Source organism: Pseudophryne corroboree, chromosome 2 (genome assembly GCF_028390025.1).
Source record: "Pseudophryne corroboree isolate aPseCor3 chromosome 2, aPseCor3.hap2, whole genome shotgun sequence".
NCBI classification, from domain to species: Eukaryota; Metazoa; Chordata; class Amphibia; order Anura; family Myobatrachidae; genus Pseudophryne; species Pseudophryne corroboree.
In genome coordinates, this window is record NC_086445.1 from 474,738,813 (window position 1) to 474,810,901 (window position 72,089).

Consider the following 72,089-nt stretch of genomic DNA (forward strand, 5'->3'; position numbering starts at 1 on the left):
ATCAGAAAATACTGAAGGAAAATTTGCACTCATCAGCCCGGAAGCTGCGCATGGGACGTACTTGGACGTTCCAACATGACAATGATCCAAAACACAAGGCCAAGTCGACCTGTCATTGGCTACAGCAGAATAAAGTGAAGGTTCTGGAGTAGCCATCTCAGTCTCCTGACCTCAATATCATTGAGCCACTCTGGGTAGATCTCAAACGTGCAGTTCATGCAAGACAGCCCAAGAATTTACAGGAACTGGAGGCTTTTTGCCAAGAAGAATGGGCAGCTTTACCATCTGAGAAAATAAAGAGCCTCATCCATAACTATCACAAAAGACTTCAAGCTGTCATTGATGTTAAAGGAGGCAATACACGGTATTAAGAACTGGGGTATGTAAACTTTTGATCAGGGTTATTTGGGTAGTTTCTGTTGTCATTATGGTTTAAAAAGAGTAAACACAGTTGTTTGACAATAAATGCCTTCACCCAACCACTAACCATGAGTGAAAGAAAAGTTTGTGAGTCATCATTCATATTCTCTTACAAATGGCCAGAAAATCACAAATTATACTAGGGTATGTAAACTTATGAGCACAATTGTATTATTCCTTTAATGATATGAACTGCATATTCCAGTTCCTGGAAGTTTGATGATAGCAGATCTATAAGCATCCATGCGTTTGTGCTATTATATCCATATAACCACACTAATTAAAAATAAACCACATGATCCACGTCCAATAAGTTACTGTGTTCCACTGGTGTATCTATAAAGGGACTGCACTGTGAAATGCACGTTCAGTTCTAAGAGTCCTGCTGTGGACGGCAGGACTCTGTTTCATTCCCGGAGACACACGGACAAGGATGCACTGTACACCTGCCCCAACTTCACTGCAATGTTATATTTAGACACTAGTGCAGGAAGATCGAGTGTGGAATGGCACAGCAGAAGTGTTATAACTTCTATATATATCTTCTACAGCAGTAAGTCCCCTGGCCTCATCCTCACTCCCCCATTCACTCAGGACTGTCTTAACAGCAATGTAGGCCCTTAGGCACAGCAATGCACTTGGCCCCCTACCCATCCTCCAGCGGCAGCTTTTCTGTCTCGCGGGCAGTAGAGGGTGTTCTATCTTCCACTCAGCAGAGGTGGAACTACCGCCAGTGCAACCAGTGCGTTGCACTGGGGCCCGCCACTGTCCAGGGGCCCAAAGCATGTAATGAGTAAAACTGACTCATTACATGCAGCTGTGTGCTACAGGCAACCGCTGCCCGCAGTACACAGCCGCCCGGAGAGAGAGGAGAGGAGCGCAGCGGTACGGGGAGAAGGAGGAGGAGGGAGCCGCAGCAGCACTGTGTTATTGTTTGAGGCGCTGCTGCTGCTGTCCCTCTGCTTCACTAAAGGCTGTCTTCCGCTGCTGTGAAGCGCATCCCAGCATTCACAGCGGCGGAGAACAGCCTCCTCCACCTCCTTCTCTCCTGCCCGGGATCTCTGCCAGAAGCTGCACCAAGGAGCCTGAGCCAGCGGAGAGGGTAAGTATAATTCATTCTTTCTTTCTTTCTTTCTTTCTTTCTTTCTTTCTTTCTTTCTTTCTTTCTTTCTTTCTTTCTTTCTTTCTTTCTTTCTTTCTTTCTTTCTCTTTCTTTCTTTCTACATGTGCAAAAAGGAGGACTGTCTTCCATAAAGTGTAAAAAAAGGGGGAATCTGCCTGGAGTAATGTGTAAAAAGGGGGAATCTGCCTGCCGTGATGTGTAAAAAGGGGACGCTGTCTACCGTAATGTGTAAAAAGGGGGAATCTGTCTGCCGTGATGTGTAAATAGGGCACGCTGTCTGCCGTAATGTGTAAAAAGGGGACGCTGTCTGCTGTAATGTGTAAAAAGGGGAATCTGTCCGCCGTAAGGTGTAAAAGGGTCTCTACCTGGTGTAGTGGTGCTACTGTGCGGCGTAATTTGAATAATGGAGACTACTGTGCACCGTTTTATGAATTGGTATTATTTTGTGGCCACACCCCTTCCCCACGAAGCCACACCCCTATGTATTTTTGCACGCGCCTACGGCGTGCACTGCCCCTGTTTTGCATGCAGGGGTGGGGCTCCGATGCCGTTTCTTGCACACAGTGCTAAAATGTCTAGTTACGGCACTGTTGCTAGGTATCCATTTCTCTGGCCCTGAGCAGGTCCCCCTCACCAGATCCTCTCCAGGGGTGAGGGGGTGGACTTGGATGGGATGGGGGGGGCAAAGCATTTTGTCGCACCTGGGCCCACCGCTCGCTAGTTCCGCCACTGCCACTCAGCATGTAGGTCCTGGAGCAGTAATTTCTGCTAATTACTCCTTTATTGCACAGATGGGGAGGGAGAGAGAACACTAAACTGTCGAAGGGGGCATTGAGCTGAATTAAGGGGCCCTGGTACATGACTTCCAGTGTAGTAGGGGGTGTTTAGTATGCAGGGGATGGGTGGATAGTGGAGTGGGATTAATATTCATAATTTTCTGGGGTGAGGGCAGCTTGCTTGACTGCAGATATCCCAAGTTCCTGAAAATAGATTTCTTAGCTCTGAATGGGATAAAAAATTAGACAGTCCCACCTTTCAGAAGGTACTGGGGACTCGGGGATCAGAGTTCAGGAGCCACAGCAATCCACCAACACAAATATAAAACTGCATACCAGGCATTTGGAGCTGGAGCAGGGACCAGCTGCTTGAAGGCTGATATCTCTGGTTCTGGGCATAGTAGAGACAAACTGCGAGTGTCCACCAAAAGGGGAGAGTGTACCCTCAGAAAATCTCTAAGTCAGACAGAACCCAAGATATCTGGATGGACAGAGCAATTAAAAGGCTTTGATGGGGACCACTGCTTTGAAGTCAGATATCTCCGGTTCCCCAGGGCTGAATTTAAAAAATCTGGTACCCCTGGAAAGAGGGTACACTCAGCTATCAGCCTTGGACCCTTATACTTCTGGGGCCTTTGGGCAATTGCCCATTAAGCCAATACTAAAAGACGGCTTTGCATTCACTGTTTTCACATGGGGAACAGCTACACACATATTAATATCATTAAGGACCATTACATAAACTGTGCAAGTTTACTTATAAATGGTTCTCTTCAAGCTATGGAACAAAATTATGTTATATACTGTATACCTTCTTGACCTGTGCTAACAGCACAGTATACTGATCCACAGTATATCAGAGTGTGACTACACACCCAAGATTGAATGAGTATGAATGAGGTTAGGCAGGACAACGTTGTTTGCAGACTAGGTTCCCCTCTTGATATCTACAGCTGAAGAAGTGAGGTAGTGCCCTGAAAGGGGGCTAAGCTTTTTATTATTTTTGCTCATTTATGCTGACACATTGAAGCATTATTTAGTGATTTATCCCAGACAAGCTCATTTCTAAACATTTTTGACAGATCAGGAAAAAATATGTGGGTCTTTAGTCATTAAAAATATGGAAAATATGGATACCAAAAATGTGTTTTCCTCTAGGATAATAGAGACTGAGGAAGCTAGGAATCTCTCCTGAGACAGCTGCTTTTACATTTCAATAATAACAACTTAATATATTTTCCAAAATAGAAACTTGTGAAATTTCATCTTTGATATCATACTTTGTCAAGGGAGAGTGACTTTGGCACTGTTGTGCTAAATGAAGGAACTTTAAGGCTATCAAATTTCTACTGTACATTGCTAACATTAAATACTCTATGTTTAATGAATATCCTGACTAATGAATTAGACAGCTGTTTAATTACACAGTGCAAGCATACATGCATATATTTGGTTGCCTAATTACTTATTCATTAATCTTGTAGCTTTTCGACAATTTGTCTCTCAAACAAAATAATTTCATTTCATGGGGGGGGGAGGGTTTACTAAAGGGTGATTTCACTAAACCGCAAGATTGCATGCAACTAGATGTTTGATTTATCATCCATGTGATTTATTAGATGCAGAACCACATATCAAACTGCACAGCATCTTAAACTGCATTCTTGGTTTGGAAACATTGGTGAGATACAAACTCCCAATTACCATTTGGCAGTTTACCAAACCACATAGCAAACCGCAACTGGATAGTCATTAAAGTAAATAAATAAATAAATAACAAATCTGCATGCAGGGTGAGCTATCAAGCGTATCAGAAAGGAAAAAGGCGAATCATTACATAAATGTCCTCTAACAGCTCAGATGCCCAGACTACTCTCACTGAGTATTTTGGACAATGCTGACTAGCACCATTAAGGCTGACTGTAATGTACTGGTACATGGCTGATGGATGCCAGCAATACACAGACTGTTCCTGAGGAGTATGCAACTCAAATGAATTGAGCTCTTGTAATGAGTCTTGCTAATTAGTAGCCATATAGTCAATCAGGAGTAGTTCCCTACACCACAGGAATAATACAGGTAAGCCTGGTGGCCTGAGATATACTCAGAGTACTTTGGTGTGTAGAGCACTAGCCAGGTGATGGTGCCATGAATACCAGAACTGCTTTCTCTGCGCGGAGTCACCCCTTCAGAGGATGGATCATGAGGGGATCCCCCCAACACAACCTCATCGCACAGTGGTAGCAAGCAGGCACTCAGCTTCCTCCTTCCTTACCCGTGAGACATCGGGGAGTGATGTCATGCTGCTAATCACCGGTGATAGTTATCTGTCTGCTCCTGCTGGTGTCATGGCATTATTTGCTCAGCTTATCAAGCATTGCACTGTATGCCTTGAAAGGCAAGCCACATAGCAACTGCAACAGACATATTTCACACACAGTTCAGGCTTTTACTTTTCAATTATGAATGCTGTGGATGCCAACTGCATGGTCCTCTTTTACATTATGCCTCTTTGCATCTGGAGAAGTGATACAAAAAGTTTTCGAAAAACATAAATACAGTATATGTTTTCTTTCATTTAGTAAGAAGTGGGGAACCTTTATTTGTAACTTTACAACATTATATAGATATACTGTCACCACACCTATTTAACAGCTTTCAAGAGGATTAGTGTGACACAATTTTTTTAGTAATAAAAAAAAAAACACGGCATGGCTAAAATGGGATCAGTATGATTTACCGGCGGCCGGAATGCTGGCCGTCAGTATACCGTCAATTACATATCGACCGCCAGTATGCCGGCAGTGGGGCGAGCACAAAGAGTCTCCTTGCGGGTTTACTGCGCTCTCCACGCTGCAGGATCAGTGGCTTGCTGTGCTCGGCTGCTCGCCACAGGTTCTAATCCCACTGTATGGGTGTCGTGGACACCCACAAGTGGGAATAGCCCCAGTGCGCCGTGACACCAGCTGTCAGCATTGTCTGCTGTCCGGATTCCTTTGTCGGTATCCTGACCATCGGGATCCCGACAGCAAGCTATTTATCTGCATCCCATTTAAACTAATGGTTAGGGGATTGTTAAGATATTGCATAGGGATTTGATATGGAATAGTGTAGGGTACCATAGAGTAAAAATGACAGTAAAACATAGGAACTGACAGTCCAAAATTGACTGATACATAGGTTACTCGGTAGAGTGTTTAGTAGTGCAATGTTTAGGTACACAAAAAGGTGTCAACATGCAGCTTTTCAGGTTCAAGAAATAAATTAAATATAGCTTTACTGTTAACATATAGAAATTAAAACAAAACAGCCCTCACTCAGGACATTCACTTCTTGACCCTTATCTAACATGGCAACTAGTCTTCAACCTAACATAAAGTCTCAGTCCTGCCTGCCTCTTGCAGTTCTGACCACAACTTCCATGCCTGGCTTGTCTTCCATAACTTCATATGCACAGCCAGAGTTTTATTGTCTTCTCGGCCCCCTGTAAATTTGACACTGACCTCCTCGCCCTAACTGACTTCCTGCCTCACTGGGATGTTTGACTGCTACAGTACCACATGGACTGTCTCCACATAGTAGCCACACTTGTCTGTCTGCTTCAGTCCCTCCTAGACTTTCTCTCTACTTGGCAGCCCTTAGGTGTGGTCACACCTCCTTTTTTCGTCCCATTGTGAGTGCATTCAACTAGCCACACACAGAATCCATGGTCTCACTAATGCCATATATTTTTATTGCCACAGTAGTCACTGAAAACCATTGCAGATGAGAGAGAAAATGAGGTGTAACATACTGGGCAGGTAACCAGAGGGACTGTGGGCTAGAGACAAAGGGGGGAAGGGGGTTATCACAGTGGGAACCAAAGATATTGTGCAAGTGTCTGAACATAATGTACCATAAACAAGTGCGGCACTTGCTGCAGGTGGTTCTTGTGTGTCTGGCAGAGCATGAACAAGGAGTACTGCCAGCAGTAATCAGTAGGAGGTAAGGCTTGAAGTATGACAGCAAATTATATCAATTTATGGAACATGTGATATTACATACTGTAGTGCTAACAATGTCTGAAGAATAACACAGACCAATCAATAGATCATTCAATATTAATGTTACATGAGAGAGCATTTGAGCTGAATTTGTTAACCCTTGACTTACTGCAGCAGAACAGAGTAGGGGCCTAATTCAATCCTGATCGCACCTCTGAAAATTTGCAGAGGTTTGCAATCAGATAGCCGCCACCCAGCCAGAGTGAAAATCCACCTCATGCAAGTCTGCGTATGATGGCCCTCATTCCGAGTTGTTCGCTCGCTAGCCGCTTTTCGCAGCAGTACACACACTAAGCCGCCGCCCTCTGGGAGTGTATCTTAGCTTAGCAGAATTGCGAACGAAGTATTCGCAATATTGCGAAAAGATTTTTCTGTGCAGTTTCTGAGTAGCTCGAGACTTACTCTTCCAGTGCGATCAGTTCAGTGCTTGTCGTTCCTGGTTTGACGTCACAAACACACCCAGCGTTCGCCCAGACACTCCCCCGTTTCTTCAGCCATTCCCGCGTTTTTCCCAGAAACGGCAGCGTTTTTTCACACACTCCCATAAAACGTCCAGTTTCCGCCCAGAAACCCCCACTTCCTGTCAATCACACTCCGAACAAAGAAATAACCTCGTAATGCCGTGAGTAAAATACCAAACTTCTTAGCAAATTTACTTGGCGCAGTCGCAGTGCGAACATTGCGCATGCGCAATTAGCGGAAAATCGCTGCGATGCGAAGAAAATTACAGAGCGAACAACTCGGAATGAGGGCCGATGTGTGAAAGATTTGCAAACACCGGTCAGCTGCAAATTCGTTCGCAACACACTCACCATCAAATGATTTTGCCAGTCTGTGCAGACTGTGCGTAGGCCAGGACTTAAGGTCCCTATACACTAGAGCGATTATGCCCGATTTCAGCCCAATTCGGGCATTCGGCCCAATATATTGGGTGAAATCGGGCATTTTTTAGGTATCTCCAATCCGATCCGATCCGATGCGCATTCCCGTGAGCATCGGATCCTCCAGATTGAATGTGCTGCACAGGTCTGACCTGGGGGGATGGCTTGGATCGCCCAGGATACATCGGATGCAAAAGGGCAGCATACGATGTATCTTGGCCGATCCTGCCCCCCGGGAGGCTGCCGGGGTGATCGCCTGCATTTGCTTCCAACATGCGGTCGGATAAGTGTATGGGGCCCTTTACTCCTACAGTGTGAAAGAAACAGACTGATCAGGCCAGAGCTGATGTCACACACCCGCCCTGAAAATGCTTGGGAATTCCTGTGTTTTTTCCTGACACTCCCAGAAAACACCCTGTTACCACCCCCAAACGCCGGCTACCTGTGAATCAGCCTGCGTTCGCCTAGCGTTCAAAAAAGTTTGCAGTTTGGCCTCGCGCCTGCACATTATGATCCGTACGCATGCGCAGTCATTTGATAATCATCTGCTGTTCGATTTCGCACAACAGTGATCAGGTCTGAATTAGGCCCAAGATATGGAGAGTGCTGAACAAATAGTTTTCTTCATTTCCTTTCTTCCCTTCATTTCATTTCTATCCTTCATTTTCTTTCATCACTTTTTTTCCTTTCTTTCCATCATTTCCTTTCTCCATTGTACCATCCCCTCAAAACATATTATTTTTAAGCACTTTTACAGCTACAAAGAAATACTTATGCACGTTGCCTTTTTTGCCCAGTTCCGTGACACTGGGCACCTTAGCTACAGTAGAACTTTATTACCTATTAGATGTTTTGTTTCAAATTGGTCCTTTTAAAATAAAACAGAGATCCAAAAATAATGCCACAGCAGGGTCTGGAATTGGTGCACATATAGAGCTGCACAGCATTACTGCTGTGAGCAGATTTGACCAGGGGAATAAAAAATGTATGACCTATTATTTTCAGAAATATCCTTTTCATGTAGAAAAAGCAATGTAGAACATTTAAATTGGCAGCCAGTTTTCAGCTTCTACAATGTACTAAATGAAAAAAAATGACAATCTTACATTTATTAAGCTCCTGCAGCTGGCCAGGAGAACCTCCTCACTGCCCGAGTCGCAGTGGCTGCGTGTAACGTCATGCAGCTGCCACGGCCCACCCCCCCAACGGTCCGGCCACGCCTGCGTTGGCCGGACCGCGCCCCCTAAACGGTCCGGCCACGCCGCCGTCCAGCCCCCTCCCGCCAGCGTACGCCTCTGACTGCGTGCGCAGAGCCTACCCGATCGCTTCACTGCGATAAACTGCAGCGAGCGATTGGGTTGGAATGACCCCCATGTGCACTGCATGTGGGGCAGATATAACATTTGCAGAGAGAGTTAGATTTGGGTGGGTTATATTGTTTCTGTGCAGGGTAAAAACTGGCTGCTTTATTGTTACACTGCAATTTAGATTTCAGTTTGAACACACCCCACCCAAATCTAACTCTATCTGCACATGTTATATGAGTGCACATGGGGGGGTCATTCCAAGTTGACCGCTCGCTAGCAATTTTTTGCAGCGCTGCGATAAGATAGTCTCCGCCTATGGGGGAGTGTATTTTTGCTTTGCAAGTGTGCGAACGCCTGTGCAGCCGAGCGGTACAAAAACAGTTTATGCAGTTTCTGAGTAGGTCTGAACTTACTCAGCCTTTGCAATCACTTCAGTCTGTCTGGTGCCGGTTTTGACGTCAGACACCCGCCCTGCAAACGCTTGGACACTGCTGCATTTTTCCAACCACTCCCTGAAAACTGAATTGACACCCATAAACGCCCTCTTTCTGTCAATCTTCTTGCGATCGGCTGTGCGAATGTATTCTTCGTTAAATCCATTGCACAGCAACTATCCACTTTGTACCCGTATATCGCGCCTGTGCATTGCGGTGCATACGCATGCGCAGTTTTGCTGAGTCTTGACCTGATTGCAGCACTGCAAAAAGTTGCTAGCGAGCGATCAACCCGGAATGACCCCCATGGTTTTGCCCAACTGCTAACAAACTTGCTGCTGCAATCAACTCTGAATTAGGCCCTATGGCCCTCATTCTGAGTTGATCGCATGTAGCAACTTTTTGCTGCTCGTGCGATCAACTTGACGCCGCCTATGGGGGAGTGTATTTTAGCATAGCAGTGCTGCGATCGCTTGTGCAGCCCTGCTATGCTAAAAAAGTTTTCTGCAAAACAAGACCATGGTAAGAGTTACTTACCCTGTGTGACGGATCCAGCGACAATAGGATCCGTCTGCATTTGCCTCACCACGCTTTGAAAACGGTCAGTTGCCACCCTGGAATGCCTCCCGCCTGTCAGTCTTCATGCTGTTGCCGATGCGATTACTTTCTGTGCTGGCGACAGCGCTGCCTAGCAACGGCTGTCGCTGGGCAATGACACACGTGTGCATTGCGGGCGCCTCGCAGCCGCAGTCCCGACCCTTTCTCACCGCAGCGAAGGACCGTTGCATGTGAACGGGCTGGAATGACCCCCTATCTGCACTGCGAGGGGGAGGGAGCAGATATAACATGTGCAGAGAGACTTAGATTTGGGTGGGGTGAGTTCAAACTGAAATCTAAATTGCAGTGTAAAAATAAAGCAGCCAGTATTTACCCTGCACAGACACAATATAACCCACCCAAATGTTCTAACTCTCTCAGCAAATGTTATATCTGCCCCCCCCCCCCCGCAGTGCACATAGTTTTGCCCAACTGCTAACAAATTTGATGCTGCGATCAACTCTGAATTACCCCGATAGTATATATTTGTGCATTATTGCAGATTTTATTAATGCAAGTGTTTATTGAAATAATAAAGATATCACAGTAATATATTGTTAGCAGGTATATATACAGTAGATCAAACAATGAAAACATAGCATAGGTAAAGAACTGCCCGTGGAGAACATAATGAAATACGAGGGATCAAAGTCAATAATGACCACAAGTACTGACTATGATGATAAAACAGCATATTTCAGTAAGTGAAGTTCCAGTAATTATTTCCAAAAGTCTTTTCACCTTGAGCTTGAAGTTCAACAGCAGTGTACAGTGCCACTAAATATGAAGATGCGTACCTGGTGAGAGGCCACAATGCCAACAAAGATCTAAAAAAAAGATCTGGAAAATTTATATTTCATTTTTAGAACAGTAAAAAGAGCAGGAGGTAGCATGGGTATAGCTAAACGCGTTGGCTATGGGGTGCCAGCAGCCGATATCCCGGAGGTCAGCATACCGACGTTGGGTCCCAGCCACTAGAATGACAACAGGGGGGCGAGGGCAAAGAAGCCCCTTGTGGGCTTGCTGCACTGACCACACTGCGAGCTCGGTGGCTCGCTGCACACTCCACAGGTTCTACTCCCACTCTTTGGGTGTCGTGGACACACATGAATGGGAATAGCCCCTGTTAGCTGGGATTGCGGTTGGTGGTATTGTTAGTGGTCGGGATTCTGGCTTCAGTATCCTGACCGCCGGGATCATGACTGCCTGCAATGTAACTACATCCCTAGCTAAACATCTAAACCACTGTTTATCAGAAAGCTTCATTCCTAACTATGTGTGCCAGGAGAAAGACAGACAAACTATTCATGCAGAACTGATATATAATAGAGATCAAATGTTTGGGAGGGGTTTTAGTTATGCAGGCGGCCTCAAAGGGAGAGGGAGGCCGATGAAGCAATTGATAACTAGTTAAGGACTAAATAAAGTGTCTTAATTGGAGAAATATCCTGAAGGATTGTAAGAGAAGGTCGAGAGAGCCTTGGAGATTTGAAAATGAAGAGACTCCATTGTCCAAGTCAGGATACATCCTGGGTGGGTAGGAGAAATCCGCAGGGGAAAATCAGCACTGGTCACTATAAGGTGCAGACATACGAGGTGAAAGTTGGAAAATATGTCTGAGTTGTTTCCAACATTGTAGCATAGGGTCAAGTGTGGGATATCTGAGCCTAAGGATCCTGAGCAAATATTGTAATACATGGGAGGGGGCACCAGCAGATTTGAGGCTTGCTTGAGAGGAGGTACACAAGACATCTAAAAACTCATGCCAGATGTGTGAGTGATAACAACTGAGGAAATGTGTTAGCTAAAAACCACTTTCAGAGTGACATTTAATGAGAATCACCTAGTGAACTGTGGCCTCTTATTGCCTCAATTGAATATCCTAACCATCCCCTGCATTTCCTGAAAGAAAAAAAAAAAAGAGATAGGAACAGGTATGGGAATGGTCTTAAACAGATATAAAACCTTCAGGAGGATGTTAATTTTAACAGTGATATGTTTCCCCAAGAAGGACAGGTCCAATTATGACGACTTGTGAGGATCTGTTTTGAATTTGGCCAGCAACGGCAAAAAATTAAGGTAAAACAAGTTAGCATTATCTTTCATCAAAGTGACCCTGACGTAACGGGACTGGGAAGGGTGCCAATGAAAAGGGTAAGCCATCCTAAAACTCTCAATTAGATGTACTGATGTGAAAATGTTTAAAGCTACAGACTTAATTCAATTGATTTTGACATTTAATAGATCACTAAATCTCTGAAAATCTAAGTGGAGAGAGTTACATTAAAGAATTAGAGATCAAGGCAAGGAGATTATTAGCAAATAGGGATACTCTTGTTTGTAATCTGTCTCCCAAATCGGAATCCCCTGCAATGTCAGAAATCACACTGATCACTCTCACCAGAGCCTCTACACAAAGGACAAAAAGCAGGAGGGAAATGGACATCCCTGTCTTGAACCATTTTGAACTGCAAAATGTTCAGAGAGGACGCCATTGATCCTGACCCTGGCTGAGGGAGAATTATATAGGACAGAAATCCTATGGAAACAATGCGGAGCCAGATCCAGGTTCTTGAGGACTCGATCAGACACCTTCTCCGCATCTGTAGACAACCAGACCACCCAGGTTTTCTAGTCTGTACATAATGTTTAATGTCAATAATTTGGGTTGTGTTGTCTATTGCTTCTCTCCCAATAACAGACCAGTCATAAAAAAGGGCATTTAAATAATTGCCCTTCTATTTAGGAAACAGCTTAAAGTCCAAGTTTAGAAGCAAAATTGACCTATATCTTAAGAAGTGGGTCGGGTCCATGCCCTCCTTAGGAATTATGAAAATGTGAACCTCAAGTGCTTGAGGAGAAAAAGTGTCTTCAGCCATCACTGTATTGCAGGCCTTTGGAAAAAGAGGCATAAGGGATGTATGAAAGTAGTAACTGAATGAGTACCCAACAGGAACAAGGCGCTTCCCACTAGGGGAAGAAGAGAGAGCCATCTCCAGCTCTTCGATAGTAAAAGGCATTTCTAGGTAAAGTTTGCCTCCTTGGTGAACCAAGAGTAGTTCATGAATAAAAGGAAATTCCTCACCCTATCCTGAAGAGAACCCACATATGAAGGGGGAGAGTCTTTCCACAGATCATAGAAGTTAATGTAGTAAGTTTTAAAGGCCTCTAAAGTCGTGTCAAAGATGAAGACACTTTTCCCACCATCTGCTGAGATAGAATGTACATAAGTGTGGGATATTTGGGCCCCTAGAGCTCTTACAAGCATTTTGCTTGTTTAATTACCCCCTAAAAATTACCTGAGTTTATACATATACATACTGTATCTAACATTGGCAAATCATGAATGAGTTTATTGAGAGCCATTTGTATTTTGGATAATTCTGTACAAGGGCTTGCAGATAAAAGTAGTTTTATGTGCTGTCCAGTTGTGTAAGTTTCCCAAAGTTGAAGTTTACCAGGCTTCTGTCTGCTTCTTAAGTAGGGAGCCCATTTGAATGAATTTTCTCTGAATGACACATTTATATGCCTCCCACACCATTATCCCAGAGTTATCCAGAGTATAATTCAGAGCTATTTAGTTATAAAGTATATTGATTTGCCCAACTCAGCTGAAAAAGTAGGAACATTCCAGATAGCCTCTTTAATCCTCCAGGACCAGTGTCTGGGGAAAAGAACATGTCACTGTAACTGTACCAGGACTGAAGCATGGTTAGACCATGCAATTTGACCAATGACACTACTCATATATAAATATAAATGCCTGTGTCCTAGAATATGTGGGATGTGGTGGAGAGTAGAAGGTACAATCTTAGTCTTGAGGATGATGCAGACTCCAGATATCACCAAACTGATAAGCATGAAAATCTTGAAAAACTCTGTGGTGGTGGTGGTGGTGGTGGTGGTGGTGGTGGTGGTGGTGGTGGTGGTGGTGGAGGAGGAGTGGGAAATTAGACATAGTAGAGAAGCAATCTAGAACAGGGTCTAAGGACCAATTAAAATTACAGCTAATAAATAGTAACCCATCTCTCAGTGGTTCAAGAAGTCATAGCATCTTGCCGAGGAATTGTGGCTGGAGCTGATTCAGAGCATATAGGTTGTAAAAATTGTATGGCTGGCCAAAGATCCTATATCTAAAGACCTGACCTTTACCATCTTCCAAGATATGGTGTGAGACTTCAGTAACAGGCAACTGGTGGGAGACTAGAATTGCAACGCCCAGGGATTTTTGGGCAGAAATATTATTGCAAAAAACTTGGAGATAATAATAATAATAATAATAATTACTAAGTTTTGGAGAGTAGTGGAATTGGAAATGGGTCTCTTGAAGAAAGGCAATATCTGCCTTAGCAGTACAGAGTTTCCTTAACAGTGTTGATTGTTTCCTGGGGATATTACACCATTTAACATTGAGGGCGCATAGGGATTAATTCTGATTTCTAAAGTATTGCACAGAAGCAGGTAAGAAAATTGACAAGTCTCATGGGTCCTGGTGCAGTGAGATGCTGAATTGGAATCAGTCAGAGGTCTTCCAGAGGTGCCCATATAATCGTCCACACTCAGCTGATTACTAATGGTACTAAAATTGGGGTTCTAATCGCTCACCTATGGCTTTATGGTGCTGCTGCAAGGATCCCTACTGCTGTAGGAATCAGGAGACAGGCTGATTGAGGGGAAAGGTTGCAGTGATAGCAATACTGGGCTCTGGTTTTTGGGTATCACGGGGTTCGAGGTCCAGTTTGTGTGCTTCCTACAGGAGAGCCGGTGGCAGGTAGTCTGGAGGGAGATCTAGGTGGAGGATTGAAAGCTCTGTGGACAGTGAGCCCTGCTGGCGCTTATTTGGAGGCCAGCCAGTCTAAATGGTCCCAAGATGGCACTAGTGGCAGAGAGAAGAGGCACTACTCCCAGGTGGTAAAAGAGACATGGAGCAGATCGTTTGGGCCCGGAACCATAACAGGGCATAGTCACCATCCAGAATAGGATTCTGTAGGCAGGAGAACTCCCTGAATTGCTGTTTAATAGAGAATAAATAGAGCTATGCATCTCTCTCACACCCAGTATTGCAGATGGTTTGTGCTTTACTTGTTCTTCTGTGTGTGGTAATTGAAATTGACATACAGCTGTGACCTCATACATCTTTGCTGCAGTTGTGCCAAAAAGACCCTCAAGCCCAGTCAGGTACCATATTTTTTTTACAAAAATGCATCTAAGTCGTGATGCGTACAAAGTGCTGTGATGCAGCAGCCGCAGTTTTTTTTCCATGTTAAGTTCTGTTTTGTTTCATATACTGTACACTTTCAGTGTTAGATTGCACTAAGTGGGCACGAAGAGTCAAGGTACAGTAGGAGGGATCAGCATACTGAGAATAGTAACAGGATGTGTTTAGTTAACCCTCCTGTAAATGATTATCCATACCATAACTAGAGCGGTTTGGTTCTCCAGATATCACCTGAATTTTGTGGATCTGAACAATATCAAAAATCCTGTCAGATTTCCGGAGAAGATACTAGCCGAGTCCCTATTCAGATCTTGCCACGATTCGGATTTTGGATTTTAAATCTAAATTTTGGGTTTTGGATTCGGTTTGGATTGATAAATAACATGATTTTAGCTGTTTTTATAATTTTATTTAAAACAAAAATCCAGATCCAAAACCAAAACCAGTGAGGTGCTTTTGGAGAAACCAAAACCATCAGACAAATTAGAACCAAAACTAGCAAAAAATGGGCAGGCACACATCTCTAACCATAACATAATTCATATAGCTTATCTTCTATTCCCATAATGTCTAATAGACATGGGGCCTAATTCAGACCTGATCGCTCACTAGCAGTTTTTTGCAGCGCTGCGATCAGATAGTCGCCGCCTACTGGGGAGTGTATTCTAGCTGTGCAAGTGTGCGAATGCATGTGCAGCCGAGCAGTACAAATAAACTTTGTGCAATTTCTGAGTTGCCCAGGACTTACTCAGCCGCTGCGATCACTTCAGCCTGTCAGGGACCGGAATTGACGTCAGACACCCGCCCTGCAAACGCTTGGGAACGCCTGTGTTTTTCCAACCACTCCCTGAAAACGGTCAGTTGACACCCACAAACGCCCTCTTCCTTTCAATTTCCTTGCAATCGGCTGTACGAATGGATTCTTCGTAAAACCCGTCGCACAGCAACAATCCGCTTTGTACCTGTGCGACGTGCCTGTGCATTGCGGTGCATACGCATGTGCAGTTCTGACCTGATCGCAGCACTGCAAAAAACGCTAGTGAGCGATCAGGTCTGAATTACCCCCATTGTCTCCCATACCACAAATAAACCCAGAAATAAAGACTCCGACACATTGATTGGTGAATTAAGGTTACAGTTTTAATGAATAATTTGCAATAATTATGAAGGTGACAAAAAACAATTTAGGCAGATCTCCTAACCCTGACACCGCATGGTGATGCCAGGGAACCATATTCATTATTTTGGTAGATCACTGGATCTTTCCATCACAATGTTCCCAGGCAGTGTCAGACTGGGGCATTAAGGGCCCACCGGGGGGATGCAGTGGTTGGTGCCCATGTATAGGGGTGTGGCCAGTATCCAGAAGGGGTGTGGTAAGCCACCACATTGGTTTGCCTAACTATTAGAGAGTGCATGGTCTGGACCCTTTGATAAATATATATAGTAAATACGAATCTGGTACAGTCTCATGCATGCACTAGCAGTAACAGCAATGTACTGTAGAAAATACACCATAGTCCTGTGCAGTATAATATAAAACATGTATATGTATATAAGTGTACAGTCCTTAACCTCATCCCTAGAGGAAGAGGTGGGGGGTGGGAGAGGAAGGCAGGCAGTGGGGCCCACCGGTGGTTTCCCCTGTACCCCTGTGGGCCAGTCCAACCCTGTTCCCAGGTCTCACCCATGAGATGGGGGCCAGTCCAACCCTGTTCCCAGGTCTCACCTATGAGATGGCTACAAAGATCATTCTGTATCAAATGGAAACGCACTTTCCAGTATGAATAAAGCTATTGGTGCTTCCCTGATTAGCTGACGATAACATAAGTCAAATACAATCAATAGTTTCACAACATTGAAAATTAAAGTGCAAAAAATCTAGTGCCTAGTCATATCCCCATTACAGAATGACAGCAAGACTACATCCAAAATCTGAAGAAACCCCCCCCCCCCACAACCCAAGGTGCAATCGTGTATCAACATCCACCAACGTGCAATAAAGACAATTAAATGGTTCAATACCAAATTGTGAAATATATAAAGGTTTCCTGATTATTCAAAAATATTTAATGGGCCGCTTTCCATATGCCTAATCTTCTTTAGTGGAGCTGAAGGGCAAGACATAAAAAGACATAGTGCAATCACATTTGCATATACTAAACAATTCATAAAACAGAAATCACACATTTGGAACATATCTCTATAATTTTAAGACAACAGCCAGTCCCACAGCAGTTGAAAGTGTGTTGTTTTTTTTTTTTAAACTCTTTATTTATAATAGGAGAAACAATCAAGTGCGCAAAATACAATTAGGCGTACAACAAAGTACAAAAAGTTCTCCTAAAGATATTTCAAGAATAAATTCAACACATAAGAAGGGGGGGGGGAGATCCCACAAGGGGGAGGGGGGGACAACAGACAGACAGGGAAGAAAATGAAAGGGAGCAGCAGAAGAGGGAAAGGAGGAAACGGGGAGGGGAGGAGAAGGAGAAAAGGGCAAACACAATCAAGCCAAACCAGGCCGAACTAAGCCATACGTTGAAAGTTATACCAAACATATCAATATGCAGTGTATAAATATAACAGTATACAGATGTACATTTAAAAAAGTTGCTACCTATCCACCGAGAGACTGCTAGGAACGGTAGGTAAGCGCCCAGAGGGAGGAGCCAGGTGCAGCATGGCGGACAGATCCAGAAGGTCCGAACAGGGGGGCAGTAAGGGTATCAAGTAGGGGGGGACATCTTAAGCAACCAAGGACTCCATATGAGTTCAAATTTGTGTGGACAGTCATGCAGATAATAAGTGATCCTTTCCATGTTAGCCTCAAACCAAATGTAAATATTTAGCGCAGAAACAGTAGGGGCATCGGGAGACTTCCAGTTCTTGGCTATCAAGGATTTAGCTGCCACCACTATATGGGAAAACAGCTTATTCAGGAGCGGGTCAAGATCCGGGTACGGCCACGCCAACAAAAATACCGAAGGGTCCAACGCGAGGGGAAGGCCAGAGAGGGACTTCAACAAGTCAAGGACCTTATTCCAAAAGTGAGCTATACGGGGGCAGGTCCACCAAATATGGAAGAGGGTTCCCCGATATCCACATCCTCGCCAGCAAACTGGGGTGGCAGAAGGGAACATCCTAGACAATTTATCCGGGGTATAATACCACCGGTAATACCGTTTATAGGATGTTTCCTTAAGTCGAGTTGAGATAGAGCTTTTAGCAATACCCTCTCGTACCTCCTCCCAACAGGCATCAACCGGCGGGGGGGCCCAGTTCCCTCTCCCACTCCCGTTCATGGCGAGTCTGCGGGCCCGAGGAAGCCCCAACTAACATTGAGTATATTAGCGAAATTAGCCCTCTACATATAGGTTTTGTGGTGCAAAGAGATTCAAAGGGGGTAAGATCCCGCTGAGCTTCGGGTTGAGGTAGGGAGAATAGGAAGTGTCGGATCTGGAAATATTCAAAGAAGGGAGGGCAGAGAGTGGAAAACTTACATTTGATATCGGTTATCGTCATCCAGCGGTCCCGGAGGTAGAGATCATGTACCACATGAACTACCGCACTAAACCAAGGGGTGAAACGAAGGGTTGAAACCCCAGCGGGAAAAGTAGGATTATCCCATAGGGGGGTGAGAGGGGAGCAGGGGGAGGACAGTTCATATTTCGTGAGGGAGTTATGCTAGATATATAGATGGAATTTGAGAGGAGAAGAGTCCGCCAGAGTGAGCTGGTACGGTTTGCCTAGACCCCAAAGTGAAGCCAATGAACGGATACCCAAGAAGAGAGCCACCATGTCCACCCAGGCAATAGAGCCACGGGGCACAAAGGAAGCCAGTATTTGGCTCAGGGTACTAGCCAGGTAATAAAACCTGACATCCGGGAATCCCCGGCCACCTGTGGAACGAGGGAGTCAAAGAACTGCAAAAGCTACTCTTGGAGGTTTATCGTTCCATACAAACTTAACAAATGAGGTCTGGGCATCCCTAAGGATCCTCTCCGGGACCTTGACAGGTAAAGTTTGAAAGAGGTAGAGAAGTTGCGGCGTAACTGTCATTTTGAGGGCAACTATCCTACCCAGCCAGGATATGATATGGGACTTCCATCTCGCCAGGTCACATTTAATCTTAGCGAACATGGAAAGTGTGTTGTTCTGATGCACAAACCTCGGGGGCAAAAACAAAACCATGCTCTTACCTGGATATAAATATCATTTTTAATTACAGAAACAAAATGTACTGTATGTGTACATGGGCAAAACTGCAGAAACAGGTTATATAGTAATGTAATACTAAAAACCATTTTATCATTAAATCTATTACAAAACCCAACAAGATACAAGTATTTTAACAGAATTCATTTATGGAACAAAGAAGGTGGCCCCGAACAAGTTTGCTGACAAATATAATTATATACTGAAGTGAACATAAATTGTGTTTTTCCCCCCAATAATAATAAAAACTATATTTGTTTATTTTTAATACAGTATTACATGTTTTTGAACCACTCAACATATTGCAGTACATGGCCGAGGCAATCCTTCATGACCCTTTTTCATGAGGTAATTTAGTGTAGTTAGGCTTGGGTCATCTCACCTTTCAGCCTGCTCTCTGCATTGCTACTTTTTGATAGTTTGTCTTTTTCAGTATTTTTTTTTGTTTAACAAACACAAATGTGTAATGCACAGTTACGACCAAGATAAAAACAATAAAACAACCAATGTCTTTTCTACAACACTCACATTTTGAATTTTATTTGACTATGCCTACATACTTGCACTGTAAAACTTTTGAGCAGTCTTTTTGGGAGTGCCCAAAGATATTCAATTAGCCGCATTACATACACCACTTAAGTTAGGAGATGCAGGATACTGCACCTGTAAAATGCTGTTTAGTCTCAGTAAAAGGCATTCTCCGACTTGCCTGCAAATGTCGGGCGTGATGCTATTAGCACGGGTGATAAACCCACAACTCACAATGCAGCACAAGTTTGTCCGATTTCCGCTTGAACCTCCAGAGAAATACCCTAGTCGGGAGTTTACAGCACAGCTAATTAAATAGCTATGGAAACTCATTCCCAGCACTATTCAATAGCACATTTTATTGAATTCCCCACTTTGAGGGAGTGAGTGGGATTTTTAAATACAACATTATAAAGTTATCTAAGTTTTTGTTACTCAGGGGAAACATACTGGTACTCGTCTAAAGTGACAAGGTAAAACAAGATGTATAGTAGCTTCCATACTGTGGACAAGGTTTCATACATTTATTTTATTCATATCTGAAATTTTTTCCCCATTTTTTTCACTGTTTCTAGAAGTAGGTAAAAGAACTAAAAATTATATAAAAATGGTATCTGTACTGTGTACTGTTGAGTACCATAAAAAAACACCTTGCTGCCCGCTTATAATGTGTGCTATTCAGTGGCTTTATAGGCCTTATCTTTCAGGGTATTACTAATGACAGATATCTCAATGTATACAGTACAGTATGTATCTGTTCATGATTTCAGTTAGGAACAGCAGGTCCTGTTTAGCAAACTTTCCCACTGATATATTTGCAATTGCAGCCTTTTATTAATCGGTATGCTGGGGGATCACAAAAACTCTTAACTAAACAAACCACCCAACCACTAAAAGACATTTATATTTGATTTTATAATCACAATCACCTCCTCCTCACAGGTGAAAGACCGGCACTCACATTCAGTTTTCATGGGTGGTGGTTATTTCAAAAACATGTCATACATATACAGTGGCATGGTGGTAGGTGCCGACAGCCATTTCGACTGAGCTCTGTCAGTTTTACTCAGGGGCAGTTTTTCCCGTAAGCCCCTGAGGAAAACTGAAATGGCTGTTGAGCACAAACCACACCTGTTAGGATGAATTGAGTGTGTATATAGTAACCCTTTCTGACCTGTTCACCATCTGATTGCCATTTTTGAGTGCTATCTCGGACTTTACTATATTTTCATTTATAGGAAGAATTGATGTGCACACATGTACAGTAAAGTTTACTTAAAAAAAAAGCAGAAACAATTACTAATTATGCTATTTAAATGTGCATTAGGGAAATCACAGATTGAAATGCTTGCCATTATCAAAATTGAAAACCTAATTAATACAATATTTTTTATAACTTTTTGTATTAAACAAAATTTGTGTACATTAAGCCATCAGAAAACAAAGATTTCACTATCTCACTCTCAATCAAAATATTCCGTATTTCGGAATATTCCGTATTTCGGAATATTTGGATATGGGATACTCAACCTGTATTATTGCTTTATTGACAAAAGTGTTTGCTTATCCTATGGCAAATTATACAAACTGATGCGTGACAAAAGTACTGTATCTGACTGAGGGGGTAATTTAGAGTTGGTCGCAGCAACAAATTTGTTAGCAGTTGGGCAAAACCATGGTGGTCATTCCGAGTTGATCGCTAGCTGCATTCGTTCACTGTGCAGCGGTGAGACAAAAAAAATGCACTTCTGCGCATGCGTATGCGGCGCAATGCGCACGCGAGATGTACTATTACAACGAACTATGTAGTTTCACATCTAGCGAAGCATTTCAGTCGCACTGCTGGCCGCAGAGTGATTGACATGAAGTGGGCGTTTCTGGGTGTCAACTGACCGTTTTCAGGGAGTGTTCAAAAAAACGCAGGTGTGCCTGGAAAAACGCAGGCGTGGCTGGGCGAACACAGGGCGTGTTTGTGACGTCAAAACAGGAACTGAACAGTCTGAAGTCATCGCAAGCGTTGAGTAGGTATTGAGCTACTCTAAAACTGCACAAAAAAATTATGCTACTGCTCTGCGATCCTTTCGCTCGCACTTCTGCTGAGCTAAAATACACTCCCAGTGGGAGGCGGCATAGCGTTTGCACGGATGCTAAAAACTGCTAGCGAGCGAACAACTCGGAATGACCCCCATGTGCACTGCAGGGGGGGGGACGGGACACAGATATAACATGTGCAGAGAGACTTAGATTTGGGTGAGGTGTGTTCAAACTGAAATCTAAATTGCAGTGTAAAAATAAAGCAGCCAGTATTTACCCTGCACAGAAACAAAATAAACCACCCAAATCTAACTCTCTCTGCAAATGATATATCTGCCACACCTGCAGGGCACATGGGCCCTCATTCCGAGTTGTTCGCTCGCAAGCTGCTTTTAGCAGCTTTGTACACGCTAAGCCACCGCCTACTGGGAGTGCATCTTAGCTTATCAAAATTGCGAACGAAAGATTCGCAATATTGCGAAAAGACTTCTCTGTGCAGTTTCTGAGTAGCTTGAGACTTACTCTTCCAGTGCGATCAGTTCAGTGCTTGTCGTTCCTGGTTTGACGTCACAAACACACCCAGCGTTCGCCCAGACACTCCTCCGTTTCTCCAGCCACTCCCGCGTTTTTCCCAGAAATGGTAGCGTTTTTTCACACACTCCCATAAAACGGACAGTTTCCGCCCAGAAACACCCACTTCCTGTCAATCACATTACGATCACCAGAACGAAGAAAAAACCTCATAATGCCGTGAGTAAAATTCCTAACTGCATAGCAAATTTACTTGGCGCAGTCGCACTGCGGACATTGCGCATGCGCATTAGCAACTAATCGCTCCGTTGCGAGAAAAAAATAACGAATGAACAACTCGGAATGACCCCCATGGTTTTGCCCAACTGCTAACAAATTTGCTGCTGCGATCAACCCTGAATTACCCCCTAAGAGCAGAGTCTGGGACACTCCTGCTGCCCCAACTGGGTGGTCTTCAGGTTGCCGGCGGCCGGGCTCCCGGCGACCACCATACTGGCGCCGGAATCCCGACTGCCGGCATACCAACATCTTTTCTCCCTTTTGGGGGTCCACGACCCCCCTGGAGGGAGAATAGATAGTGTGGCGCACATAGCGCGCCACCGTGCCCGCAGCGTGGTGAGTGCTGCGAGCCCGTAAGGGGCTCATTTGCGCTCACCCAGTTGTCGGTATGCCGGCGGTTGGGATTCCGGTGCAGGTATGCTGGTCGCCGGGACCCCGACTGCCGGCAAACCATACTACACCGGCCACAACTACTGTGGTCTGGAGTGAGCCAAATGCACAGAAATCTAACACAGTGACAAATGTATTTAGTGGAGGTATTGACATGCATTCATAAGCTCTACATCATTTAGTATAATCTGCAGAGTCTGCATGATGACATGTAGGTGGCACATTACCTCTGTCTGAAATCCCAAAGAGGCTTACACATGACCTGTAAAAGCACTCTCTGTACTGCAGTTGTTGTTGCTGTTGGCAGTGGAGGTGACAATATATTTTTAGAAGGAGGATATTGAATGCCCGTTATAAAGCAATACTTTATGTCAGATAGGGAGAACAAAAAAATAATCAAAATATTACTAATAAATAAGGCTGACATAAAATAAATCCTTAACGTCAGGTAAAAACACTGTACAGTAGGTATGTTATCACAAAAACACACACAATATGACTGATTTGCAAAAGAAAGATTACATAAAGTATGCACAGTACAGTACAGCTACTATAATCAGTGGGGAAAAAGAAACTAAATATTACTAGTAATAAGCCTGGCATTAAGAAAAAAATTAGTTTTTCACAGTAATTTACTGTACATTATAGTGTGAGAATGAATTTGTCTTTATTCTAACAACAATTGCTATTTGCACATTTGGACTCATATATGAAAAAGATTTTACTGGCTTTTTATATTTTATGAAAAGATCTATTTGTGAAAGATTCAGTTTTACATAGAGACCATTTTCTTTATATTTGTAGAAAAGCAATTATACCATAACTGAATAATAATCTTTCGATACCAGCACTGTGAGACAAAAATATTTATTTTCTTTTGTCATTCCAGTTGTGAGGTACAGTATCACATATCACACTCCCTGGGAGACCTATAATTTCAGTTACCGGGTCCCTCACATCTAATTTATTTTTGTTGACACACCTTTACAAAGCCGCATCGCTAACCTGAAATCCAATATCACATATTTTACTGAAGATAATAAGATTAAATTGAGTAGAACAGTGGGAATTTCTCACAATTGGTGTCCTTGCCCCATATACAGTACCAACATCCCTCTTCTAAAAGGAGTAGATGTGGTAAGGCCTATATACTCGGGAGAGATGTGTGCTGAGCGAACTGCTCAGCACACATCTCTCCCGCCGCTCAACACAGCGCGATGTAGAAACATACTGTATTTAATACAAGATAAAAAGATTTCCAAAAGGGGACATGGCTCTATTCTTATTGTTGCATTATTTAAATCACAATTATTTTCTTTTTAAGTCTACTTATGATTTACAGGAACTTGGTACGGCTATGCGGATCATCTAATAACCAGCAACAAATTAGAGATAGTGATTATCATCATCACCATGTATTTTACCTTTAAATATATGAGACTCAAATTGGACTGTCAAACTGACAAGTTTAGGGGAAAGATATTATTTCCTTTTCAATACAATTCACCAGATGACAACATTGAAATATGTGAACAGCTCTTTTAAAGAGAACTATTAAATAGCTTCCACTACGTAAAAAGCGTGGTTTGGCCAAGTCATTTTGTTTTAGTAAAAAAAAACATATTGTTAAGAAAAGAAAAGAAAAAAAAAATAGATTGCTGAATATAGCCACTTTAGTAATAACCAGTCATTTGTGTGGCATATCTAATCAACATAATGGATATGGAGACTACTAACGATGGACTGGCTGACTGGGGATTTGCTTCCAGTCCATTTATGCCAGAACAAAGTTTAAAAGTACCAAGATCTTTACAACTCGCTACCTGCATCGCAGGTGAATACAGGTGTGAGTGCAGAGAACCGGGTGCCTCTAAACATTGTCCCGGCATATATGGACTGGAAGTGGATCCATGGTGAACCAGCCCAATGCAGGTGACTACTGTACATTTAGTTACAGCTATTACATATTAATATACTGATGCCTAGAATAACTTAGACCTTCACTTTGTAATCACAGTGTATTTTTATTTATTTTTTACTTTGAGTAGATATAATTGACTCTCTATCAGCTCACATGAACTGCAGATTAAGCTATTGCATGCTATGGAATTTGTGATGTGAGATACAGCCGGGATCCCGGCGGCGAACACAGCATGTTCCCTTGTTGGCTCACTGCGCTTGCCACGCTTTGGACCTGGTTGCGACCTTTCTATTCCGCCTCGGTTGGCGGCATGGACCGCCACCCATGTGGGGAAACCAGCCAGTGGTCAGGATTCCAGTATTTCAGCTGGTGTCAGGATTCCGGTGTCTGTATCCTGACCACCTGTATCCAGACAGGCAGTCAATTGACTGCTTCCCTGTAATTACTCATGCTCTATAACTACTAATGACAAATGTGTGCAGAGAGGTATGAGTATTATTAAGGTGACCAGGGTAGCCATCAGGGGGGGACTGCAGGGACTGGAGTCCCGGGCCCTTACAGAGAGGGGGACCCACCTTGGCAACTACCTCCAATACATGGAGATCTGCACGAGGCTGTGCAACAACAGCAGGCTAATGTGCAGGGAGCACTACATAAAACAAGCCTTCCCCGTGCATCAGCTCTCCGTGAATCATTCCTGCAGATATGCAACGCTGCACTGTAACGTCACAATGTATGACATCAAATAGTGGTTGAGTGGTGCGGCAGAATCTTTTTTTTTTGGGGGGGGGGGGGGGTTGTCTATTTAGTCAGTCCCAGGCTCCACAATTTCTGACGGCAGCCCTGACTGTGACCTTTTACCATATTTTGTTATATTTTTTAAGTACAATTATTTATTTTAAGAAAATGTTAACTCATCCATTCTCTTACTTTAAAGTATTTTCTGTGATACATGTTACTCTTGATGTGCTTTTATATATAAGAGTTTGTTTCTAATCTTGAACTAATTTCTTTTTAAGCAGATACAGCTTGTGCTACAACACATATATATGAAACTTTAAGTTCTTGACATTTAAGGAATATAAATTTGTATACAGTATTTAGGTCACCATGGCAATGTAGAAACCACATGAAGATGTACATTCATACATATTTAGAGGTATATAATTTGTGCCCATGATTTGTTTTACTTATATATTTTTAAAAATTAAAATCATTTCATGTGTTATTTTTATTCATTTATGTATGTTAGGGCTTAGATTGTTTATGGAAGACACAGCAGGAATCTAGTTAAAAATGGCTATTTTATACATCTTCCGTGCTGTAATGGTGTTAATGGAATAATGCTGTTCATGTCTCCTAAAAAGTGAAAGGACAATAATAATGCAACACTTTGTGGCTCTTAGAAGTGTTAGATTTTAAAAAGATACAGCATACTGCATAAGACATAAACTAAAATAAAAAAGATACATTAATGGTCATTGATTAGAGTGCAGAACTGGGTTTATGGGTTTTCAAAACTATAGGAGTCTAACACCCAGATTTATCAAGCCTTTGGGAGTGATAAATTGCTCATTGATAAAGAACCAACCAATCAGCTCGTAACTGTCATTTTTCAAACACAGCCTTTAGTGTAGCATGGCAGTTAATGTTTGAGTAACAAAGCTTACTCCATCATTTACACTTTCAGTATTCACACGGACACTGATACCCTAATTTTTCCTTTCTTTTCTCTTTTGAAATAGTCCTAGTTTGCTAATGGTCCATTGTCTAACCCCACTGGACTGGAATTTCAATTTTGGAGGTAAAATAAGAGGCAAAGCAACTAGAAGGGAGTAAGGCTGAGTGGAAAAGGAGGGGAAAGAGGGAGTTGAAGGTGACAAAAAGGCAGCAAAGGGTGGAGGAATGGGAGTTGATAAGAGCAGAGGCAGAACTCTGGGAGGCAACGGAGTCAGCTGCCGCCGGGCTCCTGCTTTGAAGGGGGGCACCTCTCCTCCTGTTCCATGTATTCAGCGACATTAATCAATTAAGTTAATTGACAGCAGCCAGTGTCTCTTCCGTAGCCGACTTCCCCACTAGTCACTGCACCTTACAAATCACACCCTCTTTATTATAGATACAATGGAAGCAGACAACTAACTGATGAAGCTATTTGCTCCTATAAAGGAAGCATGGGAATTCTAACTATATGAAGTTATTTCTCTGACAGTTACAAGTAACTTCATATAGAATTCTCATACTTCCTATGCAAGAGCAGATATCTCCACCAGTAAGGTGCATGCTTCCAGTGTAATAGGTTGTGGGTTCTAATCCTGGATATGACACTTGCAAATTAATTGTCAGAGAATAATCAGCATTGTGAGTGACTGAGCAGATCTATGTAGTGTGTGGCTGCGCACTACATAGATCTGCCTAGTTGCAACGGCTTTGTAGTAGCTTCATATACTTAGAACCTGCAGTCTTGCTATGCAGGAGCAAATGTGTGTATATATATATATATATATATATATAATATATAGGGGGGGGCACCAATATTTTCCTTGCCTCCGGGCAACTGGGACAAACTTACGCCACTGGATAAGAGAGTTGAAGTTTAGATAGGGATAGTGCCATTAGTTTTGGGTATGTGGGAGAAGGAAGGCCATAGTAGAGAACAGCTCAAGAGGTGATGCGTGAAAGGAATGGTTACATTTTTCCTGTGGTTGATTTCCTATGCTGTGCTTGAGATGCTATCTACATAGTAACATAGTAACATAGTATCTAAGGTTGAAAAAAGACAATTGTCCATCGAGTTCAACCTATTTGTGGTCTCCTATGCAGGATTATTTGGTATAAAATTTTGACTGATGCTGATGTCTGCCGTTACATTTTATCCCTCTTTTTTATAATAACTATAGTGCGTGACTATGCACCATAACCCTAGATATCCTTATCCATTAGGAATTTATGTAATCCATTCTTAAAGGTGTTGACTGAGTCCGCCATTACAACTTCCTCAGGCAGGGAATTCCAAACACGTATCGTCCTTACCGTGAAAAAGCCTTTACGCTGTATTGTGCGGAATCTCCTATCCTCTAACCTGAGCGAGTGTCCACGAGTTCTCTGTCTTGATCTAATCAAAAACAGGTCCTGCGCAAGATCTGTGTATTGTCCCCATATATATTTGTAGATGTTGATCATGTCCACTCTTAGTCTCCTCTTTTCCAATGTAAACATGCCTAACCTTGCAAGCCTTTCCTCGTATTCCAGCGTCTCCATGCCCTTAATTAGTTTGGTTGCCCGCCTCTGAACCTTTTCTAGCTCTAGGATATCCTTTTTGTAGTATGGTGCCCAGAATTGTACACAGTATTCAAGGTGTGGCCTCACTAATGATTTATACAACGGGAGTGTAACACTCTCGTCCCTAGCATCAATTCCCCGTTTTATGCATGCTAATATCTTATTAGCCTTCTTTGCTGCAATCCTACTTTGGGTACTACTGCTTAGTTTGCTATCTATGAGGACACCTAAGTCCTTTTCCAGTACAGAATCCCCTAATTTTACCCCATTTAGTATGTAGGTGTTATTTTTGTTCTTGTTACCACAGTGTATTACCTTACACTTGTCTGTATTGAAGCGCATTCTCCATTTCGCTGCCCATGCTTCTAATTTAACTAAGTCATTCTGAAGTGACTCAGCATCCCCTCCGTATTTATAACTTTACACAATTTGGTATCATCTGCAAAAATTGACACCATGCTCTCTAGACCTTCTGTTAGGTCGTTAATGAAAATATTGAACAATAGCGGTCCTAATACTGAGCCTTGTGGCACACCACTTAGCACTTCAGTCCAATTTGAACAGGATCCATTAACCACAACGCGCTGCTCCCTATTATCTAACCAATTTTTGATCCAAGTGCATATTGTGCTTCCTAGCCCTATTTCTTGTAGCTTGTAGATAAGTCTCATGTGCGGTACAGTGTTGAACGCTTTCTCAAAGTCTAAAAAGATTACATCCACCTCTTTACCCTTATCTAAGTTTGCACTTACTGTTTCATAAAAGCCAAGTAAGTTGGTTGGACAGGATCTGTCCTTCACAAATCCATATTGATTCCTTTTAATGACCTTATTGACTTCAAGGAACTTCTGAACATTATCTCTTTATGTACCTTTCAATACTTTCCCCGCTATAGATTTAAGACTAACTGGTCTATAATTACCTGGTTCAGCTTTACCTCCCTTTTTGAATATAGGCACTACTTCCGCTATACGCAAGTCTTTGGGAACCATATCTGATATTACTGAATCCTTAAAGATCAAAAACAGCGGTTCAGAGTTCAGAGTGAAGCTCCATTAGAACCCTTGGGTGAATTCCATTGGGACCCGGTGACTTATTAATCTTTAAATGTTTTAATCGGTCACAGACTACCTCCTTGCTTAAATAAGTACCTATCAGTGGGAGATTCTCATTAATGAGATTATGTGTTAGTCCCTGAATTGGGTCTTCTCTAGTAAATACTGTTGAAAAAAACTCATTTAGTGTGTCCGCTATGTCATTATCATTTTTGCTTAAGACTCCCAACTTGTCTTTTAAAGGGCCTATATTCTCCTTCTTTAATCTCTTGCTATTAATGTATTTAAAGAATTTTTTGGGATTCGCTTTGCTTTCCTTTGCTACTAGTTTTTCAGTTTCCACTTTAGCCGCTCTTATTTCCTTTTTGCATATTTTGTTACAGTCCTTATAGTGCTGAAATGACTCAGTTTCCCCGTCAGATTTGTATTTTTTAAATTCTCGCCTTTTCTTGACCATAAGTTCCTTTATCTTTTTGTTAAGCCACATCGGTTTATGATTTTTATTCCTTTTTTTGCTGCTTGTAGGAATAAATTTGAGAGTATTTTTAGCTAGCAGGAATTTTAGTACATCCCAAACATCTGCACTAAACCCATTGTTTAGATGTTTATTAACATGCTAGGGCGGTATGTACAGTATGTTGGACAGAAATGCATCCTGGGAGTAGACTAGAGATGTGTGCCAGCCCATTTTTTACTGGGTTTCATTTTGGTTCTAAATTATTGGCAGGTATTGGTTTTGGATTCAGTTTTGCTAAAACCACCTCAGGTGTTTTTGCTGTGGTATTTGATTTTTTCCCCAAAAATTTATAAAACACATAATTTGGGCCTTTTATTTGTTCCTACAGTATTTGACCTCAATAACATCAATTTTCAGTGATTTCCAGTCAATTTTGACCACCTCACAGTTCATAATATTGTTTTCAACTTTTCGCCAATATTGACCAAAGACTGCAGTGGAAAAGGCAGGAGAAAAAGACAAAAAACCCTTGTTTGGGAGCACTCATTTGTTATGATAGGAATAGTATGTATAATGAAAAATATTAAAACATAACCTTTAATTAATCCTTGAATAAAAAAGACTTTTGGACAAGAAATTGGGACTCATGTATGGTATTATCTGTTTGTGTAAAAAATCTTATTTAACCTTTTTAGCAAATGAGGTACAAGATAATTGGGAAGGTGAAAATATCAGAGGGGTGGTGAAGGATACCAAATGGTTTCTTAGGATCCAGGGTATCCAAAAGATCACTGTGCATGCCTGAATTAAGGATATCAATGGTAAGACAATATAAGCAAGATTCTGAGGTTAGTCAAGGTAGAACTCAAGAGGAATGTGAGAAGGATGGAGCAAGGAATGCAATAGGGCTTCCCTTGGTGAAAGAGGGGGGGGCGGGGCCCACAGCACCAGGTATTCTCAGGAGGTTTCCCGTCCTAGTACTGACCAGGCCATGCCTGCTTAGCTTCCGAGATCGGACAAGATCGGGCGTATTCAGGGTAGTATGGCAGTGGGCCGTTATAGGAGGGAAAAGAGAGGAAGAAACACTTCTATTTTCTGTACTCTAATAAATCGGTACCATGATAGTCTGAGATGGTTTTTCCACATGAGAGAGTGTATGGGGGTTTGTGGGATATAGGGCAGGTTTTTTCCTTAAAAATGGCCCACTGCACCTGGTATTCTCAGGAGGTTCCCCTTCCTAATACTGACCAGGCCATACCTGCTTAGCTTCCGAGATCGGACAAGATCAGGCGTAATCAGGGTAGTATGGCCGTGGGCCGTTAATAAAGGAGAAGGAGAGGTCACACTCTGCTTACTGTACTTTACATGAATCAAGACTAAAATGGTCTGAAATGGTATTTCCAGAAAAGAGTGTGTGTGGGGAATAAATGAAAATGGAAAGAAAAAGGGAAATACTGTATCAATACAATGGAGAGGTGTTGATTGTATATGTCTCCAAATGGGAAATCTGGTAATGATAAATAGTCATAAAGCACACCTCCAAAAATTCAAGGAATCGCTATGTAATATTGTGGAAGATATACTGACAAAAATTATATAGTGTGTTCACAGAGAAAATATATATGATTAAATGGCTAAATTATGCTCTGCAGATGCAGGGTTGCTTGCTTACTAGGAGAGACCCACACAGTAAATTAAGAGCTCAAGGCTGGCTCACAAAAAGTTAGAACAAAAAATGTGCACTATTGCTTGCTCCATAGAAACAAAAACAGATTAATGAGTGAAAAGATATAGGTTTAGAACTCTGGGCTGGCTCACAATAGATGCATTAAATCTTATTTCATCCTCTTGAGGACTGACATAACATTAGAGAGTAATAGAAAATAATTTACACTCAATTGCTGCTGTTAGTAAAAGACATGCAAATAGAAAAATACATTAATGTAAGGGATAAATAGCATAACTCTGATTGATATCCATTGGGGCATGAGCGGGGAAGTAGTAAGGTATAAATTGTGAACAGTCCTATAAGTACTACATACAATGCTCCTGTTGCTATACAATACTGCTGCAGGAGCAGGTTGTTTTGGGGGAGAGGGAATGATCAAGTCCTGGTGGTCTGGAGTATATTACCACAACCGCAATGTGTGCGGCCATTGTTGTCCAGGAATCCCCCGGCGTTCACCCGCTGGCAGTGATGGACGCGGCCGCCCGCTTCCGGACTGGGCGTTGCCGTGATGACGTCACCGAAGGACGTCTCTCGAAGTACGTTTCACCTAGATGGGCTTGGTCACGAGAGCCTCTCTCTATTGCTCTCCTGTGACCAGTATATGAGTACTGAATTGACCAATGGAATTAGCGAAGGGATAATGGATAGATGACTAGACCAATCAGGTCATTGCTGGAGTGATAGATGCAGCCATGATGGAAAAGGGAAAAGATAAATATGTGTGAGACGGGAGTAGGGAAACTGAAATTGTGAATAATATAATAATGAAAATGTATGCTCAAGTTATATAAAAATAAAAATAATGATAATAAAGATATATATATATATATATATATATATATATATGAAAAAAAAAATATATAATATATATTATATGATATTAATTATAATAATAAAAAAAATTATAATAAAGGAATTGGTGATGAGCCTGTGTGAACGAGAAAGTGAGAAGGAGAAGGACTGATTAATGTGATGGATGGGGAAGGAAAGTGTGGCAGGGTGGTGTGGAATGGTGGGAGGAATGAAATGTGTGTGCTGGCATGAATTGTGACGGACTTGAATAAAGTGGTTGTATGGGTGAGAGTAACATGATGTGTGGGTATGGAAATGATGCTAAAAGATGGTAAGGAGTGTGGTGTGGGTGTGATGCAATGGGAGTGAAAACTTTATTGGGAAAGTTGGAATGTGAGTGTGGTGCGGAAGAGAAGTGGAGGGGAGGAAGGGAGGTTGACGAGGAGGACAGAGAAGTGGGGATGGGGGGGGAAAGGGGGGGGAAGGAGAGAAAAGAAAAAATAATAATGATATATGGGGGGGGGAAAGATGGGAAAGTGTGAAAATGTGTGAAAAAAAAGTGAAAATGTGAATGAGTGAAGAGTGTAGGTTTGGTGGTAGGAAGTGGGATTGCTTGGCTAATGGGGAGGTAAAGGGAGGAAGGGGGAAAAGAGGGGGGAAAGGGGGGGAGGGAAAAATGGGGGAAAGGGAGCAAGGGGGGATTAGGCAAGGGAGCAAGGGGGGATTGGGGGGGGAGAAAGGGAATTGACGGAGTATACCGGGAGTGATGATGGGGAACAGGAGATGGGATGGGGCTGATGAGGGTTAGGATGCCAGAAGGTTGATATTCAGATCCGATAATTAGGTATGTAGAAAAATGCTGTAATTGATGTTTTCGTTTAGGCCTTTTGGCATGAGAGTGTCCAATTTGAAGATCCATTCTGATTCCTTCTTCTGAAGTGTCATATTGTAATCTCCTCCTCTCAGGCCCATTTTTATATGTTCCAGGCCTGAAATGTTCAAATCCTCTACTCGGCTGTTGTGAAATCTTAGAAAATGTCTGGAGACTGTAGTGAGCTTCTTAAACTGAGCTGAATCAGATTTGGCATTTCTCACTGTACTCATATGTTCAAGTGCCCTAACTTTAAGCATGCGAGATGTCATGCACACATACCTCAGATTGCACGTGCATGTGATGCAATAAATCCCATTCTCCGTTCTACAGTTGAAGAAATCCTTTATTGTGATCCGTTGATTAAATCTGTCCGTCACTTCTGTTAGGTTTGTGATATGTGGGCACAGCTTTCAGTTGCCACACGGATAGCTGCCTTTGAGAGGTCTTGGCTTCGAAGGGTGTGAAAAGAAACTTTTTACTAGTTTATCTTTTAGGTTCGGTGCCCTTCTCCAGCTCATGTTGATGTTCTGGCCTATATGGTCCGAGAGATCCTCATCCATTTTTAGGATATGCCAGTGTGTTTGCAAAATCTTTCTAGCGTCCTTCCAATTTGTGCAGAAATCCCCAATGAGGCGTAAAGCATTCTTGTCTGCTTTGGTTTTCTCAACCGGAAAAATCAAAGAGTCCCTTTCCACTTTTTGTACTTCAGATTTAGCTCTTTTGATAAGTCTATTGCTGTATCCTCTCTCCTTGAGTCTAGCTGCCAATTCGATGCTTTTTGTCTGTAAGGTGGAATCTTCTGTACAATTTCTTTTTAATCTAAGGAATTCACCTTTGGGAATATTTCTGATGGTTGGTGGAAAGTGACTGCTGGTTGAATGGAGCAGGCTGTTGGTTGAGGTTGCTTTTCTGAAAATTTCTGTAGCTATGGTGTTGGTCTCATCTCGGTATAACCTTAGATCAAGGAATGGGATACTGGATTTACTGCTGGTATATGTGAACTTCATGTTGATCTGGTTGTCATTGAGGGAACGGATGTACTGGTCCAGTTTATCTTGGGTACCATCCCAGATCATAAAGATATCGTCGATGTAATGTATCCAGATTATAAAATGGTCGGTGTACTCTTCTTGATTGTCACTGAATACTAATTCACGTTCCCACCAGCCTAGAAAGAGGTTTGCATAAGTGGAGGCACATGCCGCCCCCATAGCTGTGCCTCTAGTCTGTATATAGAAACGGTTGTTGAATATTACATAGCGATTCCTTGAATTTTTGGAGGTGTGCTTTATGATTATTTATCATTACCAGATCTCCCATTTGGAGACATATACAATCAACACCTCTCCATTGTATTGATACAGTATTTCCCTTTTTCTTTCCATTTTCATTTATTCCCCACACACACTCTTTTCTGGAAATACCATTTCAGACCATTTTAGTCTTGATTCATGTAAAGTACAGCAGTAAGCAGAGTGTGACCTCTCCTTCTCCTTTATTAATGGCCCACGGCCATACTACCCTGAATACGCCCGATCTTGTCCGATCTCGGAAGCTAAGCAGGTATGGCCTGGTCAGTATTAGGAAGGGGAAGCTCCTGAGAATACCAGGTGCAGTGGGCCATTTTAAAGGAAAAAACCTGCCCTATATCCCACAAACCCCCATGCACTCTCTCATCTGGAAAAACCATCTCAGACTATCATGGTACCAATTTATTAGAGTACAGAAAATAGAAGTGTTTCTTCCTCTCTTTTCCCTCCTATAACGGTCCACTGCCATACTACCCTGAATACGCCCGATCTTGTCCGATCTCGGAAGCTAAGCAGGCATGGCCTGGTCAGTACTTGGACGGGAAACCTCCTGAGAATACCAGGTGCAGTGGGCCCCGCCCCCCCCTCTTTCACCAAGGGAAGCCCTATTGCAGTCCTTGCTCCATCCTTCTCACATTCCTCTTGAGTTCTACCTTGACTAACCTCAGAATCTTGCTTATATTGTTTTACCATTGATATCCTTAATTCAGGCATGTACAGTGATCTTTTGGATACCCTGGATCCTAAGAAACCATTTGGTATCCTTCACCACCCCTCTGATATTTTCACCTTCCCAATTATCTTGTACCTCATTTGCTAAAAAGGTTAAATAAGATTTTTTACACAAACAGATAATACCATACACGAGTCCCAATTTCTTGTCCAAAAGTCTTTTTTATTCAAGGATTAATTAAAGGTTATGTTTTAATATTTTTCATTATACATACTATTCCTATCATAACAAATGAGTGCTCCCAAACAAGGGTTTTTTGTCATTTTCTCCTGCCTTTTCCAATTGTAGTACAACCTACAAAATTCCTGGGAGCACCGCCAATCATTAGCAGTTTAAGATTCACTTGATAACTGTATGCATATTGGTATTTCATCGTAACAATTATTTTGGTACTTTAGTAAAATTGTTTGACTAGTGCGGTTCCACACAAAATACTTTTCTGCAAAGACTGCAGTGAGCTGGCTGGTTAAACTGAGCGACAAAGCAGTGGCACAAAGACATGGTACACATTACACATTACGTTGCACAGTAGGTTGCGTTAGTCACACTACACCACACAGTAGTACCCGTTATACATATTACTCCACAGTAGAGCCTCTTATACACATTACACAACAAAATAGCCCCTTATACATGTTATGCCACCAGTAGTACCCCTTATACATATTACACCATAGTAGAGCTGTTTATATAAATTACACCACAGAAGATCATCTTATATATGTTCCGCCACCAGTAGGACTCATTATACATATTATGCCACAGAAGAGCCCCTTATACACATTATACAATGGTAGATCCCCTCCTCATTCCTCATCAGTCGTCCTCATCATCATTCCCTTCCCTGTACTGCACCAGCACACACACAGGGTTACACCACACTGCACCAGCACACACACAAGGATACACCTCACTGCGCCAGCACACAACTGGGTTATACCACACTGCATTAGCACACATACTCACAGGGTTACACCACACAAATTCCAGCACATACAGGGTTCCACAGTACAGCAGCAGCACACACACAGGGTTACACTGCACTAGCACAAACACAAGCATGGTTATATAGTAGTCATGATTATACACACACATAGCTGTTTGTGTAACAAGTGTAAATAGGCAGGCAGAAGTATAGTGGCTGCTCTTTACAAACAGACTGGATGTAACAAGTGGGCGATTATAAATAAATATAAAAGCCATCACAAATCACTGACATAGTGCAGCTAGCCCTGGTTGCAGCAGCGGGACACTATCAATAAGTGGACAACACACACATTACACATACAGTATTTTACATATTGCAAGGTGATGCTTACCTAGCATTATCCATCCATACATTCATACATACATACTAGAGATGAGTGGATCCAGTTCTCTGAGTACCGGACCCAGCCAAACATAGCTGTTCTGAGGGGGTCCAATACAGGGTTTGGGTCTTCCCCTCTGACTCAGATCCTAAAACTAGGAAAAACATCACCATTCCTGGCGTCGGACTCTCGTGGGTTTTGGAGTGCATAAAAGTCCCTCCCCACGGTGATCGGCACCATTTGCTTCACTACTTTAAAAAAAATAAAAGTAAAAAAATAAAAGTACAAATGTTTAAAAAAAATAATAATAATATACACTGCTCAAAAAAATAAAGGTAACACTAAAATAACACATCCTAGATCTGAATGAATTAAATATTCTTATTAAATACTTTGTTCTTTACATAGTTGAATGTGCTGACAACAAAATCACACAAAAATTATCAATGGAAATCAAATTTATTAACCCATGGAGGTCTGGATTTGGAGTCACCCTCAAAATTAAAGTGGAAAAACACACTACAGGCTGATCCAACTTTGATGTAATGTCCTTAAAACAAGTCAAAATGAGGCTCAGTAGTGTGTGTGGCCTCCACGTGCCTGTATGACCTCCCTACAACCCACACAAGTGGCTCAGATAGTGCAGCTCATCCAGGATTGCACATCAATGCGAGCTGTGGCAATAAAGGTTTGCTGTGTCTGTCAGCGTAGTGTCCAGAGCATGGAGGCGCTACCAGGAGACAGGCCAGTACATCAGGAGTCGTGGAGGAGGCAGTAGGAGGGGACCGCTACCTCCGCCTTTGTGCAAGGAGGAACAGGAGGAGCACTGCCAGAGCCCTGCAAAAGGACCTCCAGCAAGCCACAAATGTGCATGTGTCTACTCAATTGATCAGAAACAGACTCCATGAAGGTGGTATGAGGGCCCAACGTCCACAGGTGGGGGTTGTGCTTACAGCCCAACACCGTGCAGGACGTTTGGCATTTGCCAGAGAACACCAAGATTGGCAAATTCGCCACTGGCGCCCTGTGCTCTTCACAGATGAAAGCAGGTTCTCACTGAGAACATGTGACAGACGTGACAGAGTCTGTAGGCCCCAAGGAAAACGTTCTGCTGCCTGCAACATCCTCCATCATAACCGGTTTGGCAGTGGGTCAGTAATGGTGTGGGGTGGCATTTCTTTGGGGGGCCGCACAGCCCTCCATGTGCTTGCCAGAGGTAGCCTGACTGCCATTAGGTACCGAGATGAGATCCTCAAACCCCTTGTGAGACCATATGCTGGTGCGGTTGGCCCTGGGTTCCTCCTAATGCAAGACAATGCTAGACCTCATGTGGCTGGAGTGTGTCAGCAGTTCCTGCAAGACGAAGGCTTTGATGCTATGGACTGGCCTGCCCATTCCCCAGACCTGAATCCAATTGAGCACATCTGGGACATCATGTCTCGCTCCATCCACCAATGCCACGTTACACCACGTTACACCACAGACCGTCAAGGAGTTGGCGGATGCTTTAGTCCAGGTCTGGGAGGAGATCCCTCAGGAGACCATCCGCCACCTCATCAGGAGCATGCCCAGGCGTTGTAGGGAGGTCATACAGGCACGTGGAGGCCACACACACTACTGAGCCTCATTTTGACTTGTTTTAAGGACATTACATCAAAGTTGGATCAGCCTGTAGTGTGTTTTTCCACTTTAATTTTGAGGGTGACTCCAAATCCAGACCTCCATGGGTTAATAAATTTGATTTCCATTGATAATTTTTGTGTGATTTTGTTGTCAGCACATTAAACTATGTAAAGAACAAAGTATTTAATAAGAATATTTCATTCATTCAGATCTAGGATGTGTTATTTTAGTGTTCCCTTTATTTTTTTGAGCAGTGTATATATATATTTATATATATATACATATATATATATATTTGGTGTTGTTGTATTGCTCTATCCAGTGGCTGTGTCCATCCAGCAGTGCTGTGTCCATCCAGTGGCTGTGTCCATCCAGCAGTGCTGTGTCCATCCAGTGGCTGTCCTGTCATACAGTGGTGCTGCAGTTACTCCGCAGTCCACGGCCCACTGCTGTCACTTAGCTTAGTCAGCCAGCTAGCTCTGATCAACTTTTAGCCTTACCTGGATGAAAACAATATTGTGAACTGTAAAATGCTCAGAATTAACTGGAAATGAATACTATTGAGGTTAATAATACTGTAGCAACAAAAACAGAAAAATATGTGATTTTAGCTGTCTTGGGAAAAAAACAGATCCAAAACCAAAAGACGCAAGGGCGGTTTGGGCAAATTCAAATCCAAAACACAAAGGAGATATAGATCCAACCCCACCCCCAGTGCACACTGTGACCATTACCACCTTCCCTGGGGAGTGACTCTAGGCAGCCACACCAAAGGGCATCTTACTGGCACTGCTCTGCATTGCTGGCAACATCTCCTGACTCCATGGTTCCGCTGGCCAGGTTGGCACAACTGCTGGTGGAGGAAGGGCACTGCTATTCATTGCTAGTGAAGTCTCTCAGCTCAATGGTGTTGCTAGCCAAGTTGGTGCTGATGCTAGTGGGAGGCTGCTGCCCCATAGCAAGTGCACCCCTTGCACCCATTAGTTATGCCACAGCTCAATAGCCAATCAGTGATCAATGGGCTGACCCCTAATTGGCTGAGAGCAGTGAGAAATGACTCTCTCAGACAATCAGCGGTCAGCCCATTGATTTCACTCGACAGCAGGAGTATAATGTATTGCCTTGGGATCTGAGGCAGATGGGGAGGTCCAAGCTGTGGCTCAGATCCCCTCCCCGCGGATTCTGGAAGTTCAGCATAGTCTCCTAGTGCGTCTGGTAGCATCGCATTTTCAGAGGACCTGGTGCATGGAGAGGGACTAGACAGAATTTGGAGAGAGAACTCTCCCAACGTCCAATATTATGCCTTCCTGCCTTTCTAGCTGTGTTTCTAGTTGCACAGTTCATAGCCACATACACTAATACATTAATGAAGAAAGCGCTTTAATTTTTATTTCATATTTAATCTTTTTTTTACATTTTACTCTCAATCAATTCACAGTAGTTTTCTGGCAATTAGTGGATGCTTAAAAGGAAAAGTCTGAATTTGGGATCATTGTTGTCATCTCTGCTTGGATGCACAGTAAATCAGAAGTAAATGTGCTTTATAGGCTCTGTAGTTTAGCTGAGTGTGGCCGGAGATGTGCGACAGGATGTAATAGGGTTCGAGATCACTGACTATTTTTAAAGGAGCAATTACTTACAAGGCAAAACTATGCCTTGTAATTGATTGCCCCTTTAAAAAAAGTCAGAGATTGGCCAGCATCCTGCATCTCCGGCGATCTCGGACTCCATTACATGCCGCCATTGGCTTACGTGTTCTATATGGCAGCCACAGCACAGAGGGGGTTAATCCCTTGTGCTGCAGTGTCATTTTCCTATGAACTATCAGTGCTAGGCACCAAGTACTGACTGTCCTGGATTGAGCCCAGCATCTCCAAGCTCAAGCCCTCTGACAGCTAACCTTGTAGATATTAAGGGACCAGTGCGAACTAGCTCACACCAACGCAGAGGCATTGCAGCAGTGTGTCCATACCAAGAAGTAAGCGGTTCCATGTTCCAATGGTAGGAGCCTGGGAGAAGTGGCTGCTGGTGCATATAGGAGCCTGGTGGTGGCAGCGAGATACCTACCCACTGCACAGTGGTGGAGTCAGTTACGGGGGGTTACTGATGGTGAACGGGAATCCCTAGAAGTCATTAAGTAAGCCTCTTCTATCCCAAATCAGAGGACAAAATATCTGTGATTGCTGGCAAGGTCATCTGGCCACACTGTGCAATTGGCAAGGTTATTTGTCAATTACTATTTCATCTGCCCAAAATCCTTCCATCAGCAGGATAATGGTCACACCTCTGCTTTCCAACTGACTGAAGGATTTTTGAGCAAACATGAAAAAAACACTGACATGCAGAACTGCCTGTAGTGCCTCTAAGAATGTTTTAATGTATGCATTGTGCAAATCTGAGCTATAATTAGCAAAATTCAGATAGATAATAAACACCTTGAAGCACTTTGTAAAGGACCATTAATTTATTAATGCAGTAGCTGTTGCCGTTATCAGTGCCTGGCAGAGCACAGAGATGTCCATCTTTCATAACAGGTATCCCAGATAGTGCAGAATATATGTGTGCATACCTCTCATCTGTTCTGATTCCAGCAGGACAGAACCCATTATTGGGACACTGTCCCACTGTCCAACCACAGGCCACAGTATCCAGTGGGTGGGTGGGCAAATTGGGAGAGCCTGTGATCACCACTGCTCTGCTCTGCAAAGCAGCTGGTGTTCACTAAATAGATGAAGTGTGCACAAGGGTGTAAGTTTATCCCAGTCACCCAGAGGCAAGTTGGAGTTTGGTGCCCCCCCTATAAAAAAACAAAAACACACACTACTTATATAGATAGCGCTCTCAGCTGGTCTACTGGGACCTAAGCTCGCAGCAAATTCGCAGGGCTTCAGGTATGCTTTGATTCAGTCATCTGCGTCATGCAGAATCAGTGTTCACCAGTGGGTTCCATCTCACAGTCCAGCAGTAGTGGTGGGTGTACCGTTGCTTGCTGCAGTGCAGGCTAAGCAGTTCCAGGCAGGGGCCATCCTGTCCCATATTGCAGGTTTTAGCAAGGCTCCTGGGATAGACCTGATTTACTCTGCAGCAGCAGCAGTGGGTGCACGCAGAGCTCCGTTAGAAGAGCAGTGGATTATGTTGTAAACCACACAGGTGCTGCTGTGGATGCAGGTGCCCCTTCAGGGCTTGGAGTCTCCATTGCCTCTGGGAGTCACACCCCTGTGTGTGCATTTGCATGGCATCAAACAGTGCCAGGGGGTGAGACAGGGGCTTCCCAACTGCTCAGGGAGCGCTGGCCACCCCCCAAAATGACAATAATGGGTGTCGTTAAGTGAAGCCCCATCCCTTTATCAGAGGCTCCTTCCCTTTGTCAGAGACCCCACCCCTTCATTAGAGGCCCCATCCCTTTTTGGACGCGGGCGCACCAGGCCCCGAGTTTACAGCTTTTCAAGTTGGGAGGTATGCGTGTGGGTTCCATGTCTCTAAGAGACTACTGCTTATTTTGTCATCTTGACCCTTACTAGAGGGAGGGAAATAATTTCTCCATTAAAAATTGGTGTTTTCACAGGAGTTAGGGCTTTTCCTTATCAACAAAACAACTATCCCATCTAGTGATAGCTATCCCCAAGAGCAGAGTTTCCCAAACTCGGCCAATACATTCCAGGTTTAAAGGCTATCCAGATGGTTAAATCAAATTGACTGAGGTACTAATTAAGTTTCCAGTCTATCCTTAAAACCTGGACTGTAATTGTAGAGTTTTGGAAACTGCCCAAGCCAAGGGAATTCAGAATAGGCTGTTGAGGAATCCCACCATAACAGGGTTTCCCTGGAATATCATGGCCAGCCCAGCTTGACACAGAGGAGCGCTGATTGTGCATTAGCTGTAGCCAGACCTGTTTATGTGCTCACTTCACTTAGAAGGTTAATATCATACTGGAGGTTTTTATTGATGTACTGTACAGTAAGTTTAGACACAGATCTCAATATGTAACATACCTTGTCTATGGAACCATTTCCTTGTGTGTAAGGCTGCATGCACTTTTTTCTTTGCTCAAAGAATGGATCTGCCTGTCCATAGGTACAATGATTTGTCTAGCTAAACAACCTTCCTGATTTATTTAGTTATGTTAACACAGCTAGTCACATATCACCTTTTAACTTGCAGGATTCATCCCACAGTGTTTAGAAACGGTGACAAAAATCAGACCTATAGGCAAGTTCTGCCTCTTTGCATTCTGAGATTGATGCATGCATATTTTGTCCCTAGAGACTTTCTACAGAAAACTTCAGGGAACAGGAAAAGGTTATGATGTATAGTCCAAGAACTGCATCCTTTGCCCCTGGGAGTATCAAGAGAGAGACAAGAAGTATCTGAGGATTGAATGGAGGGAGGGAAGAAACAGTAAATAAAATAAGATGGCATGGTTGTGTTTGTAATGAAATCACCATTCCCCTGCTGGCTTTCTGCCACTCGCCTTGCAGTGTTATATAAGCTGTCATGTAGCTAAGAGTTCTTTGCCGTCTGCAGTTTATTTCCTGAGTGTAAAAGTGATATGCATGAGATGTGAAAGAGATGGAGGCTTGCAGGGAGCTCGTGAGTTTTAAGAATCCTGGTTTACCCTGTGGACAAATTCACTGTAGCATAGTTGCTGCTGTCAGCATATGGAGGCCCAAACAGCAGGCGAAGGATGGAGTATAAATGATGTGCAAGGGATAAGCTGTGCACTGGGGTATAGTTACAGTAATTAGAATCTTTCTGTGTTACTATTGCCAAGAATTTCAGCACACAGTTCTATAGCTGAGGAATACAAAAAATGTGATTAGATAGCGGAGTAAGTCATTTATAAATGTAATCACCAATTTGAGCATAAGGATGTTTGTGTAACAAGCATATATATGTCACAAGTGATTTCTATCCAGCATGATGCACCACTTTGTATTATTTATGTTAGCTTTACCCTAGGTTATATAACAATACCAACAATTCAGATAAAACCCTACCTGCCAATACAGAGGACCATACTTGGCAACATTGTTCCCTCTCTCTCTCTCTCTCTCTTGAGAGAGAGAGTTTCCAGCAGGAAAATGCAGGAGGACACTGTAGGGGCAGGCTTATCGCATCATCATTGCATCATCACATTTCCCCCATCCATGGGACATAGGGGGATATGTACTAAGCAGTGATAAAAGTGGAGAAGTAAGCCAGTGGAGAGGTTGCCCATGGTAACCATGGTAACCAATCATCTGCTCTATATACTTTGATAGTATGCAAATTATAAATGTTACGTCAAGGCTAATTGGTTGCCATGGGAAACTTCTCCACTGACTCACTTCTCCACTTTTATCACTGCTTAGTACATGTCTCTCAAGAAGTTATGGAAGAGTAGACAAAATATGACATGAACCTGTCTGCATCTATTAACTGTGGTCACAATTGACTTTTTAACATGAAAACCTCCTACCAACTACTGGAACAGTTGGATCTTTTCTTGAGACCCCACTTCTCCTTAAATACCCCCCTAATCTGGAACCATATATTCTCCAGCCCTCACAGCCTAGAGAATAGTTAATGTAAGTGGAAGGTTATAAGGCAGAGGACACATTTTTGGGTCAATGTGGATTCACTGGAAAGTAAGGACAAGTAATTGGTCAGCAGGTATTGCTTGTAAAAACAGTTACTTTAGATAACTGTACAGAGCTCCACTCTTGATATGCCTTTACTGGGTTTTATTTAGTGGCAGAAAAAGTTAATGATTTCGGTAGATCCATGGGGCCAAATTTTCTAAATGATTTGGTTATTGTCAATTGCAAACTGATGGGCACAGCTAGTAGATTACAGTCTAAAAAAAAGATCCACCTTCTAATTGAACTGCAATTCTGCATCTGCATACAAATATGCAGCATTGGATCACTGACTTACCTTCAGATGACATAGTGCCACGCAAGCTGCCCATCACAGAGACCAGAAATTCTCCATCCAACGATGGATCCCTGGCCTCCATCTTCACAAATGGAGGCCACCCCTCCCTGTCCCCCAGATAGCAGCAGAATGTCAATCACTAACATACTGCTGCCACTCTGCATCCTGTGTCACCGGACCCATTTACACACATGCAGAACGGGTCCTGCGCATGCGTAAAGTGCTGATAATAGATTGTTAGTCATTGCTTTATTATATCCTTTATATATATATATATATATATATATATATATATACAGATGGATAAGGCACTCCAAGAAAGCTCCACTGTGAATAATGCCGGTGCCTCCGTTAGGACAAAGCATAGAGAGAAGACAAAGACGTGGCACTCACGGCAACTTGCAAAGATCACAGACACATCAGTAGTTTAAGCAGAGCAACGTTTCAGTGGCACTCCACTGTCGTCAGGCTTTATTGATGTAGCCATGTATTAATAAATAAATAAATAAATATATGGGGTAATTGATAAGATTAAAATGGTTCTGGGTATGCATATGGAATTCATATATCCTGGTTTATGTGTCCTATGTATGGAATAAAAGGTATGGATGTAATTTATAGGTTGAGTGTATATATATATATATATATATATATATGTATATATATATATATATATATAAATAAGTTGCAAGAATTGGTGAAAACAAGCGCCCAAGAGTGTGGTGACTAAAATTCAGGGGGAATGAAGGTATAGAGGAAGGGATGATAAGGATCAGCTTAAAACACTTATCTGGTAGAGAGGAACTCGGCTCAAGCAGCACTCTTTTTGTGGCTTAAAAACATGCGGATAAAACAGAAGAAAACTAACATAGTGTATACCATTTTGATTACGTATTGTGTTACTGCTTAATTTCACAGGCCCAATTAGGGAACTTGCTTATTCCCACAGGAGATAAATATATAGCCTGGGCAGTATATATATTAAAAATACAAAGAATTTAATGACATAATCACATAAAAATACACATAAAATGGCTGGATAACATGCGTACAGATTAAAAAATTATATCAGGCTTATCTGTCCATAACAATGGCTGTAATGCATGCGTACAGGATTTAAAATTGTTTGAAGCTTATCTGTCCATAAAAGGAGATGTCTGCAGGTACTCCCAACGCGTTTCGTCCGTCAGCAACAGGACTTCATCAAGGGGATCCCCTTGATGAAGTCCTGTTGCTGACGGACGAAACGCGTTGGGAGTACCTGCAGACATCTCCTTTTATGGACAGATAAGCTTCAAACAATTTGTGATTATGTCATTAAATTCTTTGTATTTTTAATATATATACTGCCCAGGCTATATATTTATCTCCTGTGGGAATAAGCAAGTTCCCTAATTGGGCCTGTGAAATTAAGCAGTAACACAATACGTAATCAAAATGGTATACACTATGTTAGTTTTCTTCTGTTTTATCCGCATGTTTTTAAGCCACAAAAAGAGTGCTGCTTGAGCCGAGTTCCTCTCTACCAGATAAGTGTTTTAAGCTGATCCTTATCATCCCTTCCTCTATACCTTCATTCCCCCTGAATTTTAGTCACCACACTCTTGGGCGCTTGTTTTCACCAATTCTTGCAACAGATTTTATATGCATGCCAAGCATATGTCTATGTATTACAAGCTGCCACTCAAATAATCTATTGAGAAGTGTTTATATATAGAACAGGGGTGTTTTATTATATTATTATATTTTATTACATTTTTTACTATATTTTTAGAATTTTTATTTTATACTTATGGTATAATTGTCACAAAACTGCACCTGAGCGCCGTAGTCTTCAATTCTATATATAAATAAGTATATGTACATTTATGATTGTTTAGGAGATAATTACAGGAACTGTGTATTATACTGTATAAAAAAAGTATATAGCTGTCAATAGGGATCACTTATGCTGCCTCAGGAGTGTGTTTCCCTCAGGCAGTTTAGATAGTGAGTTTATGGCGGCAAGGCAGCTGTCTCGCGCTAACCGCGAGACAGAAGTAATACCCTGCAGGGCGGCAAAACGGGTGCTCTGTATGCATCGCGAGCCGCTATAGTGATAGCCTGCAGGGCGGGAAGGACGGGGTCCCTCGAGCCGCTATCCGGACCGCGAGCCGCTGAACGAGGCTACGCGCTGATTGGCAGCAGGGAGAAGATAGGGCCAATAGGAGCCTGCCGGTCAGCGCGAGCTTCTTGGTAAGGGGGATAAAAGTGGGTTCCCTCCGCTACAGAGCAGTCTGCAGATCCCTCGGTCAGCGCACAGTACTTGGATGCTTCCCCTCCGCCATAGAGCTGTAATATTGGTGGAGGACGGCTCCATGACTGAGGCCAGCACCGAATAAAGCCAGTATAAGGCACATTGATTAGTGGTGCTGTTGAAGTCTCTCCGCTGCTATCACTCATCTAAGCTGTAAACAGGAGTGAGCAAAGGGAGAGGACTGAAACGGCCACTTATTGATATTTGCCTAGGGGTTTACAGAGCGTTCTGTATGCTATGCCTGCTGCCACTGTTATTGAGCTGTAAACAGTGGGCGGTAGGTAGGCTGATGGCGCCACCCCTCCGATACACCTAAGAGCTTGGCACATTAAGAGTGTTTCTGCCTCCCACTAAACACCAGCTGCAAACATTGGACAGGTGTGCGGAGCACTCTTTGATGTAATGCCCAGGAGAGTGATTTTGTCACAGATGACTTGTGAGTATAGCTGAGCCGGCAGCTAAAGTACCAAGCTGTCGGAAAAGAAGTTGAGGGAGAGAAAGCAGTAATTCCAGTGCAGCCTTACGTATGACAGAACCCAAGGACAGAGAGGTCAAGGAGCACAACTAATCAAGGAGTGGTGAGAAATAAAACCTTGCACTCACCTGTTGCACTTATAAACACTTATCCACAAGGGACATTGACTCTTTATCAGTGGTAGTATAATAACTTATAATAATAGTGCAAGGAGAGATATGAACTGCCTTCATGGTGTATTTCATCGCAAGTGCTGAGATATCTGATTTCAAGAATACACATGTACTAAGAGAACTATTAGTATATTGCATGGGCAAGAGAAAGTTATCAAGAGTGTGCAGTTATACAGACTATAAGAACTGAATAACCAGAAATCACCCAGTGGAGGGAGATATATTAACTTGCAGTCTGGTTAAACAAAGTAACTTTAAGTGCCAGGATTACTGCCAGACTGTTTACATAGACTGGATACAAAGGAAAAGGATACAATAGTGAAACACAAACTGTCAGGCAAAGGGAAAGTGATTCACTCAGTGGAGGGAGATATATTAACTTGCATCATACAGTCTGGTTAAACAAAGTAACTTTAAGTGCCAGGATCACTGCCAGACTGTTTACATAGACTGGATACAGAGGAAAAGGATACAATAGTGAAACACAAACTGTCAGGCAAAGCAAAAGTAATTTATCCAGTGGAAACCTCCCTGACAGCAGAAAGAAAGATATTCAACTAATATATGTGTATATGTAACTTATATATATATATAGGAATTCAGTCAACATTTTATTCTTCAGCAAAACCAGGAGAAGACTAAGCGCAGATACTTATTCAGCTTAAAGTAGCATAAAACATTTCAGGATACGTCATTATAGTCACTTTTCAAGAAGAGATATTATAAACTGCCAGAAAGCGAATGTATACAATATTTATAGAGTACTCATTTGATTAACCGTATATATAATTTTTAAAGTAATATATAAAGTATGCATTTCTTCATATTGTCACTATTATGACAAATTCATGTATAATATATGTAAAGTGTGTCATGCATGACAGTTAGAATTGCAACCCAGGTGTACACCTAGGAATATTTTTAATATTTGCCTAGGCATATCCGGTAGCTACCAAAAGGTAATTTTTTGTATTGCATGCAGGTGAAGCTGTATAGGCATTGAGGGTAGGATTAGAGGGGTGCGTGTAATTTACCAATTTGTACTTTCTTGTTATATTACAATCTTTGAAATATTATATCACTATAACTATTAAAATTATCACTTTTGGTTTAAACATAAGAAAGCAGTAGTAGAGTGTTAATATTATTTATTACATCAAAATATCACCAGCTGCCCCAAGCCAGCCTAATAAAAAAATATTAAATAACATCTGAATTAAGCTTGGGTGGAGGCAATTTAGTGTTAATATTTTAGCCGTGTTTAGCACATTATTAGGACGTAACTAGGGGTTACATAGTGGAGGCACTGCTGAGATTCCAATAAATAAGATTACCCCATTACATCTGCATAAATTAGAAGGTAGTCAGTATGGAAAATATAACAGGAAAAGATACTTTCCTTTGGAGTCGACAGAAAGGGAAAGACCCTCGTAAATGCATAGCTGTAGGGGGAAACTTCTCAGCTTTCTCTGATACAGATGTTATTTCTCAAATAAGTACTCTATTTGGTGTAGTACAACCCCAAGTGATTGATAAATGGGGAGGGGAATTGGGAATGATATGCGCCATTTTGATAGAAAATAAAAATGAATTAGATCCCTATTTAATTCCGGCAATGATGATGGTAGATAGAGATACTGGTAGACGTTGGAGCATTATTATGCCTGCAGTAAGTGAGGGTGATGAGAGAATCATAGAAGTATCTGCTGGGGATATTAATGTAGGACAAAGAGAGAATAATGGAAATAGTGCTGAGGGAGTAGAAGATAATAATACTACTCCAGTAGATACAAATGAGGAAAAACTAGGAACTCAATTTGAGACTATAGTGGACAGAGTTGTCACGCAGTTAGAACGTTGGCATTATGAAGGAAGTTACCGTAGATTAAGAGTGTTTTCAGGAATGCAGCCTGTACCTCAAGGGGAGGAAACATATGAGGTATGGAAAGAAGCAGCTGTCCAGCAAACGGAAGAGTGGCAATGTCCTGATCACATCAAACGTCAGAGAGTGGTAGAAAGTTTACGGGGGCCAGCAATGGGAGTAATCCAAGCAGCAAGGAGAAGTAATCCAAAAGCCACCCTTGAAACGTACTTTGAGGCATTAGATTATGCCTATGGAACATTAGGAGATGTAGGGGACCTAATATCCAGGTTACACCATACCTTTCAAGAGACAGGAGAGAAGTTAAGTACTTATCTGTTCCGGTTAGACAGATTGTTATACAAAATAATAGAGAAAGGGGGAATGAAGAAAACAGAAGTAGATGAGAACAGGGTGAAACAGTTATTGAGAGGTGCATTAAGTAAAGATCCCATTGCACAAAAGTTGAGATGCTCAGAGATAAGTAAATCCCCTCCAACTTTCAATGAATTGATGAAAGAAATTAAAATGGAGGAAACAATGATTGATATGCGGGAACGCACAGTCAAGAAAGTAAAAGTAGTATGTCCGACTGTGGAGAGTAGTACATTAGAGGAGAAGATTTGTAAAATGATTGAAGAACAGAATAAAAAGATAGACCAATTCATATCTGCGCAGAGCAGAACAAATGTACCTCACAGTAATAATAATATAACTTATTCTCCATTGCGAGGTATGGGTAGGGGGTATAGGTATAGACAAAGAGGCTGTTTCACATGTGGGGAATTAGGACACAGAGCTGCTGAATGTAGTCAAAGTCCAGGAAACCAAACAAATACTGATCAGGCCCCGGAAAGGGGAAACGGACGAGGGCGGCCTGTGACCCCCGCACTGGCCCCCTAGATATCAGCACAAATGCAATGGGGAATTCATGGTAGAATGGAGTATTGCCAGAAGGTATACTAAGACCCATCCCATTGACAGAGGCTAGAATTAATGGACATCCCTGCAAGGTACTGCTTGATAGCGGTTCACAAGTGTCTATTATATTTGAACCATGGTATAGAGATAAGTTATCAGGGGTACCAATAAAACCCTTAACTGGACTTGTGATATGGGGATTAAGTACAGAAAGGTACCCATATCTAGGATACATAGAGACAGAAATTGAATTTATAAATGAGTCCAGTAGAGATGCAGTGTTAATACCATTTATTGCACTTATATGCCCCGAAGTACCTCAGGGAGGAGAGGATGTCTCTATAATTGTAGGAACAAATACACAACTGTATGGTGCTCTTATGGAATGGTGCAGCAGTAAAGAATCCCAGCACCCTGTGACCACATCTGTTACACTTGTACAATCTGACTGTGAAGAAATAGGGGATGAATTTAACAGGTGTTTTGATGGGAGCAGTATATCAGAAGGAGAAAGACATAAATTGATTCAAAGCCTGAAGGAGAAAGAAGGGGTATACTCTATGGGAGAATGGGATTTGGGCAGAGTAAAAGGAGTTGAACATCTAATAAAATTGACAAACGATACTCCATTCAGAGAAAGATCCCGCCGAATTGCCCCTGCAGATTTTGAAGACGTACGAACTCATTTGAAAGGACTAGTGGAAAACCAAGTTATTATTGAATCTAGAAGTCCCTATGCATCGCCAATAGTAATCGCACAAAAGAAAAGTGGAAAGCTTAGAATGTGCGTAGATTATAGGACTCTTAATCAACGGACAGTACCGGATCAATATGTGGTTCCTAAAATAGACGAAGCCTTAGACTGTCTTCAGGGAAGCTGTTGGTTTTCAGTGTTAGATCTTCGTAATGGATTTTATCAAATTCCTATGTGTTCAAAGGATAGGGAAAAAACAGCTTTTATCTGTCCTTTAGGATTTTTTGAATTTTTGAGCATGCCCCAGGGAATTAAAGGTGCTCCAGCTACTTTTCAAAGAACAATGGACAAAATTATTGGGGATATGAACTACAGAGAAGTCATTGTATATTTAGATGATATTATAGTGTTTGGTAACAATTTGGAAGAGCATAATAGGAGATTATTGAAAGTACTGGATAGATTAAAGGAAGGGGGATTGAAATTATCTCTTGATAAATGCCGGATGTGTCAATCCTCTGTTAAGTACCTGGGGCATATTGTAAGCAAAGATGGGGTGTCCACAGACCCATCTAAAGTTGAGGCAGTGAACAAATGGCCACGACCTACAAAATTGAAGGAATTAAGATCATATTTGGGATTTTGTGGATATTACAGAAGGTTTGTACCAAATTACTCTAAAATAGCCAAACCTCTAACTGATCTAACTAAGGGGTATCCTAACAAACAAAGTAAAAGGGTGAAAGGGAAAGTAGAACAATATAAATTCAAATTCAAAGTGAATGATTTATTTGGAGACAGGTGGACACCTGCATGTGAAGAAGCATTTATAAATTTAAAGAAGTGTCTAACAAATGCCCCCATATTGGCCTATGCTGATCCTAAATTACCATATGTTGTACATGTGGATGCTTCACTAGAAGGGATAGGAGGGGTATTGTACCAAAAATGTTCTGATGAACTTATACCTGTGTCATTTGCTAGTCGAGGGTTATCTAAAAGTGAGAGGAGGTATCCAACCCATAAGTTGGAGTTTCTGGCCCTTAAGTGGTGTATTGTGGAGAAATTCCATGACTATCTATATGGAGTCACTTTTGAAGTGCATACAGACAATAATCCCCTCACTTATATCCAAACTACTGCTAGATTAGATGCCACGGGTCACCGCTGGTTAGCGGCGTTGGCACTATATGATTTCAATTTAAAATACCGTCCTGGCATAAATAATATTGATGCTGATAGTTTATCGCGAATTCCAGGCCAAGTAATAGAAGAAACTCAGAGAGAAGAGTGGGTAGAAGTGCCAGCTGGGGAAATAAAAGGCATGTGTAGAGAGATTTGTGTTGCACAAAATGCAATGCCTAAACATGAAGGATGTATTTATATGTTAGGAGCAAAATCAAATGTATTACCTTTATCCTATTGTTGGATAAGTCTAATGGAAATGAAAGGGTTACCAAAAATTAGACAACAACAAATGAGGAGGGAACAATATCAAGATCCTCAAATAAAGTATGTAATTTCTCAGTTAACTGGTAAAAGTTGTACAAGACAGTTGGGTGCGAGTAACACAGATAGTGATCTGTTATATAGACAACAAAAGAATTTGATTATTAAAGACGGGTTGCTCTATAGACAAAAGCAGAAGTTCGGAAGGCGAGAAGGATACCAACTAGTACTACCTAAGAAATTCAGAGGAATGGTGTTGCAAGCCTTACATGACAAACACGGTCATTTAGGGAGTGAAAAAACCGCAGGTTTGGTAACAGACAGATTTTATTGGCCTGGAGTAGAAAAGGATGTTGAAAACTACTGTAAAACATGTGGGAATTGCATTGCTCGAAAGACTCTTCCAACAAAAGGAGCACCATTAGTTACTGTTCGCAGTAGTGGGCCTATGGACTTAGTCTGTATGGATTATTTGACTTTGGAAGTAGAACCAGAAAAGAAATGTCATATATTGGTGGTTACAGACCATTTTACGCGTTACGCGCAAGCGTATGTAACACCTAATCAGAAAGCGGTAACAGTGGCAAATACTTTGTGGGAGAAATTTTTTATTCACTATGGATTACCTAACAGATTACACTCAGATCAGGGGAGGGAGTTTGAAAGCAACTCATAGAAGAACTATGTAACTGTTGTGTGGTTACAAAATCTCGAACCACCCCATATCACCCGCAAGGAAATCCCCAGCCAGAAAGATTCAATAGAACTTTACTTAACATGTTGGGAACTTTAAACCCTTTTGATAAGTGGCGTTGGAAGAGACATATTAATCGATTAGTTCATGCGTACAATTGTACTAGAAATGAGACAACAGGTCATTCACCTTACTATTTAATGTTTGGAAGGGAAGCAAAACTACCCATTGACATCAGTTTAGGAGTAACTCCCACTAAGAAATCACCTATCTCTCACACTAAGTATGTAGAAAAGCTGCGTCAAGAACTAGATCAAGCATACAAATTAGCAACACAAATTGCTAATAAAATGGAAAAGAAAAATAAGACACGTTATGGTAGGAACATAAGAGATGTAGAATTGGTTCCTGGAGATCGGGTATTGTTGAGACAGCTCGGGGTTAATAGGAAATTTAAAATTTTAAATAGATGGAGAGAAGACCCTTTCATAGTAGTTGAAAAATGTGTGGATTTACCCGTATATAAAATAAAACCTGAGTCAGGAGAGGATATACTCCTTACATATCACAGACAACATCTATTACCAATAGGAAGAGAGGTACGCTTGGATGGATGTAGAGAAGACACTAGTAGTGTTATCACAAAAGAAAGTAGCGAAGTGACTAGAGTAACATCTGAACCAGAAATAGAGAGTGAAATAGAAGAAGAAGACGTAGGGTATGGTTGTTATTACAAAGATATTGACACTACTTTCAATGATGTAAATAAACTGCCTAATATTGAGATGCAATCTGAATTTATTCAGGAGAATGAAGTTGACAGGGATAGACAGGAAAATTACCCAGAGCATAGTCTTAAAGGCATTTCACAACTGGAAAGCGTGAAAGAAAGGGAAGAAGAAGAAGATATATTTTTAGATTGTGAAACCGAATCACAGTCACAATTAAGTAATATAGAGGTAATAGAGGAAGGAAGGACAAGGGAGCGTTCCAAAAGGGTGCGGCATCCACCCTTAATCCTTACATATGACCAGTTGGGGTGGCCCACTGAGACTCATAGGGATACATGGCATTAAGGTGTTATTTTAAATAATAATAAATGGTGATCTTGGTTTGAAAAGGTTCTTTTAGTTCAGAGATCACCAGAGGGAGAGTGTAGCCATGTATTAATAAATAAATAAATATATGGGGTAATTGATAAGATTAAAATGGTTCTGGGTATGCATATGGAATTCATATATCCTGGTTTATGTGTCCTATGTATGGAATAAAAGGTATGAATGTAATTTATAGGTTGAGTGTATATATATATATATATATATATATAAATAAGTATATGTACATTTATGATTGTTTAGGAGATAATTACAGGAACTGTGTATTATACTGTATAAAAAAAAGTATATAGCTGTCAATAGGGATCACTTATGCTGCCTGAGGAGTGTGTTTCCCTCAGGCAGTTTAGATAGTGAGTTTATGGCGGCAAGGCAGCTGTCTCGCGCTAACCGCGAGACAGAAGTAATACCCTGCAGGGCGGCAAAACGGGTGCTCTGTATGCATCGCGAGCCGCTATAGTGATAGCCTGCAGGGCGGGAAGGACGGGATCCCTCGAGCCGCTATCCGGACCGCGAGCCGCTGAACGAGGCTACGCGCTGATTGGCAGCAGGGAGAAGATAGGGCCAATAGGAGCCTGCCGGTCAGCGCGAGCTTCTTGGTAAGGGGGATAAAAGTGGGTTCCCTCCGCTATAGAGCAGTCTGCAGATCCCTCGGTCAGCGCACAGTACTTGGATGCTTCCCCTCCGCCATAGAGCTGTAATATTGGTGGAGGACGGCTCCATGACTGAGGCCAGCACCGAATAAAGCCAGTGTAAGGCACATTGATTAGTGGTGCTGTTGAAGTCTCTCCGCTGCTATCACTCATCTAAGCTGTAAACAGGAGTGAGCAAAGGGAGAGGACTGAAATGGCCACTTATTGATATTTGCCTAGGGCTTTACAGAGCGTTCTGTATGCTATGCCTGCTGCCACTGTTATTGAGCTGTAAACAGTGGGCGGTAGGTAGGCTGATGGCGCCACCCCTCCGATACACCTAAGAGCTTGGCACATTAAGAGTGTTTCTGCCTCCCGCTAAACACCAGCTGCAAACATTGGACAGGTGTGCGGAGCACTCTTTGATGTAATGCCCAGGAGAGTGATTTTGTCACAGATGACTTGTGAGTATAGCTGAGCCGGCAGCTAAAGTACCAAGCTGTCGGAAAAGAAGTTGAGGGAGAGAAAGCAGTAATTCCAGTGCAGCCTTACGTATGACAGAACCCAAGGACAGAGAGGTCAAGGAGCACAACTAATCAAGGAGTGGTGAGAAATAAAACCTTGCACTCACCTGTTGCACTTATAAACACTTATCCACAAGGGACATTGACTCTTTATCAGTGGTAGTATAATAACTTATAATAATAGTGCAAGGAGAGATATGAACTGCCTTCATGGTGTATTTCATCGCAAGTGCTGAGATATCTGATTTCAAGAACACACATGTACTAAGAGAACTATTAGTATATTGCATGGGCAAGAGAAAGTTATCAAGAGTGTGCAGTTATACAGACTATAAGAACTGAATAACCAGAAATCACCCAGTGGAGGGAGATATATTAACTTGCAGTCTGGTTAAACAAAGTAACTTTAAGTGCCAGGATCACTGCCAGACTGTTTACATAGACTGGATACAAAGGAAAAGGATACAATAGTGAAACACAAACTGTCAGGCAAAGGGAAAGTGATTCACTCAGTGGAGGGAGATATATTAACTTGCATCATACAGTCTGGTTAAACAAAGTAACTTTAAGTGCCAGGATCACTGCCAGACTGTTTACATAGACTGGATACAGAGGAAAAGGATACAATAGTGAAACACAAACTGTCAGGCAAAGCAAAAGTAATTTATCCAGTGGAAACCTCCCTGACAGCAGAAAGAAAGATATTCAACTAATATATGTGTATATGTAACTTATATATATATATAGGAATTCAGTCAACATTTTATTCTTCAGCAAAACCAGGAGAAGACTAAGCGCAGATACTTATTCAGCTTAAAGTAGCATAAAACATTTCAGGATACGTCATTATAGTCACTTTTCAAGAAGAGATATTACAAACTGCCAGAAAGCGAATGTATACAATATTTATAGAGTACTCATTTGATTAACCATATATATAATTTTTAAAGTAATATATAAAGTATGCATTTCTTCATATTGTCACTATTATGACAAATTCATGTATAATATATGTAAAGTGTGTCATGCGTGACAGTTAGAATTGAAACCCAGGTGTACACCTAGGAATATTTTTAATATTTGCCTAGGCATATCCGGTAGCTACCAAAAGGTAATTTTTTGTATTGCATGCAGGTGAAGCTGTATAGGCATTGAGGGTAGGATTAGAGGGGTGCGTGTAATTTACCAATTTGTACTTTCTTGTTATATTACAATCTTTGAAATATTATATCACTATAACTATTAAAATTATCACTTTTGGTTTAAACATAAGAAAGCAGTAGTAGAGTGTTAATATTATTTATTACATCAAAATATCACCAGCTGCCCCAAGCCAGCCTAATAAAAAAATATTAAATAACATCTGAATTAAGCTTGGGTGGAGGCAATTTAGTGTTAATATTTTAGCCGTGTTTAGCACATTATTAGGACGTAACTAGGGGTTACATTGAAATACTTTTAAAAACATCCTACCTTTATAGAACCCCCACGTGCATGTTCAGAGACAGTCCGGACCCGAACTTCCGGTCAAGCGGACGGAAATGATGTGATAGTGCCGTCAGCTCACTGAAAGAGAAAACCATCACCATGGAAACCGAAACGCTCATATACAAATATAGCTAAAGTGCTACTGATTAGAACAAGATTCAGCATTGCAGCCACCCGATACAATATAGTTAGACATTGTCAAAAATAAACACATCTTTACATACATTGCTAGATACATAATCGCAGCAGTACAGTTGATTAGAAACATTATGCTTAAATGTCGCCAAAGCATTCCATCATATCACAGACAAACAGAGAACTACCGCAAGTTCTTCATACTCCATATATATACACATCCGTTCATAAAATCAACATTACATCGCCACAATAGGAATGGTTTCATAAAAAACATGCATAGGACAAACGTTCATTCAATCCCTTTGGGTGAATAACATCCAAATAGGCTATCCACTTAGTCTCCATTTGGAGCAATTTAGACGCACGGTCACCACCCCTGATATTGTTAGGGATGTGATCTATCATCCTGTAACGTATGCTGCTAATGGAGTGTTTGAGAGCAGCAAAATTCCTGGCTACAGGCTGTTCGCTGCTCCCAGTCTCCAAAGCTTTTCTTATAGCCGACCTATGACAGGTCATTCTCTCTTTAAATTTACGTTCAGATTTGCCCACATAGCTGAGCCCGCACGGGCACACAATTTGGTAAATGATAAACATCGAATTACATGTTAATCGATGTCGTATCAAAATCTTTTTCCCAGTCTGTGGGTGATTGAATGAGTCACCAGTCAATAGATATTGGCAGGTAACACATGTGCACCTAAAACAACCTAATTTGGAATTTAATTGTGACAAAAAATGTGTGGTTGATGTTGATGGATCCTCTGATATACCTGAGACATCCGTTTTAACCAAATAGTCTCTTAAGTTTTTCCCTTTGGAATAACACGGCATTAACCTGGAACCGGACAAATGTAATTGTTCGTCCGTTTCCAACAAAGGCCAGTGTTTTTTAGCGATTTTAGTAATAGTGTTAGATTTAGTATTAAATTTATTCACCCATAGAAATTTGGTATGTTGTTCATCCCTCTTAATATTCTTCTGTAACAAAGATCTTCTGTCAATACTCATAACCTTAATTTTGGCTGACTGTAACAACTCTTTGGAATAACCCCTCACAAGTAACTTCATAATTAACGCATCAATCTGAAGTGAGGCCACTTCTGCATTGCTATTAATACGTCTAATCCTGATCATTTGGGAATATGGCAACCCTCTTTTAAGTGAGGGAGGATGACAATTATGTGCATGCAGCAGTTGATTGCAATCAGTCGGCTTCACGTAGATAGTGGTATTAACCCTGTTGTTATGAATTCTCACCAGGACATCCAAAAAATTAATTACATTCTTACTAAACTCAAACGTAAATTTGATTGTACCAACACCTGAGTTATACCTCTCCAACAACTCAGCCAGTACCGCTTTGTCACCTTTCCATAAGATGAATAAATCATCTATGTAATGATTGAAAAGAATTGCCCCTGATCTAAAACGTTAATTGCTGTAAAACAAATCCTCTTCAACTGAAAACATAAAAATGTTTGCATACGTGGGAGAGACAGCAGACCCCATCGCACACCCTTGGACTTGTAAATAAAATTGTTTACCATAAAGAAAAAAATTGTTAGTCAAAACTAATTCCAATAATGACAAAATTACATTGATTTTATCTGCATCAAACACTGATTTTCTATTAAGGAATCATCTAACAGCTGTTAATCCCATGTCATGGGGAATTGATGTATATAGACTGACAACGTCAACAGTTGCCAGCCAACACTCATCAGGTAATAATTCAATAGATTGAAGATTGTTTAAGAAAGCAGTAGTATCAACCAAAAAACTGGGTTCTTCACAAAGCAAAGGCTGCAGCAAGCAATCCAAAAAGACCGACAAGGGTTGCAAAAGCGACCCCCTGGCCAACACAATTGGTCGATCCGGGGGAGGATTTGTTCCCTTGTGGATCTTGGGCAATAGATAAAATAAAGGGACTATTGGAAACTGCGGCACCAAAACCTCCATAATCTCCTTTGTAACTAAGTCAACCTCCACAGCCTGTAAGAGAATTTCACTAAGCCGCTTCTTACAACTCACAGTCGGATTAGAATGCAACTTTATATATACATCAGCACAAGATAATTGTCGTAAGGCCTCTGTGTTGTAATCACTAAAATCTTGCAATACTATCGCACCACCTTTGTCCGCTGGCCTAATGATCAGTTTCTCATTCTTAGATAATCATTGCAAAGCATTTCGTTCAGCTTTCATGAGCTTTGGATGTATTTGCTCCCCAGAGCCAACGGCATTCTTCACTTCATGTTCAAAGATTCTCATAAAAGTCTTTAAACTTGAATTGTTTGACAAAGGGTCAAAAACAGATTTTTGATGAAAAGGAAGAAGTTTGGTGGGCATAGAATTCTGAGTAATAGTACTGGTGTGATCACCAAAATGTTCCCTTAATTTGACCTTGCGTTGAAATTTGTATTTCTCTATATTCCACTGAAGATCATTGAAAGGAACAGACGGCACAAATGAAAGTCCCTTACTCAATAATTTTATTTCAGTGTCAGATAATTCATATGATGATAAATTGCAGATCATTTCTTTTTGTATCGTAGCGGCCTGCCGACTCGACCCCTGCCTCTGCCATTGGCGGCCTCTGCGGGTAAACCGGCGTTTTCTAGATCGGTTAAACCCTTTGTCGCAACCCCTAAAGGGGCTGATGCTTGATTTGATCTCTCAGATTCACTCGTAGATTCAACAGAGGAATCTGTATCTAACCTGTAATTTTGCTTGAATTGGCGACAAAAAAAGGGACGTTTCTTATCCGTGGGATTGGTGCCAGATAGCCACCGATAAACCGTATGTCTCTCATAGTCCTCCTCCACTTTGGACAGCTTTTTCTTTTTGAAGTCAATGAGCTCCTTCTTGTACTGTGTAATTTGTGTTTGTAGCTTCTTCACCCAATCACCTTCCGCGTCCGCAGTGAGGATAGACAAGTTGGTACTCTCAAAGGCTGCAATTTTAGATCTAACTGATTCTAGTTCCTTAGAAGATTGTTCAATAACTAATAAAATTAAATCCAGTGAACATTTATTTAAAATGGCAATCCACCGTTGGCAGAAACTAGCATCATATCTGCCTATGGTGGGACAATTGTGGACACGGAAGCCCATGGGTATTTTTTTAGATCTAAAATAGTCACTAAGGGACAATCCGTGGAGGTCAAAATCAACTTCCTTCTTTTTTAGATTAAGCAGATCTCTGAAGATCATGTTGGGGGCCATAGCTTTTTATGCACGGATGTGTATATATATGGAGTATGAAGAACTTGCGGTAGTTCTCTGTTTGTCTGTGATATGATGGAATGCTTTGGCGACATTTAAGCATAATGTTTCTAATCAACTGTACTGCTGCGATTATGCAATGTATGTAAAGATGTGTTTATTTTTGACAATGTCTAACTATATTGTATCGGGTGGCTGCAATGCTGAATCTTGTTCTAATCAGTAGCACTTTAGCTATATTTGTATATGAGCGTTTCGGTTTCCATGGTGATGGTTTTCTCTTTCAGTGCGCTGACGGCACTATCACATCATTTCCGTCCGCTTGACCGGAAGTTCGGGTCCGGACTGTCTCTGAACATGCACGTGGGGGTTCTATAAAGATAGGATGTTTTTAAAAGTATTTCAATAAAGCCTGACAACAGTGGAGTGCCACTGAAACATTGCTCTGCTTAAACTACTGATGTGTCTGTAATCTTTAAAAGTTGCCGTGAGTGCCACGTCTTTGTCTTCTCTCTCTCTCTCTCTCTCTCTCTCTCTCTCTCTCTATATATATATATATATAACGCTCTACTTAGATGCACATTAAAGCATGTTTTCTACGTTTGTGAAAGCCTCCTGAGTGCCGCCTTCCATTCTCCATATATATATATATATATTGTGACAAGAACACTGGAATAGTGTTTGAGGGCAGGTATGTTTGTCCCAGGTTATTGTCTTACCTGTATTAGAAAAATGAAAACTTCTAGGAAAATGTTTTGTTTTGTCAGAACCTTTTCAGTTTATTGGAAAAGCTGGATAAGGGCCCTGAAAGAGAGATAGGGCAAGTTCCAGACATTGGGCCCAGTTCGGGTCTTTGGCCTAACAGAGGGCTAATTTGGTCCTTTCAGCTGTGCAAGAGCCTTTTATGGCTGCTAGCCTGATTAGTGTGTGCAGACTGCTTGAGGAGAGTGGAGACTCTCTTAAGAGAGAAACGCTTCTTTATACAAGTGAGCTATACAGTGTTTACTGGAGAACTCTGTGTTTTTGTTTAGTGATAGTTAGGAACGTCTGGTGTTTAGTTAGTGCCGGACAGGCAAGGTATTTTCTTTTGGTGTTTGTTTTATTTTCTGTTTAATAAAACTGTCTGTGGCCAGTTGCACCACAAACTGGACTTATGTGATTCCTCAGCTGCTGCGTGCTGCCATTTACCCCAGGAAATGGCACCTTGTACCCTTACAGTGTTACAACTTGGTGGAGAATGCGAGCATACCATTCTGCGCATAAGTGAAAGCAGCAGCTTTATGAGGCCTGCAGAAAATGGTGGCTTATGCAGATACCGCCCAGTGTGAAGTTACTGAAACCCGCCCTGAGGATTTGATATATGTCCTGGGTAAAAGCAGCTACAAAGCCGCCTGAAAAGTCTGTCAACATGGAGGAACTACTCAAATCCTTGCTGCAAGCTACAGCGGCTCAGCAGGAGGCCAACAGACAGCAGCAGGTGGCAATGGAGGGAAATAGGAGACAGCAGCAGGTGGCTATTGACGAACTTTACAGGCAACAGCGTCAGGATAGAGAGGCCTTAACAGAAGTGGTGCAGAGCCTTGCAGCCCGGATTGGAGATATGGCCATCAGTGCTCCGACCAGCTCTAGTTCTATACAGGCCAGTCACTTCCTGCAGAAAATGACAGAGGCTGATGATGTGGAGGCCTACCTGACCACGTTTGAAAGGACTGAACTGGCCAAAAGCCCAGTGGGCAAGTCTGCTGGCACCTTTTCTGTCAGGTGAGCCCCAAAAAGTGTACTTTGATTTAAGCCCTGCTGAGGCTCGTGACTATGATAAACTAAAGACTGAGATCCTGACCCGCCTGGGAGTCACGCTGTCAGTACGAGCACAACGGGTGCACCGTTGGGTGTACGCCATGGAGAAGCCTTCTCGCTCCCAGATGCATGACCTTATTAAGATAACAAAAAAATGGTTACAGCCAGAGACATTAACTGGTCCCCAGATGGTTGAAAGAGTCGTCATGGACCGCTATTTGAGATCTTTGCCCATGGTACTGTGCAAGTGGGTGAGCCATGGAAACCCGGATACTGCTGACCAATTAGTGGACATGGTAGAGAGGTATTTGGCGGCAGAGGAACTACTGATGACCACCCAGCAACCCATAGATCCTCGACAGCGCCCTTCAGTAAAGACTGGTAAGATTGTTCCATGGGAAAATGTTGCTGGGCGGTTAAGAGAACGCAAGGCTGGAGAGACTGTAAACACTGGCCCTGGAGACAGGCCAATGGGGCAAGAACGGTCTATGCTGCCTAAACGGGTTGATAATCGTGTGGTTAAATGTTTTAGGTGTGGTATGCCAGGTCATGTTATTGCCAATTGCCCAGTCACGCAAGAACCCATGCAATGTGATACTGCCTTTGAATGTCGCAGAATGTCTTTCTTTGCTAGGTTAGCCTGTACTGTGGTACCTTCACCTGAGCTGGAAAAACAAATGTCTGATGTGTTCTTAGAGGGTAACCGGGTAGAGGCCTTGCTAGATTCAGGAAGTTTAGTTACCCTCGTGAAAGCTGGGTTAGTGAACCCCTTAAAGGTCCAGCAAATACCTATTGGGGTAACTTGCATACATGGGGATACCCAACATTATGTCACTGCTGAAGTGAATATAGAAACTTGTTGTGGGTCAGCAATTGTTAAAGTATGACTGGTCCCCACCTTGGTGCATGAGGCCATAATAGGGAGGGATTTTCCCCATTTTTGGAAACTGTGGGAATCACGTTTATCAACAGATGTGAGAAGTAAAGAGCCAGTTGAAAATACCGGTGATTTTATGAATGTACATGTGTCTTCAGAACTTTCTGACCCTTTGCCTTTTGCTAGTTTGGCTGGGGTAGTGACAGATGGGGAGTCCAGTGAGGACCCTCTTGCTGGGAACAGAGACATAGTAGTTAGTACTGAAAGCGTGCCTGACCTGGAGGTAAACAAGGATCTGTTTGCGTCTGAACAGTTAAAGGATCCTACCTTAATAAAGGCTAGAGAGAATGTTAAGGTTGTTAATGGGGAACCTGTGGTACCAGGTGACAGGGTTACGTATCCCCACATGGCCATCTGTAATGAGCTCTTGTACCACATTGTCAAAAGGGGTGAGGATGTAGTGGAACAACTGGCAGTTCCCCAGCCTTATCGGAGAACGGTATTAGATTTAGCTCATAGTCACATTACAGCAGGACATTTAGGGGCAGAAAAAACCACTGAAAGAGTTTTACAAAGGTTCTTTTGGCCAGGGGTTAATAAAGAAGTGTCTGAATATTGTTCTTCCTGTCCTGAATGCCAGTATCATGCCCCTAGACCCCATTTCAGGAGCCCACTAGTTCCCATGCCTATTATAGAGGTCCCGTTTGACAGAATAGCCATGGATCTCATGGGGCCCTTGTTAAAATCCACTCGGGGCCATCAGTATATCTTGGTAATTATGGACTATGCCACTCTATATCCTGAGGCTGACCCTTTATGCACTATCACAACCAAGACGATAGCTAGGGAGCTGGTGCAGGTTTTTAGTAGAGTGGGAATACCAAAAGAAATTTTGACTGACCAAGGTACTCCATTTATGTCAAGGATCATGAAAGAATTGTGCAAATTATTTAAGGTCACTCACCTCAGGACGTCCATCTACCATCCCTAAACTGACGGGTTGGTGGAAAGGTTTAATAAAACATTAAAAAGTATGTTAAAAAAGGTTGTTGATAGAGATGGGAAAAACTGGGATTGTTTGTTGCCCTACTTGTTAATGGCCATCAGAGAAGTTCCTCTGTCCTCTACGGGGTTTTCTCCATTTGATTTATTGTATGGTAGACACCCCAGAGGGCTGTTGGACATTGCCAAAGAGACATGGGAAGGACAGCCCACTCCTTATAGAAGCATTGTTGAACATGTAACACAAATGCAGGATAGGATTGCAGCCGTGGTACCTATTGTCAGAGAGCACATGGAACAGGCCCAAAGTGCTCAACAGAGGGTATATAACCGGAGTGCCAAGATACGGGAATTTGCTCCTGGAGATAGAGTTCTTGTTTTGGTACCCACTGTGGAAAGCAAATTCCTAGCTAAATGGCAGGGTCTATTTGAGATTAGGAAAAAGTGAATGAGGTTAATTACAAAGTATACTAGCTGGGAAAGAGAAAACTCGAACAAATCTACCATGTTAACTTAATCAAACCATGGAAAGATAGGTTGTCTCTGTCAGCGGAGCCTTGCCCTTCGGTGTCTTCACCTCGGTTGCTTCCCACAGTAAAGGTGTCAGAGACATTATCAGCTGATCAGAACAATCAGGCTAAATAATTTCTCATCCAAAATAGGGAGATATTTTCAGAGCTGCCTGGCCGAACGACCATAATAAAACATGACATTGTCACAGAACCAGGGGTCAGGGTCCATTTAAAGCCATATAGGATTCCTGAAGCTCAGCGAGAAGCTGTTTCTAAAGAAGTTAAAACCATGTTAGAACTTGGAGTCAAAGAGGAATCTTACAGTGAGTGGTCCAGTCCCATAGTTCTCATCCCGAAGCCAGATGGTAGCATACGCTTCTGTAATGACTTTCGTAAGTTAAATGAGGTGTCCAAATTTGACGCATACCCCATGCGCCGTGTGGATGAGATTATAGAAAGGCTGGGAACAGCCAGGTTTCTCACCACGTTGGACCTGACCAAAGGTTACTGGCAAATACCTTTAACTGATAGCGCAAAAGAAAAAACAGCCTTTTCGGTTCTGGAGGGGCTATACCAGTATAAGATGTTACCCTTTGGGTTGCATGGGGCTCTAGCAACCTTTCAACGGGCGATGTATAAAATTTTGAGGCCCCATAGAAAATATGCAGCTGCCTATTTAGATGATGTGGTAATTCACAGTACAGACTGGGGGTCCCATTTGGTTAAAGTACAAGCAGTACTGGACTCAATCAGAGAGGCAGGGTTAACTGCTAACCCAAAGAAGTGCTGCCTCACAATGGAGGAGGTCAAATACTTGGGCTTCACCATAGGCAGAGGTCTGATTAGGCCCCAATTGAATAAAGTTGATGCTATTCAAAACTGGCCTCGTCCAGTGAATAAAAAACAGGTAAGGGCTTTTTTGGGAATAACTGGGTACTATAGACGGTTTATTACCAATTTTGCGACCACAGCAGTGCCGTTGTCAGACCTTACCAAAGGGAAGCAGTCAAATATGGTGAAATGGAACCCTGATGCAGAAAAAGCATTCCAAACATTAAAAGTGGCTTTGTGTTCACAACCGGTATTGATAACACAAGATTTTTCAAAAGAATTTGTTGTACAGACAGATGCCTCAGAGGTAGTGATAGGGGCTGTGTTGTCCCAAACCAGAGATTGGGATGAATACCCTATCATTTATTTGAGTAGGAAACTAAATGAGCATGAAAAAAGGTATGCCATTGTGGAAAAGGAGGCTTTGGCCATTAAGTGGGCACTAGATGCCTTGAGATATTACCTCTTGGGTAGACAATTCAGACTAGTGACAGATCATGCCCCTTTAAAATGGATGTATGTAAATAGAGGTCAGAATGCTTGGGTAACTAGATGGTTTCTAGCATTGCAGGATTTTAAGTTTACTGTTGAACATAGACCAGGTACACAATTGGCCAACGCAGATGCATTGTCCCGCATCTTCTGTTTGGGGGCTACAAGTGCTCCGGCCCCTAGGTCGAAACAGGGGAGGGGGATATGTGACAACAACACTGGAATAGTGTTTGAGGGCAGGTATGTTTGTCCCAGGTTCTTGTCTTACGTGTATTAGAAAAATGAAAACTTCTAGGAAAATGTTTTGTTTTGTCAGAACCTTTTCAGTTTATTGGAAAAGCTGGATAAGGGCCCTGAAAGAGAGACAGGGCAAGTTCCAGACATTGGGCCCAGCTCGGGTCTTTGGCCTCACAGAGGGCTAATCAGGGCTTTCAGCTGTGCAAGAGCCTTTTAGGGCTGCTAGCCTGATTAGTGTGTGCAGACTGCCTGGGGAGACTAGATACTCTCTGAAGAGAGAAACACGCTTCTTTATACAAGTGAGATATATATATATACCGGCCATGTTCTAATTTTGTTTTCCCAGTTTATTGCTTCTGTTATTACTTGTATCACTATCTGAGTAAGCAGAGTGCCAGTTACCAAGGGGACAATAATATTTATAGGAATTACACATGTAATAATGGCGGATAGGATGTCGGCTGTCACTATCCAGACAGCGGCATCCCACCCGACAGAATGCTGTCAGTGAGGCAAGTGCAAAGAGTCCCCTTCCTGTGCTCGCCACTCTGCGGGCCATATTTCTGGTGAGCTATTCTCCCAATAACACAAGGCACTTTTTTGATGTATGTTTTGTATGGTTTTATTTGTATGTATATGCCAAATCTGTCTATCACTTGTGAGTGATAATAAAGGGTATTTTATTTTGCCTAAACCATAGTTTTTTAATCATTTAACTATGGGAATATAGTGGCTGTTAAATCACTTTCACTCTGGTAGCAGCAATAAAGTGTATTGTGCCCAAACCATAGATTTCAATTATGGGAATATAGTGGGTGTTTAATCACTTTTATTTCTACTCTGAAATTACACAAACTGTTTTTGCAGAGCTCGGCTGCACAAGCATTCGCACTTCTGCTAAGCTAAAATACACTCCCCAGTGGGTGGCGGCATAGCGCTTGCACGGCTGCTAAAACTAGCCAGCGAGTGATCAATTCGGAATGACCCCCCATGGGCCTAATTCAGACCTGATCGAGCAGCAAATTTGTTAGCTAATGGGTAAAACCATGTGCCCTGCAGGGGAGGCAGATATTACATTTGCAGAGAGAGTTAGATTTGGGTGGGTTATTTTTTTTCTGTGCAGGGTAAATACTGGCTGCTTTATTTTTACACTGCAATTTAGATTTCAGTTTGAACACACCACACCCAAATCTAACTCTCTCTGCACATATTATATCTGACCTGCAGTGCACATGGTTTTGCCCATTAGCTAACAAATTTGCTGCTGTGATCAGATCTGAATTACTGTAGGCCCAATGTCAATCTACCTTGGTGGCATGGCATAGAAATGAAAGTTTTGGGGGCGGTGTCTAGCTACAGTATTCAGAGAGTTCTGCAGAGTACCCAATAATTACTGAACATAAATTGATCTTACTTTATAATAAAAAAGCTGAGCATGCTGGGCATGCGTCTTTCAACCATCAAAGTTATATGTGTCAATTTGCACCTTTGCTACAGTAATGTACAGTGCATGGTCAATAGCGGTTTAGAGTTCAATGCAGCTTGACCAATATCTACAGTATATATATAAATGCAAAGGCCTTCACTGACTGACTGACTGACTGACTGACTCATCACTAATTCTCTTACATCCCGATATGCTAGGAAGCTGAAATATAACATAGGTATTCTTCATGTGGGAAAAAGTAATACTACTTAATTAGAATTTTAATAAACCTCTCCTAAGGGGAGATGCATGGCTTGCGTTGCGTGAACGATAATGCCCAAATGGACAATCAAATCAAAATGTGGATTGCACCTTCAGTGGGTACAATTGACTAAACTACAATATTGGTCATGTCACTTTTTACGTATCTGCTACGGGTGCTCCTCGGGTAACGCCAAGAACCATGGATTAATTTTTACTTACATTAAGACATCTCAAATTGACATCTCTATAGATATACCAAATTTTGAACACTCATTTATATTTACAAACGTGAAAATCAGAAACTTCCGTGCGAAGAATGTGTACATCAGTTAGTTGAACATGAACTGATCATACTTTACAAAAAGTTACGTGTGCCAGTTTGCAAAACTACAATAATAAAATGACATTATACTGTTTTGAAGATAAAATAATAATGTTTTCAATATGACATTACTCCTTTACCAGGATTCAAACCCAGGGTGACAGTTCCACAAAACATACACTTTAACCACTAGACCACACAGGTGAGCCATACTGTAAGATCAATCACACATGTTGTCTATATACAGTACATACCAAAGTGCACTATATAGAGCAAGAGATAAATTTATCTTGTTTTTTTCTATATGAAAAAAATAAATGACTCACACACCAAATTATTTAATCCTTTATTACTAAGATTACCGGACTATCAGTTTAAAATGGAACACTCATAGATTACACAGGTTCTCTAGGTGATTAAAACTGGGTGAAATGCAGGCTTGAAGTCAGCCAGCCACGGAACCTGTGTAAATTAATTTGTGTCCTAGAGTATAGGAATAGTACTGTATGGTACTGTAAGCCTATTTATTACACACTGAACTGCACTACAAACGTGCTGTACTGAATGACTGGTTCCGTCAGCCAATTAGTGAGTGGTACTACATAAACTTCATTGGCTATTTCAAACATAAGCTGTGCAGTTCAGGAAAAGCAACATCTGGTGGACAGAAAGTTGTATTACACTCTCAGTCTTTTTCTGCGTCTCATTGCGTTATGCAACTCAATATAGTATGAGGCTACTTAGAACACCACGCAGCAGCATGGCAGGACACAAGTAGCAGGGCACGCTACATAGCAGATATGAATGCTAGATGTAAGAGGACACATCTGCAAAAATGAGGCCAGAAACTATATAAATCAATATTTAAACTGAAAAAAAAATCCTACACATTTACAGCATTATTAGGACTAACAGTAGTGTTCACTGGGTCTTCACTCATAGCAGAGGAGATTCCATGTCACTAGTTTCTGAAGGCTCATCATCATACATACTCTGTGATTAGGGCAGGCTACATGGCTGCTATGCAGGCTACTTTGGCTGCTTTCTGGTATAGAATTCCTGCTAATAGTGCAGCTTGAGGATAATAGGGCAATGGGGTTGGAAAGGGCAGAGCTGCCATACACCACATTGTACAACTCGTTGTATGGCCACGCAATACGGCCCCACACCTCTTCTTTCTGTTGTGGTCATGCATCTTGCTAGAATGTTTTCTCAGTGCTTTAGGTTTATTTGCCACTTGCTGCTGAGAGCACTTTATCCCTACAGCACTGAGGATTTTTGTAATGTTGCTGTAGACTGTAAGATCCTTTACAGTCCTTGTTATCTGCTTATGAATCTCCTCCTCACTCCTCAAAGCAAGGAGCTCCCAGAATGCCATGTATCACCAGTTAGCCATGTTGTCTGGTCTGTCCTTTGTAGATTACATCATAAGCAAGCTCTCCCGATCAGCCAACCAGCTTCTTTTAGCATTACCCAGGTCGGATAACCTGGATTGCATCTTTCAAACTGCACCCTACCTTGGATGGTCCTGGGTTCAACCCTGGATACACAACCTGGGTTGAACCTTTCACAGAGACAGGACCCAGGTTGCACCGGCTTGCCCAGACAATATCCCTGGTGAAAGGCCCAGGTTGAATTGGGTTTAATTCTCTTTGCAGATCTTACCACTAACATTCAGAGCATCCTGACATATGATCAAAGCACAGGTAAAGAGAAGGATGCTGGGATGATGGTGATTTAATTCTATAAGACGATTATAAGGGCTCAATCAAATTAGGTGCGAGTCTGCGAATGCGAGTTTGTTTCAAGAAATTGCAGACTTTGCATGAATATGCATACCTGACAAATGCTAGATCCAAAAACAAATGTCTGTTTGCAGCATTTACAGCGAGGGTGTGTGAATTTTCTACAAAATGTGACCTGGGAGAAGAGCATAAAAGAGTGGGGTGATCTTCCTGGATCCCAAAAAAGTAAAAACTTCGTTAGCAGAATCATATTGAAGGTTGTTAGTCATCATAAGGAAAGTACTGGATGCTCTTAAAAGGGCAAAGACAGATTTGTGATTTTTTTTTACGTAAAAAATAATAAAAAGCAAAATAATTCAGTTTAATTATGAATTAAATTAAAAATGCATCAAAAGTAGAAAAAATGTGATTTGGGGTAATTTGAAATTACTTCAAATGTAAAAAAAAAAGAAAAAACCTTAAAGAAATTAATAAATATTTTCTTGAAATCTGGAGTGCATAAAAATGAAAAAGTTGATTTGGGGGGTAATTTGAAACCATGTTTTATAACCCCAATAATGACATGTAATTATTAGCCCAGTTAAGCTAATGGAAAACTTCCAAATGCCTAATTAGTCATTAGGGTGGGGAAAGGGGTGTCCAAGGGATTGTGAAGCAAGTACCAACATTTATACCGTATAATATTTCCCTACCTATTCATACCCTCAGAGTGTGCACATAGAAAACATGAATTTCCTTTAAAAAAGTGAAGCGAGTTTAGAATTGGATTGCAAGTGTAATTCGCTGTGCAAATTTGCCGTGAAAATGGTCCACACAAGCCAAATCACACATATTTGGATTGACCCCTAAAAGTTCAAAATAGGTTACAACTTTTATCTTATTTAGAGAGTTTTTGATTGTATTTTTTTTAAAAGTGATATAGTTGATAGCACAATTCCCAATCTGTTTTGTGGAATACATTTGAGTCGAAGGGTCTGGATACTTTGGAGAATGATGGTGTGAATAAGTGAAGGAATTAGATGCAGTAATGGTACTGTAGGTCACAGAGGAATACAGACAGTGGTGGAAAGACTGCTGCTTAAGATGGATTGATTCTGTTTGTAAATAGATGGATGTGGAGTCTGACATACTTGAAATCTTTGATTTTTTTCCAATGTCAGTATAAAGCAACCTGGGATTATAAAAATGGAAATAGTCTGCACTTTATCGCTGTTACAACAACTATGGTAACGCCTCATAGTCACTCCTCCAGTCAAAGTATTGCAGCCAATTTGTGTTTTAGTAATTTAAAAGAAACATGCAATCTACTGGTGGAATACATTTTTGTAAAGAATACATTGCAATATATACATTCCAAATCTTTTGAGCAAAAAATGTTTCATAGATCATCTCAGAAACTGTATAATGTTAACATTACGCATATACTGTAACACATTATCCAGGTACCTTTGGATAAATTGCACTAATTAACATTTTGATGACATTTACAAAGCAATTGTAATCGCAGATGAACCACAGAAAGGATGACGATGGGGTTTAAAGCAAATTACTTGTTTATTTAGCCCTGTTTGACTCTGAGTTCATGTGTAATATTTAGCAGGTTTTTTTACCTGTATAAATAACAAATCTAGTTGCATTTGTTAGATCGGACTTCTGTGAACTATTTATCAAACTTTGCTTTCCAGGACAGTCCATATAAAAAGAATTTGTCAAAGCAATACAAATTGCTCATTGTGAATTAATTCATAACTAGCTTGATGTGAAGATCCTTCTCTAGCAGAAATGTAGCCCATAGGACATAAGCTATTAGGTCCATGTTCCGAAAGTGGGGGTTTCAAAGGGAACACCAGTGCCCCTACTATTTATGTGAACCAATAATATAATAATACAACAGTTGTATAGATTTCATTAATTTTCTTGCAGTTAAAATTAGAATAATTTGCAAACATAAAATAACCAAGTCCATGTCTAATAAACCAACAGAAATATTTTGCACTTGCCACAGTCATTATCCTCCCACCCTCAAAAGTGATTGGATAGATCTGAAATATTACTAGGCAGTAATGTAAAAAATAATCAAGAGTGCCTCAGCTACAGTAGGCAAATCAAATATAACACCTCTAGCCAAGAGATTACAAGATCCTTAAATACCCACAGCAGAAATTTAAGGGAATGGATGGTTCATTCTTAGATTACTAAGCATGTACCAAAGGATACCCAAATACAATTTAGACAAGGGAGTGCTTTAAATGTGTAGGTTGTATCACCTGTTGATATATGGATTGTACAAGGTTCCTTAACACACAATTTGGTCAGAAATGAATAATTAGATATAATTTGACATACAGTAGTACATACATACTATAGTTAATCAAATGCCCAAGTAGGCTTAACTGTGTTGGAAAAACTATTTGGTAACTTAAAAAGCATATGTTGACGCATAGACCAGTGAAATGGAGCACCTTCAATGGCAAGGTGTGTGACCAGCCTGTGGAGAGACATTTCATTGAGGCCAAACATAATTCAGGGATTCTAACGTTTGTCTACATTGATTGTGTACCTGAATTATGGGAAGGAGAAGATGGTGAGCAATATTACAATTATTAAGTCTAATTTAATTCTTTCCCCAGTGCCCTATTTTGATTATTTTACCATGACTACCAAGGTTATGACCTAATAAGAAACTTCCAGTTCTTGTGCCGGACAGGAAGTGCACTCATAGACAATACTTACCTGTCTCTGTCTATTAACATGCAGAAATCACTGGGAAAATGGCATGGGTGCCATTTTTCTGGAGGTCTGCACATGAGTGGTAGAGCAATCATTAGGATAATGGCATGGGCATGATTTTCCCAAAGATCAGCACATGCACACTAGACACTGTCACAGTGTCAGAATCTACTCAGTGCATGCAAAGATGAGAGAGGGGGGTGGCACATGTTGGCTGCACATGGTACATGTATATCTTAATTCACCCCTTGGCCTGTGGTGGGAGTAGGCATGGTACTCTTACAGGCATGGACTGGCGCATAGGGATACAGCGGAAACCGCCAGTGGGCCCCACTGCCTGGGGGCCCACCCTCTCAATTATACATTATGAATATGTTACATTATACTG

The 72,089-nt window shown here is 41.8% G+C and overlaps 4 pseudogenes; 2 read left to right on the forward strand and 2 right to left on the reverse strand.

Moving 5' to 3' along the window:
* Positions 1-30,427: 30,427 nt before the first annotated feature.
* Positions 30,428-30,545, reverse strand: LOC135052712 (5S ribosomal RNA; annotated as a pseudogene).
* Positions 30,546-30,690: 145 nt separating this feature from the next.
* LOC135051646 (5S ribosomal RNA) lies at positions 30,691-30,808 on the reverse strand (annotated as a pseudogene).
* A 3,582-nt stretch (positions 30,809-34,390) lies between these two features.
* LOC135051905 (5S ribosomal RNA) lies at positions 34,391-34,508 on the forward strand (annotated as a pseudogene).
* Positions 34,509-34,653: 145 nt separating this feature from the next.
* LOC135052720 (5S ribosomal RNA) lies at positions 34,654-34,771 on the forward strand (annotated as a pseudogene).
* The last annotated feature ends 37,318 nt before the right edge of the window (positions 34,772-72,089 follow it).